Here is a 71,687-nt window from a genome sequence, read left to right as displayed (position 1 = left end):
TCAAAATAATATTCTGTGTTTTATGTTGCCTTAATCAGGTCCTCGATTGCTTAAAACTGAATTTCCTCAATAGTAACAACTGGGTTTGCTAACAATTATGTCTTTGAAATCTTCTATTGTCACTTTGATTAAATGGATAATTAAGGATTGCTTCATAATGACTTCTGATCCTATTTAGTCAAATGTCCAAACCTTTGGTATATTTTTACAAACTTCCCAAAATTCAAATTTTAAATTTTAAGTTTACTTGGGGATACCTTTGAGGTATCAGGGAGAGCCCCCAAAACACCTCAAAAGAGGTGTTTCTCTGTTTACAAAAGAGGAATTTTAAATTAATTAGGCTTATTTAGTTTGTTAAACTGCATGGGAAGCATTGTAAAGGGATGAAAAATTTCTAGAGCATATTGATGAGTAAACAATGGTAGTAAATTAAATGAATAGTTGAGCTATGGGAAACCCAAGATGACCAAGATGACCACATGGTTCTTTCAGACTCCCCGAACCACCACCTACCCCACCCCCGTGTGTGTGTGTGTGTGTGTGTGTGTGTGTGTGTGTGTGTTTACATTCCTTCATGTATCGTAGTACATTTAAACTAGACTTCATTCAACTGCCACTTAGTATGGGTTGTCAATAAGTTCTTGTTTTAGTACGTACGTTTTCTGAATGGGGTGAAGCCTTCCCCTGCCACAAGGCTGATGCCCTCACAGTGACAAAGAAACTGTTAGAAAATGTGTTTCCCACTTAGGGCACCCCTTTCACAATGTCTAGTGACGGAGGCACACACTTCAGTGAGTAAATCGTACAAGCCTCGCTGAACAGCCTTGCACACTTCTGGGAATTATCCACTGATCCACAATCCTCTAGTATCAGGCAAGATCGAGGGAGCTGATGGAAAAACTGGATCCAAGCAGAACAAGTTTAATTACAAGAGACTAGAAGAGCTGATAAGAATGGTTACAATTTTTATGACTTTGAAACATTGCTGATTCCTTCAGATTTTTGTTTTCCAGATATAAGGGGAAAAAAAATTGTCTATAGCCACCTGTGACTTTGAGCAATCTGGTAAATTATACCTTTGGAAGCAGAATTGAAACTTTTTTTTCCCCCTCACTACCTGATCCCTCCGGAATTTGGAAACTCTTAATGAATGAGTACTGGTATTTTCATGGCAATGTAATTATTTGCATAAGTTCTGTAAGAATCTGTTCTCTTTGTAACAGGATGCAGTTGAAAACTGGGAATACTACCAAGGCTTTGACTGGAATGTCATGTTTGGGCCCTTTGAAAAACAAGCCAATAACAAGCCCCTTTGAAAAACTGGCCTGGCACCTTTCTTACATGGTTCATAGCAGTCTTTCCAGGTATGTAACGAAGGACACTTCCCTGGAAGATGCACAGAACCTCGGGATATTTTGGGGACCTGAAGAAGAGAGGAATTAACACCCAATCTATAGATACTGCAGGCTGTCAACATAAGAAACGTTTAAACCTGTAGAGAGAAAAATTATATTTCAATTCAAACTATAACATGCCTTTTCATTAATATTAGATTCTGTGCTGTTTATTGTCTTTTGAGGGTGTTTGTTTGCTACTTATATTTTGGACTGAGCCCTAAATTCTTCCAGTTTCCTCCAATGTCTGTCTATGACTTTCCAAATGAAGGTTTTAACTTTTTTCTCATGCTTCAACTTGGAATCATTGAGAACTACGACTGTCCTTGTCCTGAAGCTATGCAAACTAAAGTTAAACTTAGAGAAATTACCGCAACAGCTCATATATGGACAACCTTTACCTATTGCAGAAATAGCACTGGAGATATTCAAGATGCTAATCAGGAGAATCTATCAGACTTCCACTGTCTGCCTTCCCTCCATATGAAGATGCTTGAGACAGACATCTAGAAATTCTGAACTTGGAAACTGGAATAATAGTTTCCGCCAGCCATTAACCTTTGTTGCCTTTTGTTTCCATAGATATGCCTCTTATTAAATACCTGATGTCTTGCACCATAGGCTTAACTTTGGAAGCCCACCAGCATCACTGCCTCCTGAAATGAGACACAACTGTTGAACGGCCCTGAACTTTTCCTAAGATTGAGGCTGCTTTAATGAGATACAGATCAATCTATCAACCCAACTTCCAGAATGTGAAACTTCCAGGGCAGTTTCAGAGGAGGGAACTGTGGGGGTTCAGAAGGAGCCACTTCAAGGCATAACTCAGTGGTATGCAGGTTGTTTTGAGCTAAAAGCAATTGAGGCCCTGCAGGCTCAAGAAAAACTTCTGGCCCCTGGCCCTTAACTATCTAGAGGAATTTGAACTATGGGGCCTTGCTCAAAATAAAAGATTATCAGAGATAACTTTTTTTTAAAGTCTTTTTATTTTTTATTTTTAAATATGTCTTTATTGATTTCAGAGAGAGGAAGGGAGAGAGAGAGAAAAAAAAATCAATGATGAGAGAATCATTGCAGGGCCTGCCTGAAACCCGGGGAATGTGTCCTAACTGGTTATTGAACCGAGATCTCCTGGATCATAGATCGACGCTCAACCACTGAGCCGCCCCAGCCAGGCCAGAGATCACCTCTTTTGACTTAGCTATAGGACAGGGCAAGCCTCTATTAACTAAACCTCTGTTTTTCTTGTCAACGTGCAATGATCTTTTCACACATCCCAAGGCACCTTACCACACCCCAGACTCAAAATATAAACACATTTTCCCTCTTTGCTTTTGAACCTCTCATGCACGTGGGGTTCCCATACATACGTATGCATAAAATTTGGTTGTTTTCTCTTATTCATCTATCTCATGTCTATTAGATTGTTAGGCCAGATAAAAGAATCTTGAGGGTAGAGGAACACAGCTTCCTCCCCTACATCATTTCTGAGCAATGGGCCAGAGATACCTCTCACCCCAATCTCAGCTGTTTTAGGGTATGAGAAGGGGGTTGCTGAGCCCCAAGCATCTGAAGGAAGAGTATATAGTTTTCAGCAGTGTTAGAAAATGCCAAAACGCTGCTGTGTCACATTGAATTTTTTATTTATTTATTTTATTGTTGAGAGTATTATAGATGTCCCCCATTTCCCCCCTTTTGCCCCCCTCCACCCATCTCTTTGCCCATTCTTCCTCCCAAACTGAGAAAATGACTTCCAAGCTGTGAAGATCATTTAAATTCTGGAAAGAGTTTATTCACTCATTTATTCTATTCTTTCAACAAATAGTTATTGATTGCCTACTCTTCGATGGTTACTGCTCTATGCCTTCTGGATAAAGCAGGAAATGGGAAACAGAAATTCCTTGCCCCCTAAGACTTACATATGGGAGGGACATGCAAATCATAAAGAAATATACAGTAAAATGCTGAGTAATAGGTGTTATGGACAAAATAAAGTGAGGCAAAGGGATAAAAAGAGTCTGAACGTGATCATTTAAACAAGGCTATGATGGGACAACTCTCTGAAAAGGAGACATCTGAGCAGAGCCAGCCTGCCATTCATACACCTAAGGTAGAGGTTGTCACGCACAGGGAACCACAGCACTGACACCCTGAGGCAGGTGTTTGCTTTGGCGAGTTTAAAGAGAGCAAGAAGGCCAAGGCAAATAAAACAGAAGGAAGGAGAGGAACAGTGATAGGAGCTGAAATTAGAAAATGTAATGACCAGGCATAGAATAGAATATGTGAGGTTAAAAGGGCAATGGTTAGGAAATGCTTCAGTGGTCCAGGTGACAGATGCTTGGGGCCTGACTAAGGGGGTGGCATTGGAGATGGGAAATGCGGCATCCTACGTACTGTTAAGGCAGAGCCACAGGGCTTGCTGGTGGATTGGATGTGAGCTGTAAGGGAAAGAGCATTATCAGTGATGACCCCAACAGTTTGACCTGAGCAACTGGGTTCTTGGAGAAGCCATTTACTGAAATGTGGAGAGAACTGTAGACGGAGCGGCTTGGGAATGTGGGCAATCAGAGTTGACCTGGATGTGTTACATCTGTGACGCTTTATGACACCCAGTGAAGCTGTTACATAGGCATCTAAATGAACAAGTCTGGAGTCCAGGGGAAAGGTCGGGGCTGGAGATAAAATTTGGGAGTTGTTACCACATAGCAGCATCATGATGGACAATCCTAGTGAATGAAGGTCATCCAACATTTGGAGGTTAAGGACAGGAGGAGGAGGACCTACAGCGTTGACAGGGTTGTCAATAACCATGTGAAGGATGACAGTCAGAACACAACACATGGCATAAGAAGAACACAATATAATGTAATGGGAAAATACATTGCTGTTTTTAATAACTCTTAATGGGGGTAAGAATGCGGAGAAACTGGAAATACCACACACTCCTAGAGGAGGTGTCATTTTGGAACAAGCGGTTTGGAACTAAAACTGTTAACCTAGTAATTCCACTTCCAGAAATAATGAGTCACTTATCTTTTTATTTGTCTAATGTTTATTGAGACTTCTTCATCCCAAGTACTGTTCTAATACTGAGAATATAGCAGCAAAATATATACATATATACATAAGTGTATAATACATATGCATATATATTTTATCACATACACACCCATATCTGCCCTCATGGTCCTCATATTCGAATGAGGATTTTATTACGGTGTCCTTTGAAAGAGTTATAATTGAAAACAATTAAATGTTTAAATGAGAGATTGGTTAAATAAGTTACCTGTGTGTTCATGCAATGCAATATTATATAACCTCTAAAATATGTAGAGGAAATATAAGAGCACATATTTGTAAGCTATTGTGCAGTAAATAATGATATTAAAAACAGGATATGTAATACGGATGCATTTATATATTATATGATATGTGTATGCATGAGCACACACATGCCAGGACAAGTCACTGAGATGTTGGTTTTGTGGAGTTTTTTGTTGCTGTTGCTGCTGTAGGAATAAGTGACAGATATGATTTCTTCCCCATCCTAATATGCCTTTGTGTTCTGAGTCTGAGTTCCATAGCTTAAGTTGTCTCTCAGGGATTTGGAAAATCAAAACATAAAGGTGAGTATATGGGCCCAAAGAAGGAGGCTGGTGTAAGGGTGGGGCTACATCAGAGGAATCTAAGTTCATGACTGAAATGTGGGATTTCCAAGTCTAGTACATAGGGCTCTTCCAGATGTACGTGATTTAGAGAAATAAAAATTAATGCTTCTCACAGAAAAAAAAAATTTTCATACCTATGTACATACATACATATCTTAGAATTATAATTTTAGAATTATATTTTGGTCAATAAAGAATGAGAGAAAGAAACAGAAACAGTTGAAACTCCTCTACTAGAATGACAAGAGTGGTTAGTTTAGCATGGTGATATTATGATGGATTGATTGTTATTTTCTTCCATTTGTTCACATTTTCTCTACAATGAGCATTTGTAATTTTGCAATGGACTTCAAGTACAATGAGAACCCAGAAGAAAAAGGCATCACATGGTTAAGATCATCAGGAAAGGCTCTTTGGAGAATATGGGATTTGACTATCAGAGTCCGATAGGTGGAAATGGGGATGGGATGGATAATGCAGGGGTAGGTGAGACATTCACAGATGCAGTGGGTCACAGGGGCATGTTGAGGACATCACAAAAATTTTGTGTGGAACACGGATCCTGCATATGGCCCATGCACAGCCTATTTCTAACATTCAAGGGAGTTGCCTATGTATAGGATGGTGGAGAAAAACACGTAAAAATTATTCCCTTATTACCCTCCCTACATCTCTCAGAGTCTCACTTCCACATGGCTTCCTCCAAGGTCATCAAATCATGCAGTAATCATGTCCAACTGTTTCTTTAACAACCACTACACTTATTTGAGATATAAGTAAAATCATCTAAAATTTAAAATGCCAATGCCCTGCATACGTGGAGATGTTGATTTAGTATTTCTAAGATGGGCCCCATTGTTCTGTCTTGTTTTAACTGCTCAAGCAGTTCTCATTTACATGGGGATTTGACAACACATGGTCCAACCTCATTAGAGATTCAGCCTAAATTCATAACTAAAATTTCTTTAAAAAACATCATCAGGGGAAAATGGATTGAACCTCAGTGCAGGGTTATAGCTTCAGATTTGGCAATAGACCATGTTGTGCAATGTCCATCTTCCTGGCTATCTTTAATTTTCATGTTTCACTCAAACTGCTGCTCCCTAAGAGTCCTTGACTCTAATGTATGTATTTTAGGTTCTCTATAACATTGATGGCATGTTGGAATCTCCTACAGTGCTTTATAAGAATACCAAATTCCTATGTCATTTTTTCAACCCTCTGAATCAAGACCTATGGGCATGTAGTCTAGCAGCTTGGTTTTGTTTTAAAGCTACACCAGAGATTTGTATACAGCCAGCCCAATACTGGCCTACTAGCCATAGTATTCACCAGCTTCTACCTTGGGCTGCAAACAGAGGCTGGCAAACTTGGGTTCTTCTGGATCTGAGTCATTCTGACTTCTTCCTTCCTGAACGCTGAGCACTTCTAATTTGACCTCCACCTGCCCCTCCATGACCTTAACTTTCTGCACCAGGCTCACCCACCTAAGTACTCTCCAGGTTCCCATTCCCATGGAGAACGTAGCCCTTAAGTTTTCACTCCTCCATAAACAAGGTATCTTTGTATAACTCAATGAGAGGAATACAGCTATTGCACCTTAAGCACTAAAATGTCTGCTGATTGGTTAATGAAAAATGTGGCTACATAAAAACACCTAGGTAACATATATGATTGTCTAACCACTAAGCTATACACCTGCAAGCAATACAAAATAAAATTGAAAGTAACATCAGCTTTCAAGTACCACAGCTCCGAAAGATGATGAAAAAATAACAACTTGAGAGGAATTTGAAGACTCCAAAATGATATATGTAAGCATAGTGGCCCAGAGGGAGGAAACTGTCAGCCAGTCAAATACTATGACATCTCTGGCAAGGAGTAGCATCAGGGCTTATGTTAGTTCCTTCCGACTGTTGCATCACTAACCCAACAGGAATATCATCTGAATGAGAGCTATCATTACTCCAAGGACAGGTCAAGGAGACTTAAAATTATCCTGAACCAAAATGCAACCTTTGGCAGTTTAAATTCCTCCCAAATAATTGAAGAGGGAACATGTGTGGGATGGAACTCAATCGGTGGGATGGGACCATACCCTATTCTCACACTGTGCCAGACATGTCTCTTACACCCACTTCCCCAGTAAAGGTCATGTGTTTTTCAAGGTAAAGTGTCACATTTACTACAGTGTCTATCTATTTCTTAACTATCTGATGTTTAATAATGTACTATTCTTTTCCTTAGGTTACTCTCTTTTTTTTCTGTATCACTGACAATATTTTTGAGTGTTATGCTCTCACTTCCATTTTTCTGGAGGCTCTAGGGGAAAATCTGTTTCCTTTTCCAGATTCTAGAAACCACCTGCATCCCTTGGCTTGTGGCCCCTTCCTTGCGTCACTCTGACCTCTGCTTCTGTCATCATATCTCCTCTCACTCTAACTCTCCTGCCTCCCTCTTTCCCTTACAAGAACTTTTGTGATTACAATGGGCCCACACAGGACAATCTCCCCATCTCAAGACCCTTAACTTAATTATACCTAAAGAATCCATTTTGCCATATAAAGTAACATATAGGTTTCAGGGATTGGGATATGTACAATTTGGGGTGCCATTACTCTGTCTACCACTCAGAGTATATCCTCCAAATTCAATACAAATAAGCAAAAATCAATAATAAAAATCCTATATGTGGTACCTTGATTGTGATGATAGTTCCACAAGTATGTGCACATGTTCAAACTTATCTAATTATATACAGGGTAGAGCAAAAGTAGGTTTACAATTATGAGTACATGAAACACAGAGTTTATTCTTGCATTATTTATTCGTTATTGTATTATTTTCCATATGAACAACTGTAAACCTACTTTTGCCCCACGCTGTGCATTAAATTTGTATAGTATTTGTATATTAACTATGCTTCAATGAAACTGTTAGAAAAATACTATATTTGGAAAATAAGACCTACTTCTAAGTAAGGAACAGAACAAGGATGAAAGCACAATGGAAATTAGAAAATATTTTAAGCTAAGTGATGATTAAAATTGAGCATAGCAACTTATAGGATGCAGCTAAAGCTTTGCCTTGAAACAGATTTGTAGCTTTAAAAATATGTATTACAAAAGATGATGAAAATCACTCAAGCAGGTATCCCATGAAATTAAGGGAAAATAGCAAATTAAACAGAATGTAGTAAGAAATAAATGAAAAATGTGCATAAACTAAAAAAAAAATCTATAATGTCAAGAGTTTTTTAAAGACTAATAAAATTGATATATATCTAGTGAGACTAATTTTAAAAGTATGCAAGTGGGAGATATAATTACAGATCCTGCTGCTGTTAATATAATCAGATTATTATGTTCAGATTTATGCCAATAAATTTGAAAAATATATAACAAATTTCTTTTGTCAACACAGTTTAACAAAACACAGCTTTAAACATGGACAGGTAAGCAAAGATACTAAGAAAATTCTATCAAACTAAATCCATCTATTTATACACATCTATGTATGTGTATGTACATATGTATATAATACTATGTGACCAATGAGTTTATCCCTGCAATGAAAAGTTGGTTTAACAGCCAAAAAGCAATGTTGCCTGCCTGGCCAGCATGGCTCAGTGGTTGAGCATCAACCTATGAACCAGGAGGTCACAGTTTGATTCCCGACGAGGGCACATGCCAGGGCTGAGGGCTCTATCCCCAGTAGGGGGTGTGCAGGAGGCAGCTGGTCAATGACTCTCTCATCACTGATGTTTCTCTCTCTCCCTCTCCCTTTCTCTCTCTGAAATCAATAAAAACATTAAAAAATATATTTATCACATCTGCAAAGTCCCTTTTGCCCATAAGGTAATGAGGACTTGGGCTTCTTCGGGGGGGTGGGGGGGTGGAGAAGACATTATTCTGCCTATCACAACTAATAGTGAAAGGAAACTCTTTAATCTTATATTCACACCAAGTATTAAATTTAGTATTGATCTATTAACAGCTTTTACTTTGCAACCAGGAATACCACAGGAAGTCCTCTATAGTTACTTGTGTTGAACATTGTACTGGAGGTTCTAAGTGATTTAGTAAGTCAAGAAAATGTATAAAAGTATAAAAGTAAAGCCCTAGCCGGTTTGGCTCAGTGGTTAGAGCACTGGCCTGTGGACTGAAGGGTCTTGGGTTTGATTCTGGTCAAGGGCACGTACCTCGGTTGCAGGCTCAAACCCCGGCCCCAGTCAGGGGCACAGGGGGGAAGCAACCAATCAATGTGTCTCTTTCACATCAATGTTTCTCTCTCTCCCTCTCTCCGCCTTCCACACTCTCTCTGGAAAGCAATGGGAAAAAATATCCTCAGGTGAGAATAAAATTACTAAGTGTTTGCAAGATTTCTGGACACCTGGTCTGTTTACAAAACCAATTATATTTCTATATACCACTAACAAACTATTAGTTATGACTTTTTAAGCCATACCATATACACTGTCATAAAATATCAAGTAGTGTAAGTGGCAGAGCAATTTAGAAAGATACTTTCAGAACCAGAAGCATACACCTGGACTTTAATTCTCAGCCGTGCCTATGGCAACACTCATATGGAACTCCCAGAACTCTGATTTTTCACATTCACACCAGAGATCTTCCTGGTCTGCCATCTGTCATGCAAAGAACAGGAACAAGTTCCACATAATGTCATACATCGAAGTTTAAGGAATCGATTTAATTGTTTAAAGAAAAATATCACTGGTGGAGGGGATTGATGAGAGGAAGAAAGGGGACATCTGTAATACTTTCAATATTAAAGAAAATTTTTTTTAAAATACAAAAAAATAAGTATGCTTGTAGTATGTCTTTTATTTACTCATTTTGTGCCTCTCCATTAGAGTTTGGAGGTGCCTTCCTGGGCCTTGTCTTCACCAGTAGGCAGTGGAATAGTTAAAAGTTCAGGCTCTAGAGCCAAACTGTCCAAATTCTGGCTCCATCTAAAGCTGTATTGGCCGTAAAGTTAATGGCATGAGCCTCAGGGCTCCTCACTGACAGCCCCTTCCAAAGTCCTGCATCTATATTTCATATTTGAAAGTTTGTATTCTATCCCTGAAAGAGGTCCCCAGTAAAACAAAAATGTCAGATTCCACAAAACCTGGATCCGAAGTTGGCTCCACCCATTACTGGCTATGTGACCTGGGCTCAATATATTTACCTGCTATGTGCCTCTGTTTCCCCATTCATAAAATCGGATAAAACTGGCAACCTACTTCCAGTGGGCTGTTTTGAAGATTCTGTTAATCCGTGTAAGATCTTTAGCACGGTGTCATGCATGTATATGTGCTCTATGTGTGTTGGCTTGTATAACTCACTTTTTGGGTTATTCCTTACCTTCCTTTCTCATGAGCCCTGTCAGACCTGGGATCGCCTTTGTGTTCATGAATTTAGCCTATGCACGTTTCTCCTTTCCCTTAAATCCCTTCCCCTTCGCACCAGTGCATTCTTTTCCAAGAGCCTCCTGGGTTATTTACACTCTGATTTTTATCAACCTCTGTTTGGTTTCTTAAACCTAGTAGTCTTAATCATTATTTAAAGGACATCACAATTTTGGTTATATTTTTTCCTAGGCTCCATCTGCTAGATCGGTTTTCTGAACGATAACATGAGGAAGAAGATGTCATTATCCTCAAACTTTTGTCATAAATAACATTCTGAAAGCATTTCTACATACCATCCACAGGGCTGTGATAGCTACTTCAGTCCTATCTTGCCTCTGAAATATTTATCTTTCCAGATATATTTAGTCCCATGAATACCGACGCCTCTGCGTGAACTGTGAAACAGAGTTGGGACACATGGATTTTTGCCTGGTGGTTTTGCCTAGTTCCTGGTGTGAAGCTAAACCCAGTGTAAATGTATAAGAAACATGCAGCTGCAAGGTTCACCTGATACTGTTCATCTCCAGGCAGATCTCCTGTGCAGTTTGGGTAGCAGTTGAGGGAACTATGTCGCATTGATTTATTGGCTTATTGGCCTTCAAACCACATCACTTTCTAGAATAAATATCCATTGCTGTTTAAATCAAAATTATTTAACCAATGTCTGCAAACATTTAAATAAGGCCAACATATCCAAGAGTCCTATAATCAAACATATGATGGAATGAAAAACAAAAATTATGATCATTCATACTAGCCCTTATTCCATGACATTTTCCATGACATCCTTGACCAATATATGACCATCACTTAAATAATAATAATTTCTAAACTAAAAGAGAGGTAAATACCATCATGTAGTGCCTCTCAAAATTATGTTCAATAGACAATAATCTGTCTTCTATCCCAGGACTTCACCACCTATTGAAGTGTCACTGAGACATTCTGAGACTTCAGCACAACATGCCCAGGTGGCACCTCATCTCCAGTCCCCATCTGACCTTCCCACCTGCCCATCTGAAATGGCTCTCATATCATGGGTTTAGAAGCTCAATTCACTCCAAGGTTTCAAATATGCTTTCAACCAATATGAGCTCCAATCTTTTTGACATTTATTGTCCCTTACCGAACACCAGCTGCATTAGGTTTCTCAGAAGAGAAACAGAACCAATGGGAATTGACTCACATAATAGTGAAGAGTGGAAAGTTTGAAATCTAAAAGCATTCTGGAGGCAGAATTCCCTCTTCCCCTCGGTCTTTTCTCTTAAGGGTTCCAACTGATTGGATGAGGCCTGCCAACATTATGGAGAGTAATCAGCTTTGCTCAATGTCTATTGATTTAAAAATACCTTTAGAGTGACATCTAGACTGATGTTTTACCAAAAACTAGGTACTATGGTCTAGCAAGGTTGACACACAGAATTAACTACCACACTGGCCATGACCTGCATAGTAACTAAGATTTGTCATATACATTGAAGGTTCTGAATATTGCAGTTCCTGCTGGCCGATAGGAAAAGAGCCCCTTTACCTTCAATAGATCCTCTCAACCCACTGTCATCTGCCCCTTGGGGAGCACTGCTTCATTGGGAGTAGGTACTCAAGGATGGGACATACCTGCAAAGGGAGTTCAACCCAGCAAAGAGTCTTTCCTGGATTTTCCCATGTCAAGGCTTCCGAGATTCTTTCACCTCTCTGCGTCATTAATCTCAGCTAGCATGTCCCTCTGATGGAAATCATTCAAGTAAGTAAACAAAAGCGCAGACGTAAAGAAAATTACAGCGAGGGCGACTATTTATAGAGGAGGACCATTGTGACTAGGGTGAGGTGAAATGAAAGCATTGTTCTTGTGTACAAGGAACAGAAACAAAGAAGAAAACAAATGCTCGCAATAATAGTTGAATTTCTAAGTGAGGAATGACATGAATGGTGTCAAGTTCAAAGGAATGAGAAGGGAAGTGTGGGAGTAGGATAAGTGGCAGAGCAATTTAGAAAGATGCTTCCAGAAACCAGAAGCATACACCTGGACTTTAACTCTGAATCGTGCCAATGGCAACATGCATATGTAACTCCTAGATCTCTGATTTTTCACATCCATGCCAGAGAGGACCTTCCTGGCCTGCCATCTGTTGTGCAAAGAATAGTAACAAAATCCACAATGTCATATTTCAAAGGTTAAGGAATTGATTTAGTTGACGAAAGAGAAATATCACAATGCCAGTGTCAGAAAAACTGATGAGCCTCCTTCCCACCCCAGGGAGAGGAATCCCAGGGTCAGAGCAATCTTCTGGACACAGTTTGGTTCTGTTCTAATGGAGGGAAACCTTCCCAGTGTGGGTCTTACTATGTGCCTTGTGCTGTGAGACAAGTGTAAGAAAGTGGTCCTGCCAATAGTGAAATAAGCAGAATATTTAGTGTCAGGAAGTCTGATTTGGGGATGCCAGCTATTTACAGGTACAGTCTAGAGTCAAAATATTGCTCTGTGCTGGGGACTTTGGGTAGCTGGGGATCTTGAGCACCTGTAGAACGTTGCCGTTTGAAGTTAAGAAGGACTTGACAATCACAAACATCTCCGTGTCACCCAGCGCTGTGGCCTCGGTTCTCCAACTCCAGTTTTCCCCCTCATGGTTGGTTGTGGCCCTTAGGGAAGCCCTGGTCACCCTAGCTCCCTAACAAATGTGGTTAACGTCTCCTCTTGAACTTAGTATAAGGGGATCAAGCAAATGTGTCCTAGAGCTGTGATCTGAAATCTGCTACCATAGCTGGGTTCTCTTGTCCCCAGAGACTAGGGGAGGAAGGACTGAAGCTAAGACTACATACAGCTGGACAGACAGGCATGTAATGATGAGAGACACGAAAGCTAGGGAGGAGCTGTGTGTCTTCTGAGGTCCTGGCCATTCTGAGAAACTCTGGTACTGAGAAAATGAGGCAGGCTCACCTACCTTCTCTCCCAGGCTCTAACACTGTAGTGAATGTTGACTTTCTCCACAGAAAACAAAACACTAGCTCAACAAGGAAAGATCAAGAATGAAAAGCATAACAGGGTGATTGGTCACATGGGTCTGCGTGGCAGCTCTCCCATTCCTTTGATCTGCATATAAAAAGAGCGTGCTGGACACCTCAACCCTACTTCTCCAGGACATCAGATTCTGTCTCTTCCAACATGCACTCTCTCCAGCTCCTACTCAGGGCCAGCCATGCCGCCCTGCTCCTGGTTCTCTGCCTGCAGCTGGGGACCAACAAAGCTCAGGAAGACACGTGAGCCAAGCCTTTCTCCTTCTCACAGAAATCAATCTTTTGGGGAGAGGGTTTGTCTCCTATCCTGGGAATCTACATATCCCTTCCTGAAAACTTTTTCAACTTCCCAGAAATCTAATCCCAGGAGCTCTCATGAACCCATGCCAATTCCCACCTCTCTCCTCTGAGGAGCCCCATTAATTCTCTGCAATTTCCACTGGGTGCTTCTAAGTTGCCCATGGAAATAAGGCTCCCAGTGCACATGCCGGCTGTCATTAACAGTCTTTCTCTAAGGCTCTGTCCTATACGCTGTCCATAGTCTACACCTTTGTTAGATTTCTGCTCAGTTAACTTCACCTCCTAGAAGAGAGGGTTGAGCAGGTCTGTGAGTTCCAATAATAGCTTTGGGCACCTTTGGCAAGACTCACTGAATGTTCAGAGGCCCTGGGCACTGATCCTTGGCCCCACCGCCCAAGCTTGAGCTTGCCCAGAGGTTTGGGAATTCTTCCTATTCGGAAGCCTGAAGACGAATGTGAGGACCACTTGCCCACCCCCCCCCCCCCCACTGGGACCTGGGAACACGCATTTGGAAGCCAACTCACTGAGGGCACACGTTTGAAGGAAGCAGGAAATCCGGGCCACGCAAAACAAAGCAGGAAATGGGGTGATTTGGGGGAAGAAGCAGGGGCACTCACCAAATCTAGGGATTTTTCCCAGCAGGAAAAGGGGTTGGGATGCAGGGTTTCTGGATTGTGGTCCTGGTTGTACCCTCTGTGGGATGACCAGATGCCAAGTCTTGGAGGAAGCCTTCCAGGGTTTTGACAAGCTGATATAATGGACATCGTTGGGTGTCCAGGAAACCCTGGGTGGGGACAGGTTCAGACACAGATGTCTCTCCACTTAGCCCCGAGGGTCAGTTAGTTGTTGATAAGCTGTGCTAACTAGGGTGACCTGCCATCCCAATTTGCCCACAAATTTCTTGGTTTTAGCACTGAAAGTCCTTTACCCCAGGAAACCCCTCACTGTCAGGCAAAACTGGGGTGATTAATCACCCTAGCTGTGCTGGTCCTCCTATCAATCTTAAACTTATTTACAAAGGGGAGGAATTTTGAAGAAACTGAGGGCCGCATGTCCCTTCCCTATGCACTGAGCACTAGAGCAGCTGGCACAGGAAATGGAATCTCCCCAGAATCTGATGCTTTCCCTAGGAAAACGGGGCTGGGAAGCCCTGAAGGCCAAGAAACTGAATTCCCTCCAGTCTCACCCAACCCTGGGGAGTTTTGGCAGGAGTTTCTGGGAAAGAGAAAGTACCTCTGTTGGTCCTGGACCCAGTCCTCACTGGCTGAAGCGGACATCTGACTATTCTCTTTGTCTCCGTGTCCTTTCCCCCATCAGACTGTGATGTGTGGCCTGAGTGTAAGGTGGAATCTATTGTCCCAAATATGGCCAGGGGTCCAAATCCCCTACAGAGCTAAGTGCTAATACAAATCCTAGGCCCCACCAAGAAGCAGAGGAGGAAGATCTTTAAGAATGGTTTCACCTCCAGTAGGTTGAAATGTTTATGATTCTGTTGATAGGAAATTTAATACTAAGGATGACACGGGTCCTCCTAGTCAGTGGACAATCAGCAGAACCTATAGAATTTCATTAGGAAATGACATGACATTGTACTTTTATTGTTTTTATTGTTTTTGTATTTTATTATTTTATTTTATTATTTTATTTTATTTTATATTTTATTTTATTATTTTTTATTTTATTTCTTTTATTTATTTTATATTTTATTTTATTTATTTTATTTTATTATTTTATTTTATTTTATTTTTGGTCAATGGAACGAAAGAAGCTACTCAATTTCAAATAAAGTGTCCAGGGTGCTTTATTAAGCAAATGAGTACAAAATAACCAAACTAGCCAAAAAATCAAAACTTCCCAGGGAATTCTGGCCCCTCCACCCTGCTCGCTGTGCCCTCTCTCTTGTGCATTGATCTCTGCTCTCTACCTGCTTCTGTCTTCCCAAAACCAGGCGACAGTTGGTCAAAATGAATTTTCAGATGCCTCCCAAAACAGTGGCAAATGAAGAGACCACTGTGAAGCTCAGAGTTGAAACAGAATTGAGAGAGTGCATGGTGGTAAGTAGCGGCCCCGGGCGGGAGTAAAGTAAAGAAAAACCCAACTCCTTAATTAAGTAAAATGCATTGGATGGCACAGGAAAACTACCAGATTAAAGGGCAGTGATAAAATTATTAAAAATCAGCTTGTGATACAGTAATGCATATGTTTCTTTAGCCAGACATTAGCCGCATTTACAACAGAAGAGTTAAATTTTAGTTTATAAAGATTACCTATGTGACGGCTGTGGTTGCTTAGCCTGATTAAGCGTCTTCAACTTTGCACTGGTCCTTGACAACACATCACACGTACAGTGCTAGACATCCGACGGGTCCCGAGTTTTTGCTTTAATTATACGAGGTGTTGAAAATTCTGAATTATGAAGATATATTGTTGTAAATGTAATAAAAAGACAAACAGCTCAAGGTTGGGCTTCTCTAAAGAAATGCCAGGATCTCCAGTGTATTTTTTTTTTTAATATGTTTTTATTGATTTCAGAGAGTGGAAGGGAGAGGGAGGGAGAGAGAAACATCAATGATGAGAGTCATTGATCGGCTGCCTCCTGCACGCCCCCTACTAGGTATCGAGCCCAGAACCAGGGCATGTGCCCAGGCCGGGAATCGAACCGTGATCTCCTGGTTCATAGGTTTATCCTCAACCGCTGAGGCACGCTGGTCAGGCTGAAGTATTTTTGAGTAAAATGGAAACAGGGAGAACAACTGAACTCACTGTTTGGGGCTAATAGGCTATTTGGTGCACACCTATTTGGGGCAGGTCTCAGGAATCAGCCAGCCAGCCCCAGCCCCATGACCACACAGCCCAGTGACGCCACCCCAGCCCCCGTGTTCAGGGTAGCGATGAGGGCACTCACTATTTCGAGATATATAAATCTGTAATGTAGCACGAACGAATCTATGTTTCTCCTGGTGATAAAATCACTCTCTGCTAATGCCACTGGGGGACACTGATGACCTTCAGAGCAGAAGGCATGCTCAATTTCAAGGTGAGCTTAGGAAGATAAAGGTACTTGAGTTCACAGACTCATTGAATTCTATTCACAGACCCTTTGGGTCTATAGGCCCCGGGATTAACCCCCTGTGCTGAACATGAACTAGAACATTAGCCCGACTGCTGAAACTCACACATGCAGTGCTCTGGGATCTTAAGCACGCTCAAGTTAACAAAGAGAAAAGAAAGTTTACCTTCAAGATTTCACTGGCTCACCTGACAGCCAGGTTGGGTGGGTCGCTGTCCTCTCTCACACTTGAGGAAAGCAAAGGTAAGAGACATCACTGTCACTACTGAAGGCACAGAGTTTGAGAGGAGCACAGCGGGGACTTGGTCACAGCTCTAGCAACAAGGCCTGACTTCGGCTTCCACACCCAAGCAGCCAGGCTGCGGTCACAGGCCAATTCCTGTTGCCCTGGCTGCGAACCAAAGCCAGCTTCCCCCCTAGACGAGTGCTGCGCACGCTGAGTGCCCCTGGCCCTATGGACTCACTCACCTCGGCCCTCCCCAGCCATGCACACACATGCTAACGCCTGAACCTGAGGATATGAGGACAGAAAACCTTCTGACCTCGACTTCAGCTCCTGAAATGATGCTACAAAACTGGACTTCCCATCTCATGCCTCTCCCCACCTCCATCCCTGAGCTTTGCTCACTAAAGCCACCCTCTCCCCTTCCTTAACCCCCGCTTGTCTTCCTCTCCCTGTCCTACTCCCCACCCCAACACTGGGTCACCTTTCTCCACCTCCTCCGCCCCAGATGAAAACTTACTTGAAAAGCAGCAGACCAATGGAAGGGCCTTTTAACTATAAATACACCGCCTGCCTGTGTGACGATTATCCAAGAACCTTCTTCTGGGACTTTGCGGTCAACAGTAAGTAAAGGAGTCACCCAAGAGAAGAACCGCCCCCCAGGGAGGAGGAACCATAGAGAAGCGTGGCTCCAGATCTGGTGGAGAACTGGGGCAGAAGGATGGAGGGGGAGAGGAGAGAAAGGGCAGACTAGATGGAGACCATGCCCAGGTTCAACAGATGAGGGATTGTGTGAGAAAAGCTAATAAGGGAGATATACTTGCAAATGACTTGGGGAAACTGAGTCCCAGCGGGGAGGTGCCTGCTACTGGTGGAAAAGTTAGGCCCCTGGGGGTGAGAGTGTTAAGAGATGACCGTTGTCCTTGTGCCTTTCAGATACTGTAAGAATTGCAGCAGTGGTTGACATCGTCCGTGAATTAAATATCTGCCCCAACGATATGGCAGTGGTACCCATCAAAGCAAACCGTTTCAGCATCATGAAGACCCTAACTGTAATCTGATCCTACTGGAACCGTTGTCTCACTGTCCCCCACCCCACCCCACCCCACCCCACCCCAAGGTGGCTTCCTCTAAGGGAACTTGGCTGGGGGGAGAGGGCGTTGTGGTCTGTCAAATAAACTTCTCCCAGGCTTCTGTGTTCTGTTGTGTCTTCCCGCCAAAATCTCTCCTGGAGGAGCCTTGGAGCCCCCAGAATTTCTAGAACTTCTTTCCTTCAAAGAAGCTTTGCTGAAGAGAGCTTAGAGGTTCTCACTGCCCATGAAAAGGGAGACAGAAATGGAGAGGAGCTGAGCCATTCTCACAGAGGGAGAGTGGTGGTCTCCTAAAATGCAGCAACCGAGGGGCAGAAACTGGACCAATGTCCAAACCTCTCTGCTCCTTGGCCTTCTACATCCCACCATCCCTCCAGGGGCCCCTTCAGATCCCAGGAAATGGGAGTCAGCTGCGTACAGTAGCCAGGGGCAGAGTCTGTATTTGATTCTTTTTTTTTTTAAATATATTTTTATTGATTTCAGAGAGAGGAAGGGAGAGGGAGAGAGAGAGAGATAGGAGCATCATTGATGAGAGAGTCACCGATCGGCTGCCTCCTGCACGCCCCCTTCTGGGGATCGAGCCCGAAACCCGGGCATGTGCCCTGACCAGGGATCGAACCCCAATCTCCTGGGTCCCAGGTCAGCGCTCAACCGCTGAGCCACGCCGGCAGGGCTCAATTCTATTTCGGTCCTTCAGCCAGTGAAAAGTGACAGACTAAGTGGTGCTCAGGGATGTGGGGCTGCACAGGAGGCTGAGGAGTAGAGGGGGCCACGGGGGCTTCCTGAGAGAAAGGAAATCTGAGCCAGAGTCAAGGGCATGAAGTGGGCAGGGGGCATTCTGGCAGATAGAACAGTAGGCGCCAAGAGCTCAAAGCATGTTCAGGATTAAGAGCAAGCCAGGCGACCTAGAGAGGAGGCTGACAAAGAGACAGGAACAAAACAAGTTTGTAAGTCAACAAGGCAAGACCATATCCTCTAGGCCACTGATCCTGAATGGCTGTCAGATCCAGGGCAGGGAAACAGTCATTGGGGAAGATCCCTTCATATGGTAAATAGAATAGCAGCATTGATTGTAGGCCTAACATGTGCCAAAATACACATAATATTCTTAGTTATATGCTCTATCACATGCCCTACTAAAAACAACCATATATATGTACACACACACACACACATATACATACACACAATGGAATATTATTTGGAATAATATCATAAGAAAGAAGGAAGTCCTGCCATTTGTAACACGAATGAAACTTGAGGGTGTTGTGCTAAGTGAACAAAGTCAGACAGCAAAAGGCAAATACTGTGGGATATCAATTATCGATGAAATCTACAAAAGCTGAACTCATATACACAGAGTAGAGTGGTTACTGGGGCTGAGTTGTAGGGGAACTGGGGAGATGTTGGTCAAAGGGTACAAACTTCCAGTTACGAGACGAACAAGTTCTAGGGATCTAATGTACATCACAGTGACTACAGTTAACAGCACCGTCTTCTATACTTTAAAGTTGCTAAGAGAGCACATCTTAAAGGCTCTCACCACAAAAAACAAATGGTAATTATGTGAAGCGACGGAGGTGTTGGCTAACTCCATGGTGATAAGCCTTTTACAACATATAAGTGAATCAAATCAATGTTTATTTATTTATTTATTTATTTATTAAAACCACATGCATTAAGTATTGATTCATTCAATAAATATCCTACCAAATGCCTACTGGGCCATTAATTGCTTTAGGTACTTGGTTTTACTGACAGGAATCAGAAATATAAGTTTCTTATAAAATTTATATTTTTCATGGGGGCCAGCCAATAAACAACTAAATTCTATTTTTATTTTATGAGAAAACTGTGATGAGAGAAGTAATTTTCACACAGCCAGAGAGTGGCAGAGCTCAGGTTTGAAACACAGAGGCAGCCTGACACGCGGGAGGGCCTTTGTCCCTACACTACCCAGACACTGCACTATAAACTACACTACACACTACATACACACTACACTACACTACACTACACACTATACTACACTATACACACTACACACTACACTATACTATACACACTCTCTACTACACACACTGCAAAAACACACTCCCCTCCCACCCTATGTGGGCCCCTCAAAATCTCTAACAAAAAGCATTTCAAAATTGCCAATTTTAGCTCGTGCACTAATTCCAAGCACATTGTTTCCTCCTACTGTTTGCTTGTCCTGCAATGCAGCTAGAATTCTTGATTGTTTGTAGCACTGGCCAATAAAAATAGAAAAATATATTTTAAGCTACATATGTAATTTTAAATTTTCTGATAGCCACATTTTAAAAAGCTAAAAGAAACAGGTGAAATTAATTTGCTAATATATTTTATTTAGCCTAATATACTGTAATTTCAAGATATCCAACTTATTTCACTTAGCGTAATACTCTCTTGGTCCATCCATGTTGTCTCAGTGACAAGATTTCTCTGTATGATGACAAATGGTTAATAGGCTTATAAGGGAGATCACTTCATGAAGGACATAAATTTTGAATCACTATGTTGTACACCTGGAACTAAAGTAATATTGTATGTCAACTATAATTAAAAATATATATATATATAGCCCTGACTGGGTTGCTCGGTTAGTTGGAACTTCATCCTGTCCACCAAAAAAGTTGTGGGTTCGATCCCTGGTCAGAGCACCTACGGGAGGCAACAGATTGATGTTTCTCTCTCATGTTGATGTTTCTCTCTCTCTCTCTATCTCCCCCTTAATACAAACATATCCTCAGGTGATGATTAAATAAATAAAATCAATATAGAAAAAAGGTAAAAAATTGTAAATAAAAACAATTGTTAAAATTTAAAGAAAAAAGAAGTATATATATTATACACACACACACACACAGGCTTTCACTGGGGTCAGTCACACACACAGGAGACTATAATTGGGTTCACTCACATACCCAATCCAGATGGTCTCATTACCACATTACTATCTCAAGGCTGTGTCCTTGGCCCACTTCTAACACAAGAAAAGCAAACAGAGTAACATTCTGAGCATGGAGAAGGGACAGGGAATCCTCAGATTTCCCAGGTGCAGTTCATGGGTCAGACTGACACATCTTCTTCATGACCTTCCCCAACACCTTCCTACCTCACTCAACTGCTAATTTAAATTCCAGCTGAATGTTGACTTTTCTCAACAGAAAAACAAACAAGGTAGCGATGAGGGAAATCCCAAGTATGATGATTTTGGATGAACTGGCCTACCTGTCTTGCTACACTAATAAAGACTGATCCTGAGCCCTGGAAGCACAGTCCTCCTGACATCAAGATCTTCCAGCATGCGTGCTCTTCAGCTTCTGTTCCAGGCCAGCTCTGCCATCCTGCTCCTGGTTCTCTGCCTGAGACTGGGGACAAGTACAGCTCAAGAAGAGATGTAAGTCACCTCTTCCTCTTTCCTACAGAAAATGTTTCAGGGGGGATACTTCTCCTAACCCAGAAATCCACATTCTGGGTTTCCTACCCTAAAATAGCCCACCCTGGGAGTCCTCACTATATGTGTCTCTTGGTCTCATTCTTTCCCTTTTCATACCTGTTATGGAAGTTACTGAATCCATGACCTACTGCTACTTCGGGTTTTAACTGTTTCTTTTTTCTAAAAGGAGAAGCGTGGGTAGGGGTGTGAACTTGGTTAATAACTGTGGGATAAGCTTTGGATAAGACATATGAGCGGCACAAGGAGGGGCCATGGCCCTGGTCACTACCCAGTATAAGGGGCTGTGATGATCCACCAACTCAGATGATCCCTGTGGCTTCATTAGCAGCAGTGCTCTCCTTCTCATTAAGATCTGACTCATATGCTGGAGTTCAGGGTCTACAAGACCTGAGCATGTTCCTTCAATCAAGGAAAGGTAGAACATAATCCTGAGACCTGCCTTTTCATGGACCAATTCCTATATTCAGGATCTATGATGTGATAAAACTGGTCTCCAGTTCTATAATTATCTGCCAAAGGGGAGGAAGGAAATAGCAGATTCCAGTTCCTTGTTAGGGGGAGAGGCATTGAAATGGGCCTATGTCTTTGCGAGAAGAAAGGACTGAGTTCCAAAAAAGAAGTCAGGAGCTCCCTAGGAGACATAACCATGTAGCCAACAAAATGTGGAAAAAGGAATATCTAGTATGGGAATGGAGATGTGGAGATTTTGGTGAAGAAACGATACCTGGGGATTTCTCTAAGGAGAAGAGAGGCTAAGAGGACAGGGTGATATATGGGGTGAGTCAGGAGTGAACCTCAGTAGGTTGACTTAGGGGGACTTGTAAGTTCCCCCCTCATTAGGCTTGAGGAACAGTGAGGTAATGAAAAAAATTGAGCTAGTTGATCATCATATTAAACTTTAATTCATTCATGTGATAAATATCTCAGACCCTTAGAACCTCATGTCTTCCTATAAGCTCTACTAGCACAGAAAAAAGGAGCTTTCTTGGATTCTGAGATGATTACACAAGAAAAATGGGATGGAAGGGAGAGCATCCCAGGCTAAAGTAGGCCATGTAACCAAATCACTTCCTGCCCCAAACAGCACCATGGAGATTCAGTTGAGAGTCTTGGACGAAGGGAAAGCACCTCTCTCTGCCCAGTTCCCTGCCCTCATTAGTTGGAAAAGAATACGACCTCTTTCATTCTGCCTTTATTTACCTCTTTTTATCCAGATGACACACAGAGCCCTCAGGTGTGAGTCATGCAAAGGGGACTCTTATAATCACCTCTGTGTCACCACCGTTCCTTGCATCCCATGGCTCCCTCTGCCCCTCCTGCTTTCATCCTACCTCCCAGGCCATCGCAATATTGGACTTTTGTCTGACTTTGGGTTTCTGCCTCTTTTGCCACATCTAGAGAGAATGTAATTTCAGCAAACCTGTCCATTCATCAATCTGGAGACGTAAACTATTCGGTATCACTCGAGGTTACATCTAATGTGCGTCTGTGCATGGTGGTAAGTAAGTACTGGGGCTCCGTTCATTGGGGAAACAGAAGGGAACTAACAATGATGTTGGTAGTCATCACTGACTTGATGTGAAACAAGGCCTTAGGAATACTTCGCCTACCAATGCTTTGGCATACATTAGTCTTGAGCCTCTGAGCAACCCTCTTAGAATTGTGCGTATTATTATTTTTACTTTTATTTTAAAGATTAAAAAAGTGGTAGAATGGAGAGTATAAAAGAGTGGAAGCTTTCAAGTATGGGGTCAGGACTCTTCACTTCATTTAGGGAGGAGAGGGAAGAAGAGAGAAAAGCAATAAAAATGGGAATAAAAATGAGTAACAGTGATCGAGGAGCTCTGCTAAAATTGTCCCATTGTCCCCACCCCTGCCACCAGCCCATGCTCAGTGATAAGGCTGAGCCAGGGAGATACCATTTAACAGGCCGTGGCAGACATAAGAGAAGCTGCAAGAATGTGCTAATTATGATCTCCCTCATAGATGGGACACTTCCCATCCGACAGGATTGGCTCTCCCAGTCACTAGCTCCGGCACCTTCCCCTGCTCTCCTCCTTGAGCCTTCAGAACCCACACCCCCTCCTGCTTCACTATCTTTGTTATCAATCCTCCAGTCCTTGGAGGCCTCCTTAGGGTTTTTAGAAAACAGGTGCCAACAGGAGAGAAAGCTGCAGAGTTACCAAAACCCCTAAGGGACATACAAATAGCCCCCGATATTTATGCAAATATATGTGATGCTACAAATGCTTCTGAGAAATCCCCTTCCCACGGATCTTCTTTGATGCTGTTTCAGGAAGCTCTTGCTACTTTCTCTTCTCAGGTCTGGTCTCAGCAGGTTTCTTCTCCCATCTGAGAACCTCACAGTCACTAATATCTTCTCTCTCAGTAAAAGGTTGACCATTCTGTCAGCTGAGGAAAACAGGCATGATGTGCTAAGTTGGCCAAGTGCTTTCAGATTCCAAGTGTGTTTGCTTGCACAATAACCATGGTGCTTTGCGTTCACAGAGCTCTGTATCGTTCACAAAGCTCAAAAACTCATTAACTCATATAAACCAGACAGGTCAATATCAATACTTCCTTCTCACAAGGGTAGAAAGAGAAGCTCAGAGGATAAATGCTATGTCACAAAGCTGGAAAGCAGAAGAACTGGGACACAAACCCTGCTTTCATTTACTTGAGGGGAGTTTTCCACCACACCAGAATAGACCAACTGATGTTTCAGATTTTGATAGCTCTCTTGATTCACAGAGAAGTCAATTTAATTCATTTCCAATGGACTCCAACTTGGGGCCCCTGAGTCCAAAATTAAATGATGTCCAACAATGGAGGCCACTTGGCTCTTCCATTACTTAAAATAAAGAACTTAAAGATCCATTTCACAAATCAGCTGATGAGTTCAGTGCTGGCCAGACCCATGTAAGTGTGTTTACTCCCACTCCATGGGACTGTTAAGCAAAAAAATAGAAAGCCAAAGTAAGAGGCAACAAACATTTATTTGAGATCCAAAAGAACAGCTAGTTGGGAAGCACTGATCCACGCAGAAATCAAAACAGTGTTCCGATTAGTGCGTGAAGGCAAGGGGTATTTATGAGAAAGGGAAGGGAAGCAATTATGCGAATAGAAAAAAAGGCATTTCTGTCGGTGTTAATACACTAAGGATGAAATTTCTATAGATTCAGTTTATCTAATATAGTGATGCTAATTTTAAAGAATGTCTTTCATCTTCAGTCCTCTAGTGATAATATCTGCTTTCCTGTTAGTTTCTGAGAATAGCTGTTTAGAATACAAATGCTGCTTTAGGCCCAGTCCAAAGGCTATTTGGCCCAGTTTTAACACTCCAAAGGTTTGAGGAGTAGGGCGCGCAAAGCAGTTCCTCTTGGCAGCTCCAACTTCACGTTGAAGTGGTTTGTTCGTATTATTTTTCACGTTTCCCCCCTTTGGTTGAGATCTTCCCGTGAAAATATTGCTGATCGATCACTGGAAAGCAATACTGATCAGTTATTAAAAGCACTGTTTGTCCATCGTCGCTAGGAAGGCTCATTCCCGTATGCCATTTTAGCGTTGGTCTGGTCTCCGGGCAATGCTCGTTCTTGGCGTGTCATGTCCCAGGCAGGAGGAAAGGTGACTTTCTTAGGGGCCTTAGACCACATCTGAGCAACACGAGGGCCAGAACAGAGGAAGGCTCAAAACCACTATTTTGTAACAGTTGCAATAACTTTACAAGTCTCTTTGTTCGGAAAGCCAAGGCTTTTACCAGCTCTAGAGAAGGCTTTTAAGGTTTGCATTTGTCTTGAACAAACCATCTTTAAAGGGGGGGGGGGGGGGGGCTGAGCTTTGAAAAGACTCCCCTTTCCCAATTTTTTCTTCTCCTTGGTTTCTTTAACCTCGGGCAGTTGTGGGCTGTGTTTACATTTCTGATATTCCGAGGTAGGCTTCAAAAACTCCTATCAGACTTTCGATTCTGCCAGATTTCTGATCGTAGTTACCAAACTGTCAGGTTCCAGGTGGGACGGGCAGGAAGACGCTGCAAAGCACCTGCGCGGGTGGACGGTTTCCTTTAGGGGACTTTCAGAGCATTTTTAAAGCCATCCTGTCTCTTGGGGGCTTCTGAACATCAATGAAGAGCGCATTCGCTTCTCCTCCAGAGGTGTGGGTACAGGAGGCGGCGCTTAGGCAGTAACGAGAGGAGGGAGCCGGCCGTCTAACTAGGGCGGATTAGCTAGGAGGGGCCGCTTCACAGTCACTGCAGGCATCCGCGTGGGCAGGAAAGTCCAGCTTCCCGACCGCCCCGGGAACCACCGCCTTTCTCCCGAGGGATGAAGCCGCGAGGGGAGGACTCCTCTGCGGAGCCACGTGCAGGGGAAACCAGACGGGCAGGAGCTCCGGGGCATGCGCAGTGGGAGCTGGATGAGCAGGAACTCTGGGGCATGCGCAGTGGGAGCTGGATGAGCAGGAACTCTGGGGCATGCGCAGTGGGAGCTGGATGAGCAAGAACTTTGGGGCATGCGCAGTGGAAACCGGATGAGCGAGAACTTCAGTAGAAACCCGATGAGCAAGAACTTTGGGGCATGCGCAGTGGAAATCGAAGGAGCAAGAACTTTGGGGCATGCGCAGTAGAAGCCAGTCGAGCCAGCGGAAGTTTGACGCAGGCGCAGTAGGAGCCAAAATGGCGGCCATACAGGGGAGGAGTCTAGCCCGGGAAAAATCCTTGGATAGGGTAAGGGCACAACCCCCTGGAAGACCCAGGGGCGGGATCGGATGGGGAGGGCCCAGCACGAGCCTGGGCAGAATGAAGAAGACAACTGGTTCCTTTGAAAGAAGATTTATCCTTTCCCAAACGCCAGAGGATATCATCGAATTTAACGAAGGCCCCAGGCACAGCCCACGCACTTTCACCACGTGCGGCCTGGGTGTAGCGGCTGCGGGGCCGAAGCGCAGCGCCAGTCACATGGCGGCCCTGGTGCCGTGGGCCTCGGCGGATGGGGAAGTGAGACGTAGAGAAGCGGCGCGCCTCTCAGCGCTGGGCCCGGGCCTGCAGCCGCCGAGGCTGCGCTTCTGCCGTGAGCCGAGCCGAGCCGCCGGGCCGGGGAGAGGCCCTGCAGCGGGGCGCTGCCGCCCTCCCCTGGGATCCCCGCCGCCCTCCCCTCCCCTCCCCTGGGATCCCCGCCGCCCTCCCCTCCCCTCCCCTGGGATCCCCGCCGCCCTCCCCTCCCCTCCCCTGGGATCCCCGCCGCCCTCCCCTCCCCTCCCCTGGGATCCCCGCCGCCCTCCCCTCCCCTCCCCTCGGATCCCCGCCGCCCTCCCCTCCCCTCCCCTGGGATCCCCGCCGCCCTCCCCTCCCCTCCCCTGGGATCCCCGCCGCCCTCCCCTCCCCTCCCCTGGGATCCCCGCCGCCCTCCCCTCCCCTCCCCTGGGATCCCCGCCGCCCTCCCCTCCCCTCCCCTGGGATCCCCGCCGCCCTCCCCTCCCCTCCCCTGGGATCCCCGCCGCCGTCCCCTGGGATCCCCGCCGCCCTCCCCTCCCCTCGGATCCCCGCCGCCCTCCCCTCCCCTTGGATCCCGCCATCCCGCTGCTACTGCTCAGGTCCTCCTGCACCCGAGCCCCTGAGGGGCTTTTCTCTGACTTCCCGAGACCCCCTGTGCAGGCGGGTCCAGCCAGCCCAGCTCGCACCCTCCCCATGACGGAGGCGGGACTTGGAGAGGGCTTAGAACAACGGTTCTCCTCCATGACCGAATGAACATCCGTGTTTTACTTTTGTAAGTGGGGCCATTGTACTCTAAAAAGACCCAAGAGGAGGAACCCAAATGCTTGTACGTGTGTCCCTAGCTGGAGTTGCCGAGAAAGGAGCTTTGGGGGAACTTTCAGAAGGTCACGATCCCACGTTAAAGAGAAATGCCCCTGAGCGCTGAGGGCGAGAAGACGAAAGAGATGCTCATCAGAATCCCCCGGGTGGTTTGACTGGCAAACGCAGGCAGGCGGGTGCCCTGTGTGAACGGCGGAGGTCAGAAGGCAGACTCTCAGGGTGAGAGGGAAGTACGGCCGTGAGCAGCGTTTGCTAAGCCTGGAGTCGCCCAGAGCCAGGCTGATACCCAGGGGGATGTGCAATCCAACGGGCTCCATTACCTCTCTATCCTGTCGTGGTAGCTGACTTTTTTTTTTTTTTAAGGTGGCAAGCATCCCATTGACTCTTCCATGCTTGACCTGGGCCCACCCATCTTGCTGCTTTGGCTCCAGGATTCCCTTAGCAATGGCTTTCACCTCGTGTACATGTCACCCACAGTCAAGTTTGTTTCAATAGGTGCTAGTCTGGTGAGATCTGTACGCTCCTTGGTTTGCAGGGCCTGGCCTGGAAAATAGGTTTATAGGATTTATGCCTGTGCCCTCCCCTACAACATCTTTCTTATGACAACAATGTGAAAGACAGAGATGAGCAAAAACAAAAACGAAAAAAAACAAAGAGCGACCAGCAAAAGAAGTACTCGCCCACCAGGGAAAAACCCCTGCAAGGTGCTTCCTCCCCCGCCCCACACACACACACAATGCAGTTTTTTACAGCCATGAGAACTGTGAAAAATCCTTCCTGAGAACAAAAAAAATATTTCTTCTCGTGTGGTACCAAGCTTCAAGTTGCTCACTGCCACAGCTGGAGGAGGTTTCGTCCTGAAGGAAAAACCATCATCTGGTAGCAAACTCCTGTGCCGGCAGCTGCATGTGAGCGCTGGGACAGCGGTGCCTAGGGCGAGCTCCTCTCTGAGGGAAAACCCCTCCTGGTTTCAAATAAAGGTACCAACATCAACCAACCAAAGGGTGGTCCAAACCCGAGAAGGCTTCACAGTCTGGAAGGAGGTCCATGAAGTGATGAGCTCAGAAAAGATTCTGTAGGTACCATGCCCTAGCTCCAGGAGACAACGGTTCACAAAGGTGAGGCCACATCAGGTCCTGATACTGACACAAAATAATCTAAAAATAAACGGCCAAAGGAAGAGGCAGAAGGTGTTTGAGATCCAAAAGAAAAGTAGCTATTCAGGAAAAACTGATTCAGGCAGAAACCCAAACAGTGTTCCTATCAGGAGGTGCAGCCAAGGAGCATTTATGAGAAAGGGAAGGGGAATAATTACATGAATAGAAGGAATTTCTGTGGGTGTTAATAAGCTAAGGAGGGAATTTCTATAGATTCAGTTAATCTGACACAGTGATACTAATTCTAAAGGATGACTTTAATTTTCAGTCTGGTGGTCATAATGCCTGCTCTTCTATTAGCTTTGCAAACAGTTGTTGGCAATACAATTTTGCTTTAGGCCCAGTCCAAATGTTATTTTGCCCAGTTGTAACCTCCCAAAGGTTTGAGGAATAAAATATGTAAGGCAATTCCTTTGGGATGGCAACTCCAACTCCGTTTTGAAATGGCTCTGCTTGTATTCTTTTTTACAAGACAGAATCAAGTGTAATACCTGATGACACTTCAAACCCAACTTTTAAACTGCAGCCATTCACCATCGAAAGAAAACATCTTTTCTTTATGCAATTGTTAAAGTTGAATGTGGCAGTTAGAAAGAATTCCCAAAAAAGCTGACTAAAAAACAGTATGAGCCCCAATGGGGGGTGTGCAGGAGGCAGCCAATCAATGACTCTCTCATCACTGATGTTTCTCTCTCTCCCTCTCCCTTCTCTCTGAAATCGATAAAAACATTTTAAAAAAAAAGAACAGTATGGTACTTGAAGTGTTAAGGATGATAGTTTAGAGGGGGGAGGAATCCCTGGTACCCCCTTCCTGTGGTGCCCTAAAAAATGTGCTTATTTTGTTTAATGGTTAATCCAGGTCTGCATGAGCCAAATCTGTACCCTCTGTGACCCTTCCACGCCTTCTTCCCCTCAGGTTGAAGCCACAATCCAGACGAGCCAAAGTGTCACTTTTCCCTTAGGTAATTTTATTTACACTGCCTGTGTGTGTGATATAAGAAGATTCTATTGGGAAATACAAACTTCAGGTGAGCGAGTCCACTTCCTCCCTGAGCACTAATGTCGGGTAAGGGGGGATGTTGAGAGAGGTCAAAATTAAAGGGGGCAGCAAGAAGTGGCAGAAAGCAAAAGGAGTAAGGCATTGGAGTAAGAATAAAATACAACCCAGAGAAAGTATGAAGTGTGGACAAAGTTCAGTGTGAAGGGAGGGAGTTTGGTTAGGACCATCTGTGCCTTATGGATGAGACTGAGAAATGGAAGCTGAGTCGCAGACAGTAAAGAGGGAAAGGAGATGGTCTGTGGGTGGAGCCTGAAAAGCCCAGAGTGAAGGGGTGTGGAGTCCTGTTGCCGGACATAGCTCTCCTTTCTCTTTCCAGAAAATGCGACCATTACAGGGATGGCTCAGGTTGTGTCAGAACAAAGCAGATGCCCTCCTGATGTGGAATTGTACCCCAAAACTGGTTACAAAGTCTCTGTTGTGGACCATATCACCCAATGATGCTGATCTGGAAAGTGGGCCACCCTAAGTTTGTGGGCATCTATGGACTGTAAATAAACTTCCCACTGGCTTCTCAGTGTCTTGTGTGTCCTTTCCCCACAACTTAGGACTGTATCTGCCCAGAGTTCTAAAGCACTAGCCTTTCAAGAAACTTTCTGAGACAAAATATAATGACCATTCACTCACTAGAAAATGGAGAAAGGACAGGAATAATTCTCACCATTTAACCTACAAAAAGAAATGCCCAGAGAGAGGGCATTTTTTGTGCGAGCACTAAAATTAAGGGTAGAGCTGGGCAAAGATTCCAAGTTGCCCTCCTATTTTAGTCCAACTACATCCAGCACCCCTCCTAGCTATGTGAAATGTCAACTAATCTGAAGTCCCCAAATGGTTATGCCTTCCTCCTCTTCATCTGATGGCAAGGAAAAGACTCACAGGAGCTCAGGTTTGCTGAACTCCTAACCACAATGTCCCTGGAGGTGATGGTAAGAGAGACCATGTTGATCTCTGGCTTTCTGGGCCAACATAGTCAAGCTGTCAAAGACAAAGCACTACTGAATAGCCATTGTTTCCAAATATATGCCACATTCTGAAGAACATGGCCATCAGCCTAGTTGGTGTTATCCCGAAGCTATCTCCTTAGCATGCTGAAAGACACTTCATCAACGAGCAGCTATGTGTAATTTCCTAATGATGTAGTTAATGGGAAACCAGTAGAATTCCCTGATCATGTGCCAACACTCTCATTAAAAAAACAAATGGAATTCCTTTGACCTAGGAGATATTAGATCGGATCCCATGTCTAGAAATCAAACACTCTTGAGCCCTCAGATAGTGGCACTGGCCAAGACATCCATACACTGAATAGATATCAATCCCTCTTAAGACAACTACTGCCCCTCAAGAGTCCAAAGCATCCAGGGTACTCAGAAATCATTATTCTACCAAATGGTCTCTCTGAGAGAGGGTACTCTACTGAGGTCTCAGCATTAGTCTGTGTTGTTGAACGGTCAAGAGCTACATTTGAATCACTTATGGGGAGAACCACGTACATAGCATCAATCACTCCTTCGTCAGCCATCACACAAGCATGGGAGTAGCTGAGGACAGAAGCTGGCTGACATCCATTGAACCAATCATCCTGTCCTAATTGTTCAGTGTCTCCTCTGTGTCAGATAGTTTATTATGAGCACTAACACAATTCGCAAAGAACCACACACTTTGTCTTCACATCTGACGATTCATCCAGATGGCTCTTCTCCAGCTCTCCTTCTGTTGAGAATTCTAATGTTCCTACCAGGCCCCTGACAGACCAGCCAAGAGACTTGCTATTGCTCAACTGTCCATGTATATTAATGATTTAAGTCACTTTTCCCTCCATGCAAAGTTGATAACCAGGTATACTGCTTACAGCTCTGCCCACTGAGAGGTCTTTCCCCCAGATGAGTGTTTCTAGAACACTCCTGAGTGAAGTTTTAGTGTGGAAATACAGCCCATCTTTAGTTCAAAACAAATTGAACCAACTCATCTGTAAACCACACCTGGGTTTTTTTCCTCCAAAACCTAGCCAAGGTGAATTCATCCACTCATGAGGCTGTAGATCCGATCTGAAGGAAGGGGTGTTAGTGCAGCAAAAGTAGTTGACATGGGGTATAAACCACCTTTTTCTGTAATTTAAGCCGTCTGGGTACTGGTTGCCAGAAGAGCTGACCATGTGATTAGAGGGTTAGAACTTTCAGTCCCCCCTACTCCCTGCCCCCCACCCACCTCTGAGGAGGGCTGAGGGGCTAGAGATTGAATACAATCACCAATGATTTAATCAAATTGCCTATGTAAAGAAGCCTCCATAAAAACACAAAATGTCTGTTCAAAGAGCTTCTGGGATGTTGAACATAGGTAGAGGTGCTGGGAGAGTGGTGTTCCCTGGAGAGGACATGGAAGCTCCATGCCCCTTCCCACATACCTTGCCCTACCCCTCTCTTTCATCTGGGTGTTCATCTGAATCCTTTTATAATAAACCTGTAAATGTAAGTAAACTGTTTTCTTGAGTTCTATGAGCCTCTAGCAAACTAATCAAACCTGAGGAGGAGAGAGTCATGGGAACCCCTGATTTACAGTTGATGGGTCAGAAATACAGGAGCCAACCTGGACTTGCATTTGACATCTCACATGGGGTGGGAGGCGGCCTTGTGGGACGGGGCCCTTAACCTGTGGTATCTGATGCTATCTCCAGGTAGATAGTGTCAGAATTGAATTAAATTGTAAGACACCCAGAATTGCTTGATGTGGAGGGGGAGAGAAACCCATACATTTGGTGACCAGAAATGTCAGAAGTGTCCTGTGTGAGCTGTAAAGGAAGCCTCACAGGTGAAAAACTAATTTTTCCCCCCTACTCAAGTATTCTCCCCTTAAATAGTGAGGACATCATAAAAGACCATCAGGAACAAAGGCTACAGTTAAGTCAGCCTGCATTTAGTCTTTGGAAATGCACAAAAGGACCCACAGGTCTAGGTAGTGTAACATAGTGGGTAAGAAGGTGGACTCTGGGACCAGCTGGCTCAGTTTGAATCCCAGTTCTATCACTCTCTAGGTCTGTGACTTTGGACAAATTACTTAGTCTCAGTTTCCTCACCTGCAAAATAGAGATAATAAAAGTACATTCTTCACAGGACTGTTGTGAGGCTTAAATGTGGTAATATATATAAGGTGTTCAAACATTGCCTAGCACATCATAAGAACTATATATGTCCCTAAAATTATTTTTATTTTCAATCAGTTCTCTAAAGTCACAAGTGGAACTAAGTTGCATGGTGACTTGGTACCAAGATGTTTGAATTAACTGGAGCTAGTAGAGAACAAGACTCTCAATACCATGTCAGTGGTTTATAAAAGAGTGACTCCTCAAGTCCTTCCCTGGGCCCCATGGTTAAACTAATACCAACATGTCCAAGAGGATATGGAAGACTATCAGTCACCAAATCCCTCCATCATTTGCATCTCCAGGTTTGGAGCTAAGAATTGAGGCAAACAAATGAGTGAATTTGGAAATGCTCCATCAACTGCTTCCTCTTGTGACATGAATAGTAGGAGTCACCAAGGATCTGCCATCAAATTCTAGGGAGACATTTCCCCTTAGACACCAAAGAGGAGTAACGACTCAGGATGCCCGAAACCTGCACTCCCCAAGAAGATGAGTCGTCACCATTTCAAATCATCTTAATTTTCACAGTTATAGGCACTGAATGCATCATTGGTATCGTTGCCAATGGGTTCATTGTGGTTATAAGCGTAGCTGAATGGATTCAGAACAAGGCAGTCTCCATGAGTAGCAGGATCCTGTTTTTCCTGAGCGTATCCAGAATAGCTCTCCAGAGCTTGATGATGCTAGAAATCACCTTCCACTCAACATCGCCACGTTTTTATTATGAAGATGGTATATATGATACATTCAAAGTAAGTTTCATGTTCTTACATTATTGTAGTCTCTGGTTTTCTTCCTGGCTTAGTTTCTTCTACTTTGTGAAGATTGCTGATTTCTCCTACCACCTTTTTCTCAAGCTGAAGTGGAGAATTACTCGACTGATGCCCTGGCTTCTGTGGCTCTCAGTGTTTTTCGCCTTGGGCTACGGCACGCTCTTTTCCTACAGCATCTACACCGTTTACTGTAACAATTCTTTCCCTATCCCCTCCTCCAACTCCACTAAGAAAGTATCCTTCACTGAGACCAACGTGGTCAACCTGGCTCTTCTCTACAGCCTGGGGTTCTTCATTCCTCTCATCGTGTTTGTGCTGGCGGCCTCCCTGCTGATCATCTCCCTCAAGAGGCACACCCTGCACATGGGAAGCAATGCCACCGGCTCCAGCGACCCCAGCATGGAGGCGCACCTGGGGGCCATCAGAGCCATCAGCTACTTTTTCATTCTCTACATGTTCAACGCCGTTGCTCTATTTCTCTATATGTCCAACTTCTTCAATGCCAACAGTTCCTGGGATGTTTTGTGCAAAATCATCATGGCTGCCTACCCTGCTGGTCACTCTGTTCTACTGATTCAGGACAACTCTGGGCTGAGAAGAGCCTGGAAGAAGCTTCGGTCTCAAGTTCATCTTTGCCTAAAAAAGTAAACTCTATGACCGACATCGAAAGAGTACCCCGGCACCTGGTCTAGCCGGCTCTGCCTTTCCCTCACCCAGACCTCTCTCTTCCCCCTCTTTTCTTCCCCAAACCTGATCGGATCCTTTCACCTGGTGTGGCTTTCTGTAGAGGAGCTTGCTTTTCATTTCTCTCTTTTTCTTCATGGGCACAATCTTAGTAATGCTGAACTAGTATCATTCACCTGAGCCTTCTATTTCTGCCTCCCTTGCTCTATATAAAGCGGTGATTCTAGACACTGGCTCCAAATTAGAATCTCTAGGGGAGATTTTTGGAAATTCCAATGTCGAGGCCTGACACTAGGTCAATTAAGTCAAAACTTCTGGTGTTGGAACTTAGTTTTTTAAGTTCTCAAGATAATTCTGATGTGCAGCCAGAGTTGACATAGCCACCAAAATAGAGGCAGGCTCTGCAACCAGAACTCCTGGCAACCCCTCTCCTTCCACATCCATGTGCCTTTTAGACAATCAGGTGACCCAGGAAGCTTTCCCAGCAACAGCGGAAATGCATTTTGTCTCCATTCTCCAAAGACACAACCTGAATGCTGCAGAAATATCTACCAAAATTAACAGTACATAAAACACCCTTTAACCTAAAAATTACTACAAATTTTTCCCACAGATAAGGTATGGTCATATATATGCACATATGTGAGAGTTTGTGCAAGAAAATCCCCATCGTAGCATTATTCATTAATGAGGACACTCATACATCCAAAACAGAATATTGTGTAAACATTTTCAAAGTGAGACAGATGCATGTATCCTGAAATGAAAACACTTTCAATATACTGTTCAGTACGAAAAGCAAGGAGATACTTTATGATTCCATTTATGCCCTTTTATGAAACGTACAAATGCTTCTCGTGTATATATGTGTGTATATAAAGTTTCTGGAAGGATGTACCAGAAATGATTAACAGGGGACTTCTGGATATGGCTGGGTATCTGGGGGTAATTGAAACATTTACACCACAATTTCTAACTTTCTACGTTGTTTGAACTGCTCAGAACATGTATGCATTAATTTCAATTTCAATTTTTTTTTATTTAAATATAGTTGGCATACAATCTTATATTGGTTATATTAGTTTTGGGTTCACAATATAATGATTCAACATTGTTATACATAACACTGTGATTTATATTAGTGTTTGTTTTGTGTGTGTGTGTGTGTTTTTAAATATATCTTTGTTGGTTTCAGAGAGAAGAAAGGAGAGGGAGAGAGAGAGATAGAAACATCAATGTTGAGAGAGTCATTGACCAGACGCCCCCGACTGGGGATCGAGCCCGCAACCCGGGCATGTGCCCTGACCGGGAATTGAACCCCGATCGCCTGGATCCTAGGTCGATGCTCAACCGCTGAGCCACGCCCGGCCGGGCTATATTGGTGTTTTTTATAAGAAAGAAAACTAGGTAAGTAGGAAAGGTTTGAAGGAGAGGACTGTAGCTAATTGGTTGACTGACCCTCTCACTATGCTTGTGATTATAAAAAATGCAAACACCCAACTCATGGATCAAACCTCTCCCAATCTCCTATTTTCCACTTTATTCATTCGCTCAAGGGCAATCGCTCAAGGTCATGGGCTTTCAACCATTGACATTCCTACATTCTCTCTCACTCTCTTTACTTCCCTTTCATATTCAGCTTGGATTACTGGTTAAGCATTGTGCCCACACTCTTAAAAATACTTTGGGTCCTTACGGGTGGACTGAGATTACATCTGAGCTTTGCTTTAAGATAATTTGGCCCAGGGCAAAGGAGTGAAGAGGAGAGAGGTTTAGATTAGTCTGTCAAAGAAGGCCTCAGGTGCATGAGGGTTCTTTATACTAGTCTCCCTATTTCAGGGTATGTTTGAACTTTCCCTAATATACTTGTACATAAATGAACTACAAAACACTCCAGCTTCCTGGCCCTCTCCCTCTTCGTGCCCAGCATCTGGAAAATCCCACATCTAGATGAACTTGACTATTTGTAGCACTCCACCTTTACCTCTAAGCAGCCTAGTATAACTTGAGAGTATTTCAAAACTGGATGAACTTATGTTCCTAGAACCACGCTCTTCAGCCTCAAATGACTAACATCATTGGGCATTTCTACCCCATATGTCCCTGGAGAAGTCACTCATTAACTACCCAACATGACTATGTCCTATCTTTTCCTCCATCCTGAAACCTCCAAGCCCTCTTCTCCCTGCTTTATTTTCCAGATGAAGTTGCCCTTACATTCTTTGATTAAGGTCATTCGAAGGACATTCCTTCATCTTCCCGTTAGCAAATCTGTAAGACCACCAACTCTCTCTTCCTTTCCTAAGATTTCGATAGAAAGAAGGCCCCTCTGTTAAGAAAATGATTGGAAATGCTGTAACAATTTTCTCCCTGCTCCATTATTTCTCCTTCCTAAAAGTTCCATTTTTGTGTATTTTCTTTTCTTTCTTCCGTCGTTGAGGCTTTCCCCAAATATCTGTGATCTTTGAATGTGAGCACTAAGAAGCTGATTGCAGAGTTTTGAAATTAATTTTTAAAATCTTTTAGAATACAAAAACTATATTGAAGCCTGTAGGCGAGAGGCATCTCAAAAGTAGCACACTCAAAACAGGATTCTAAGTTTTCCTCCCCAAACACATTTCTCCTTCAGTTTTCTCCAGCTGACTAATATTAAATATCACTAAAATATTTCCCACTGATGAAGCTAGAATTCTGGGAACCATCTATGGGTCTGTTTTTCTATACGCACCACCTTGCCCACCCCATTCAATTCATCGGTTAGTCATTTATTTCTATTATATGATGTATATGATTAGAAGAGTGTTTGTTTATTAATTTAACTATTATTGACTGAACACCAACTATATGGAAGTCACTAGTCTAGGTGCTAGGGATACAGTATTGAGCAAAATAAACTGGGCTGCTGTCATCATAGACCTCCTATTTCTGTGGGAAAGCACAGAAAATAACACAGGATAAGCAACATGGGGGGTGGGGGTGGGGGTGTCAGATCAACCTAGCCAGGAAGAAGCTGTATAAGTGAGATTTTTTTTTAATTATAATTTAAAAAATTATAAACCCAAACCAAGAATTTATAAGAATAATTACAAAATAAATCTAAGGAAATCAGAAGAAAAACACAATTCATTAAATATTGATTTCATAAATTAAAGATCAGAAATGGGAGAATTAAAATGAATATAAGACAGCTCATTGAAAAAAATAAAATTAGTACTGGTTGCTTATATAATCAACCCAAAAGGCATAAAAACACACAAAATAAGAAATAAAGAAAAAATTAGCACAAATTGGAGAAATTACAGTACTCTTAAGAAGTCATTTTGTTCAAATCTATGTAAGAGTTTGAAAACCTACATAAGATAGATGTTCCTAGAAAAATGTAATTTACTAAAATGGACTCCAAGAGAGAGAGAAAATCCAAACAGAATACTCACTGTAGTAGAACCAGAGAAAATTGTCAAGATCAAATATTTTTACAAGGGAATTCTACAGACTTTTTTAAAGCAGATAATGTCAAGGCTATGTATTGTCTCGTAGCATAAAAGTTAAGGGAAGCTTCCAAATTTGTTTTATAAAGTAAATATAATCTTCATATCAAAACACACAAAATTTTCTCCACAAAAACTACAAAACAACTTCACCTTCCAATATTTATGCAAAAATTCTAAATAAAATTTAACAAAGAACTCCAGAACACAGGTTTATTCAATAAAAGTAAAAAGTGGCTTAGTATTAGAAAATATATCGATGCTATTTACCATATTAATAACACAAAGCAGGAAAATCATATAATAATTTTCATAAACAATTTTTTAATGAGAAAATTTTAACATCTATTCCTATTTTTTAAATCTTAATAAAATAACAACAAATGAATAATTCCTTGATGTGATAAAATACATCTATCTCAACCTAATAGCCAGCATCATAAGTTAGGGGGAAACACTATTATTTATATTAAATTCAGGAAAAAATCAAAGATGTTCACTTCCACCCTATTAATTAATATCATCCGTAGATACTATCCCATGCAAATATAAGAGAGAAACAAAAGTAATTTTTAATTGGAAGGATCATTATATGCAGATGATATAATGGTATAAATAAAACACTTAAAAGAAACAACTGGAAAGGTATTACAAATAATAGGAGCACGAAATATGGAAGGGGAGGGAGTCCTTATAAGTAAGAAAAGATAAAGTACTGACAATAAAGTTAACACAAAATAAGCAAGACCTGTATGAAGACCACCTTAAAATGCCTCAGGTACAAAGCAGAAATCTGATTGAGTACAAAGGCTATCAGGTCACTGAGAGGAAAGAGTCAATGTCATTAGATGTAACAGTTCCATAAATCAATATTTAGTGTGATTTTGACACAAATGCCAAAAACTTTCTACGCAAACTGACTATAAACTTTATTTTCAAAACTAAAGCAACAATAGCAGAAACATTCTGAAAACTAAGGAGGAAAGAGAGGATTAACCCCCTGGGAAGACGGGCTTGTCATGAAGCTAAAGTGTTAGGAGGCGAATAGTAATGCTGACCCCATGGGAGGGCGCAGAACAGTAATTAAGATAATGTATTCATAGAAAAAGTGCCTGAGAGATGACCGCATTCATTATTAAAAGGAGCCTCGCTGGGGATAGCATCTAACTTTGGATCACGATCTCTAGAACTTAATCTGATAAATTCAGCAAATAACACTCAGCCCACCATCTCTTCCCATCCGCAGAGAACTGGGTTAAATTCTTTTGGAAATCGAAGCACTGTTTCTCTTTCTGTTCAAGAAAATGCAGAGACTCTTAAACGGTCTTGTTTCCCGAACTTCTACGAGCAAATTAAGGCAAAAGAGCCCAACGAGGAGAAAACCTGGAAACATTCAATGCAGGAAAGAGATGCTACAGATCACTTGAGTCTGTTCATCACAGGTCCCGGACTCCAGGCTGAGTCACTGCTCCAGCACCTGGAGTGGAAAGGGGCCACCCTCCTGAGAGGAAAACAGGCCAATGACCTCCCACACTTCACAACCAGTCTACAGGGCCATCTGCAGGCGCGGGCACCTCTGGGGGGTCCTCGCTGGGCCAGAGACTTAGCTGTGCTAGCCCGTGTCCCCGCAGGCGCCCATGTGCCATCCCCAAAAGCTACCAACAAGTAATAGGACATTTTGTTGACACCATGAAAGCCTTCCAGGAAGGAACGTGACTGTTTCAGGCCTGTCAGACCTGCATCATTATTTGTCATTCGATCCCTACGGAGGATTTTGTTGTCCTTGCTGGGTTTTTTTAAGTATTTGATATGCAAAATGATGGCACGCTTCCTTGTGCCTAAACAAATGGCCTTTGAATAATATGCTGGATGCTGAGAAAACTGGGAGGTGTGCTCTGTAAACCCCTTTTCCTATCTGGTCATTCTCAGGGGCTCAAAATGTTAAGTCAATGACTATTGAGGCATAACCATGGGCTCCTGGAAACACGGCGTCAAGGCCATCAGCAAATCACCTGGAGAAAACATGTACAAGAAACAGATTCCTCAGCAAGCAGCTCCCCACCATCTGAGTCACAGGTAACTGGGACGTCCCTGTCACATGTCACACGTCAACAACGTCTTGTCACTATTCTCTGATAATGCTGTGAGGCTTACTTTCCTGCAGAATAATCCCATTGCCAAAAAGCTGTCTATCGAAAGCATCACAACACCAATTCTCATGTGCGGCTTTTTAAAAAACGAGATTGGCAATTCTTAGAAAGACAGAATACTACTCATTTATAAATCTCCGCACAAAAATTATAGAGATGAAATTAGAGTTGTTTCTGAAGTTTATTTTTTAAATTATTTTTATTATCAAAGTAATACCAGCTTCAGGCCCCCCTCCCCCCCAAAAAAAATCAAACACTGAATATTTTGTGAAAAGCAAGTTTCCTGCCTCACCCCAGTTTCCACTCCCCAAAAACAACATTTGTATTGACTTCAGGATTTAGTTTTTGTGGTGCTTACTCTCAGAGCTCCAAATGTGCGCGCACGCACACATACACACACGTACACACACATACGTACACACACAAGTATACATCTACATGCACATGAATTTTTTTATCATCTGTAAACGATGCCCTCTGACTCATTACCCCGAAACAGGAGGAAGCGTCACTTCCATATTATGCTCCTCCCAAACTCTACGAGTTAAATCTCCTACTTTCAGCTCCTATTCTCGTTACCTTTCAATTACTGACCATTTAAGTTTCAAAGTCTTGTTCTGCTACCTATAGTCAATGCCCATCCACCCCCCATTCTATAAAAAGAGCACATGAGCCCCTCCCCATCCTTCTTTCTGCTGCTCTGTAACTGTGGCTCAGCCTTCTCTGCTTTCTCTGTGGAGTCATTTTATGTGTGTGTATGTGGAGGTTTTTTAACTGATTTCGGAGAGATTCTGCAGATGGGAAAGAGGGGGCTGGTGATTGGACCTCTGGCCTGGAGACCAGCCCAAACCACCTTCCTCCCGCCTTTAACTAGCAGCCAGGCTAGAATCAGGAAAGAGTATCTTGTGTGGGATGAGTGGACCGTGAAATGAGTGAGTTTACCCAGGTTACACTTTCACCCACCAAGTGGATTGGGGGGACCCTACTCTGATATTAAACTGATTACTTTTTAAATGTTTTAAATTCAAAGTATTGGGGGTAATACTGATTAATAAATTACTTTTAAAATGTACATTGCTTTTTTACTCACTCAGTGTGCAAATTTAAAAACTTGTTCCTGCTTTATATGGGAGCTGATCTGAGATTTCCAAATATCCTCACATCTGGCTGCACACAAACCATTTCTGAACCTGGACTAGAACTTGGAGTGAAGTACTCTGCAGGCAAGGCCCAGACCAGTGGGAGACAAGAGATCAAGAAGTGGTTAGAATAGTTGAGATGGACCCTCAGAAGTCACTGCTAACATCAAAAATAAGGATAATTTATAAAGAGACTGTGGACAAAAAGGGGCCACATGCTAAACCTGACAAGCTCAGGGAAGGCCTGCGTGGTGGCCTTGCAAACTCAGAAACCTAAAATAACCACAAAGGATGGTCTGAAATTAAAACCTGTTAACTAAAAAGTAGTTTATGGTGGGTAATCATGTCCTCGGCTGGTATCTTCCCCAACAAAGGTCAATCTTTACCTTCACTGAGCCTGTCTATTGTCTTTTTGCATCTACGATAACATATCGTTGGCATGTCACAGTAATTTTCCTTTTTCCAGACCCCTCAAAGCACAGGCACTGCTCTACGGAGACCACGAATCCCTCACTGTTATTGAGTTAATTGTTGACTGGTAACTATCCTGCACCCACCTACGTAAAAGAAGTGTATGTCTATCATATTGCTTTCCTCCAATTCCAGAGGCTTCCTCACTTTGCTTCCGCCCACCTCCCCAATCTATCACCAAAGAATTTCATGTAACCCACCTACATCTCCTCTTTTGATTGTAATGTATAAAACAAAGTGCAAAACTGCCATTCTCGGGAGCATTATCTCAATCTGTTGAGGTTTTGGCTTCCCAGCAATTGTCAACAGTTTGGCTCAGAAAAACTCACAAAAATTCTTCACAGGTTTGAATGATTTCTTATGTCAACAAGACAGACCTTGAAGGGAAACTGCAGAATGCTTACAATGCCCAAGGTAGGTCTCCCTTCCCACATGCTCTCTCTGAGCAAACGCCTCCACTCTCACTGCTCAAGTCCCCCAAAGAGCCAGCGGCCTCCAAATCTGTTTCTGTCCACATCTCATTCCTGATCCCCAAGCCTTCTCTGTCCCCAGAGTCCCTTCTTCTTATCTCCTTCTTGGTTCCAGAATTTTGCTACCCTCTGCCTCACAAATGAAAGCTCTTTCAGTTTTAAGAGCTATGATGGACTGGCATTTATAGCTGAGATTAAAAATAACCCCCACCAGACTGCCTGTGAGATGTGGTTTCCTGAGATCCCCGAGGCCTTGGGAATGCAAATCAGAAACCGATCCAATTGCCACGGACACTTACCAGAGAAAACTGTCGTTTGCATCTACACCCCAGATCCCTGATGGCTGCAAATAAACCGGTGGCTCATTCAAACCGGTTCCTGGGCACAGACTGAAAGCTGGAGTGAAGGGAAAAGACAAAGCTCTGGAAACTGGGACTGCTGAGTCCATTTCACTCCCCCTAAGCTGACTTGGAGTTTCCTTTAGTTGAATGAGTGTCATTTGCAATTGCCAGCCCTCCAACACCACCCAAAGACAGCTTCCTGTACTTTCATTAACTGCATCCTGTTTAGTAATGTCATCATTGCCAGGGGCACATTTTCAGGCCTGGAGCAAACAACAGTGATGAGTGCAAACATCTCAATATACTGCGACAGTAATAGCCGACCGCGGGCACGAAGTAGAAACAAAGTCCAGCTTGATCTTGTTCAGGAATTAGGTTTTCCTGAAGTCATCTCTATCCACACACCTGAATACAGTAATTCCCTTCCCATCAGCCCTTATCCGGACCCCTAAATACCAAATCAGTCATATCATAAAAACATCAGTTACAAACCTGTTTCCTTTAAGGTTCTAAGCTCCCAAATTCTGGCCTGGCTTTCCCTAATGGACCCTGTGTAACCTCTGCTCTACAGCTTCCACCTCTTGTCTCTACTAACCCTTCCCGCTTAGGATTCTACACCACAGTTTGTACTCGTCTGGAGTAGGGTAGGCTGGGCTGCAATGCCCATAATCCTAACGTCCTTGGTCCTAGGGAGCCCACTGAAGTATTTTGGGGGGAAGGGGCACCATATCTACAGCTTCCTCTCACACAGTTCACAGGGAAAAGTGATATGTGTGATACGTACTTAGAACAAAGAGTCAAGCAACGTAGAAAATGAGCGACGTTTAGGTTATCTGGGTGAAGGGCAGGCAGGAATCCTTTGGGCTCTTCTTGCAATTTTCCTACAAGTCTGAATTTAAGTCAAAATAGAAGCTAAGAGAAAGAAAAATTGCCTTAGGAGAGTGGTGGGCTTTAAAGGAAATAGTATCTATGAAAAAATGCTCTATAAATGATAAAGTGCTATGTAAATGTTTTTAAACTAAATACTGTACTATTTAAGGTATCTAGTTAAATTCATTTTCTCTTTAAAAAAAAAAAAAAAGTCTGAGTTTTAATGGCTTAAGAAACACAAGTTTATTTCTTGCTCATGCAAAGCCCCCTCAGCCCCACACACTCCCAGGGTAGCTGTGCTCCACAGGACATCTCAGGGATCCAGGCTGCATAGAGCCAGAGCTCCACCAGCTCAAAGGAGGCCCCAGGGGTCACCTCAGCAGGTGACCAGGGGCACTTGCTCTTCTGTGCATTGGAGAGGATGTCACAAGTCTCCTACTCATAGCCCATTGGCCAGAGCTAATGACACAGCCCAGCTACCTATCAGGGGGTGGGACACAGAGGGACTCTGAGCACTATTAGGGCAGCATTCCTGTCTCGCTTGGCTCCAGTATCTCCACGAGCTCCCGTTTTCTGCTGGACTCAAAACTCTTTCCTATGATATGTAAAGGAGGACAGTGGGCAGGAAGGAGCATGTCTTACTTTATTCCCTCATTTCCTTGTAATCAGCCTCCCAACGCTGCAACTTAGACTCCCTAACTGACCCCAGGCAAGCAGAACAGGTGGCATTGCCTTCCCTAGGGAATGTCCGGATTGTGCCACCTCCCTTCAGAAACGTAGTGGCTTACACTTGTCAAAATAGGAAGCAACCCTCTTGACTGTGGGTGTCACAGACTTGGGGTCCTTACTGGAGAACACGTGAACACAGCATTGAGCACGCAGAAAGGTAAAGAGTAAAGAATATGCATTTGAGCATTTTTTAACTCCCGCAAACACTGGTCAACGCCCGCTCTATACCTAGATTCTTTACATTTAATATCCAGGGCACCCTTTGTTTGCACCTACCCAAGTTCCAGCCACCTCAGAACAGACACATTGGAAAGTCACAGCAGAGCACACTGGGTATTTGTGAAGTGAGAGCAAAGGTGATTTCTCCTAGGGATCATAGAAGGTGGACAACCCCCCCCCCTCGCCCACACACACACACCCCAGGAAAAAAAAAAAGTGCAGAGCATAAGGCCAATAGTGTCAAACACAAGGACAGTGGGGGAGAAGGAGCCCAGGAGAGGGCGGGGGCAGTGAAGAAAGTGATCTTAAGGCCAGACAGTAATGAGGAAAGCAGGGGCTAGCTGAGTGTACTGGGCAGCTCTTCAGAAACAGTCAGCACCCCAGGGTCCCTGAGCTCGCTGGTAACTCAGCCCGTCTCCTGGGAACGCCTCTTATCTCACTCACAGAATAGTTCTGGTCCTGCCCCCACAAACCTTGAAGATCTGGCAGCAAAGCAGCCTCCCTGCTTTCTCCGTCACAACCCAAACCTCGGGTTTCCTCGGCAGAGCTTGCCTCCTCCTTAGGCCCCTGAGCCACGTCCTGAAGCAAATCCATGTGACAGATCGCACAGGACACGTAGAGGACGCCCCCATTTCTCCCCTCCCTCCTCTTTCTCTCCCTTCCTTCAGTCCTTCCTTCCTCCCCAGTTTCCCTTCTCCTTCCTTTTCCCTTCCTTCAACAAATGACTTATATTAAGAGCCTACCATGTGGCCAGGCACAAGCTCCTTACTTTCAAAAAACGAGACTGAATTACATGCAATTCAAAGTCAATAGCCCCTGTTCCCAGGGTAGAGAGCTACAGACACAGGGAGAGAGACAGGATGTAGATTCCTCTGGCTACTTCTGCCGGCCCACCTCAGGAAAACAAAATTACCCAGGTACCCAGATTCTTTTGCCAGACAGTCCCAGGTAAGATTTCGGGCATGGAGACAGCACACACACCCAGATGAGCATCAACAATGTCCGACTCTAGTCTCCGTAATGCACCTGGAGTCGCCTCTCAACTGCCCATTGAGAACCTAGGGAAAGGTGAGCTCTGCCTAAGGACCCTCCCTGCTCCCTGCCCCCCCATGTCACTCTGGAGCTGGGTTCTTGTCTCTAGACCTGGAGCTCTGTTGAGGGCTGGGCCCCCCTTCTCCTGCTCTGTGTTTCCCGGGGCCCTATATGAAGAGGAAGACACAAAACATCCACTTGTTTCCTTGCTTTATGCTCAGTACCTGCTGCACTTTGTCCTGACTCATCCACTCTATTCCAACAGACACACCAAGGTCCCGCTTCCCACACGACACACACATCCACGGCTGGTGCTTCGTAATCTCCTTCCAAAAATGTCTCCTCACCCCAAACCATTATATCCGTCTTTGTAGAAGAACTGTCAGTAGAATGTTTGTCATTATTGAGTTAACATAGACATTATAATTATATATCGCATGTAATAAGACCTGTAGGTAGTAATTTTGGTTTCAGCCACTCACCGTTTGTAGGCTTGTTCCCGGGTCCCAGGGGTGAAGCCAGCAGCCTGGTCCCGCCATCAGGGAGAAACCTGGGTTTAGACATCTAATGAGTGTCCTCAAGAAGCTGGTGAAAGTTTCCTGGTTGTAGTTTGAGGGTTTAGGCAGGCCAGACATTCATGAGTTGGGAGGCATGCTAACGCCTGATTCAGAGCTGCCAAGATGAGCCCTGTGCCTCCCTCCCCGTGGCGGCCATGTGCCCCCGCTCTTTCTGCCAGCACAGATTCAAAATGTTGTCCACCTGTTCGTGCCCATGGGAGTGTCCATAGTTATCAGTCCAGGTCTTTCCACCTCTTCCACACTCTTTTCTATCCTTCCTCTACTTTTTCCCCCCAAATTTCTAAATGACAGAAGAATCATCCAGTGTTTGTTGGAAATCCATGGGCATCCGACATCCCCCACCTCTCAGCTTCCTGGTGCAATGGGCACAACACTCAGTCACCTCACCCACGCCCCCCAGGAAGACGGTCTTTCCAGTTCGTGGAGTGAATCAGTAGAATTTTGAAATCCCCTCTCTCCCCAAAGTCACCTGCACCAGGTTCATTCAATGAGCTGGAGTCTACGAGGGACCACATGGGATGGCTTTCTCACTCCATCATTGCCTTCAGTTTCACTGTTGAGTTCCTTCCTCCAGCCATGAGCAACCCTCAGGTAAAGCCGTGGCTATCCAAATGTGTTAGGAATTAACACAGCGTAATTTTCAGTTAAAAAGAAAAAGTTCAGTCCTGTTGTAATCAAAACCATTACCTGCCATCCAATGTCAAGGCCTGTCCTCTCTCCAGCTAGACCCAAGCCCCTCAGCTCCACTCTTGCTCCAGCGATGAGGAAGATTGGGGTGAGCTCTATTTTTCTCAGTCTCCTTTCCCACTTGCTCTGCTGCTTTCGGGTCCTGGGAGGAGGCAGGGAAATATGGAATTAGAAAGCACAAGGTAGGACTTGACCAGTGTTGGTGCATCTGGCTGCTCAATGCCCTCTGCTTGGCATGTACCCAGGTGCTGATTGTGGTGGGCCAAAGAAGGCCCTCCCCAAAGATGTCCTCTTTCTAACGTGGGAAGCCTGTGAACACATACCCTCCGAGGTCAAAGGGACTTTGCACATGTGATGTAGTTTAGGGCCTTTGGATGGGAAGATGAGTCTGGATTATCCAGGTAGATCCAATGTAATCACAAGAGTCAGGGAGGCGGGAGAGTTGGAGGCAGAGGAGATGTGATGATGGAAGTAGAGAGAGCCTGCAGAGAACTTTAACAGAAATCCCAAGGCCAGTGAAAGACTATCCAAGATGCATTACTTGATGTCCCCATAATGACCTCACAGGTGTGTGGACTTAGACAGCTAGCTGCCTGCACTTTCTAAGGCCTTAGTTCACTCAGCTGGGAATGGTGAGCTCTCAGGTCACATGCAGCATTGGTATCCTAGTCTGATCTTTCAGATTCCTTAGAAAAGGCTCTGTAGTCAACTCAGGTTAGTCTAAGTAATTTAGTTTTTACCTGCAATTTATCTTTTTTTTTTTAAGATATATATTTTTTAATTTAAAAATATGTTTTGTCAAGTGAAACATTATGTTCCTGATCCTGACGGGTATCAGGTAATATAATGGGTACTCAACTCCTGTAATTTTCTTTCTGTGTAGTGTCTTTATCTGGTTTTGGGATTAGGATGATGCTGGCCTCATAAAAAGAGTTTGGGAATTTTCCTTCTTCTTGGATTTTCTGGAATAGTTTGAACAGAATAGGTGTTAATTCTTCTTTGAATGTTTGGTAAAACTCGCCTGTAAATCCATCTGGTCCAGGACTTCTGTTTGCTGGGAGTTTTTTGATTACTGCTTCAATTTCGTTAGTTGTAATCGGCCTATTCAGATTTTCTGCCTCTTCTTGATTCAGCTTTGGAAGGTTGTATACTTCTAGGAATTTGTCCATTTCACCCAGGTTGTCCAGTTTGTTGGCATATAATTGCTAATAGTATTTTCTTACAATCCTTTGTATTTTTGTTGAGTCAGTTGTTATATCGCCTCTTTCATTTCTGATTTTATTTATTTGGCTCCCCTCTCTTTGTTTCTTGATGAGTCTGGCTAAAGGTGCATCAATCTTTTTTATCTTTTCAAAGAACCAACTCTTGGTTTCATTGATTTTTTTGTATTTTTTTTCAGTTTCTATGTCATTAATTTCAGCTCTGATCTTTATTATTTCCTTCCTTCTACTTCCTCAGGGGTTTTCTTGCTGTTCTCGTTCTAGTTCTTCTAGTTGTTGTGTTAGATGGTTCATTAGATCTTTTTCTTGTTTGAGATAGGCCTGTAATGCTATGAATTTTCCTCTCAGGACTGCTTTCGCTGTGTCCCATAGATATGGGGTTGTTGTCTGGTCATTTTCGTTACTTTCCATGAAGTGTTTGATTTCTTCCTTGATCTCCTTGGTAACCCTCTCATTTTTTAATAGCATGCTATTTAGCTTCCATGTGTTTGAATATTTTTGGGGTTTTTTTTATAGTGGTTGATTTCTAGTTTCATGGCTTTGTGATCTGAGAAGATGCTTGATATGATTTCAATCTTCTTGTATTTGTAGAGACTTGCCTTGTGCCCTAACATGTGATCTACTTTTGAGAATGTTCCATGTGCACTTGAGAAGAATGTGTATTCTGCTGCTTTGGGGTGAAATGTTCTGTAAATGTCAATTAAATCCATTAGGTCTAGTGAGTCATTTAAGGTCTGTGTTTCCCTGTTGATTTTTTGTCTTGATGATCTGTTCATTGCTGACAGTGGGGTGTTAAAGTCCCCCACTATGATTGTGTTGCTGTCAATCTCCCCCTTAAAGTCGACCAAGAAATTTTTTATATATTTAGGTGCTCCTGTATTGGGTGCATAAATGTTTATAAGGGTTATTTCCTCCTATTGGATTGATCCCTTTAGTATTATGTAGTGACCACCTTTGTCTCTTGTTATGGTCTTTATTTTGAAGTCTGTTTTGTCAGAAATAAGAATTGCTACTCCAGCTTTCTTTTCCTTTCCATTTGCATGGAATATTTTACTCCATCCCTTCACTTTTAGCCTGTGTGAGTCTTTTGCTCTCAGGTGGGTCTCTTGTAGACAGCATATATTTGGGTCCTGTTTTCTTATCCATTCAGCTACCCTATGTCTCTTGATTGGACCATTTATTTCATTTACATTTAGGGTTACTATTGATACCAACTTATTTAATGCCATTTTTCCCCTTTATGCTAATGTACCCTTCTCTCGCTATTCTTTCTTTTTCTTAGAACAGTCCTTTTAGCATTTCTTGCAATGCTGGTTTGGTGGTACTGAACTCCTTTAGCCTAATTTTGTCTGGGAAGCTCTTTATTTCACCTTCAATTTTAAATGGATAGCCTTTCTGGATAAAGCAGTCTTGGTTGCATGTTCTTGCTTTTCATTACTTGGAGAACTTCATGCCACTCCCTTCTGGCCTGAAGAGTTTCTGTTGAGAAATCAGCTGTCAGCCTTATGGGGTTTCCCTTGTAGGTCACTGCTTGTCTCTCTCTTGCAGCCCTTAATATTTTCTTTGTCCTTGACATTTGCCATTTTAATTACGATGTGTCTTGGGGTAGGTCTCTTTGGGTCCCTCTTGTCTGGAACCCTCTGTGCTTCCTGAACTTGTGAGGCTTTCTCCCTCGCCAGCATAGGGAAGTTTTCTGTCATTATTTCCTCCAAGTTCTCTATCCCTTTCTCTCTTTCCTCCCCCTCTGGCACTCCTATAGTGGGAATGTTTTTTCGCTTCATGTTGTCCCAAAGCTCCCTTAGACTGTCCTCTTGCTTTTTAAGTGTTTTTTCTTTTTGCTGCTCTGACTGAATGATTTTTTTCTATCTTGTCTTCTAAGTCACTTATTCTATCCTCTGCTTCATTGAGCCTGCTTTTAATTCCTTCCAGTGCATTCTTGATATCAGATACAGCATTCTTTATCTCTGAGTTTTGTTTATTGCATGTATCTCTTTTTTCATGTTTTCACTAAGATCCTCGATCTTATCATCTAATGTCTTTTTAAGTTCCTTGAACATCTTCATAATCAATACCCTGAACTCTGTTTCTGATAACTTGCTTAACTCCATCTCATCAAAGTCTTTTTCTGGTGATTTTTCCTTTTCTTTAATTTGGGGGTTGTTTCTTTGTCTCCCCATTTTGGTAGGTCTTAGTGTCTGTATCTGTATATTAGGTATATTTGCTGTCTCCCAGTCTTGTGGGGAGGGGTTTTGTATTGTGAGACCAGTGGAGCCAAGAGGTGTGTTTTCCTTATACTTCTGAGCTCTTTGCTCTAGGCGTGTCCCTTTTGTGGGTTCTTTGGGTTCTCCTGTTGTGGTTGGGTCTAGAGTGTTGTTGACCAGTTCTTGGGAGGACTCTCCTCTCAGGTTGGCTAACTGTGTGTCTCAGCCCCAACCTTGTCGTGTAAGCTGTTGTACGGGTGCTGGCAAGGCTGGACAATACCCAACTAAACTTCCAGGAAACAAAGTGTATCTTACAAAATATCTTGACAGTCACAATGAAGACAACCCAAGTGAAAATAGAACTGGAAGCGTGAAGGTAGAACACAAGATCTAGAGGGGAAAAAATAGCTTAGAGAAAGAAAAGTAAAGCTCAGAGAGAGAAGTATTTTGTTGTTAATAGTGACTAAAATTTAGAAAATAATAATAAACTAAAATGTAAAAAATAGAGAAGCTACTGGGACATAATAGAGGCAGAGAAAAGATTCTGAAAGAAGGGCCAGCAAACAATTAAGGGAGAGAATAGGGATAGGATAATAGCTGAAAATGAAAAACTAAAACTACATTAAATAGAATAAGAGAAACTAACAATCTAAGAAAAAGACAGGAAGACAGAAGGGAGGAAAAAAAGAAGATACGCCAATGGATTGAGAGGAGAGAGAGAGGGAGGGAGTCCAATAAGAAATTTGGGGAAACTATAGAGAAAAGCAATAAACTTGTTGGCTATAATGATAAAGTCCCAGCCATTAAGCAGGAATACCAAGAAAGTCTTGATATTAGAAGCAACGATAAAACAAAACATAGCAAAGAAACAAAACAAAAGAGAGAAACAAAACCGAAACTAAGCTAAGCAAAACAAAATTCTTTGAAAAGATAAAATAAAATAAGAAAAAAAATTAATTAAAAAATTTTTTTTAATTTTTTTAAATTATTATAAAATTTAAAAAGAAGAAAAAACAAATTATTTTTTTCCCCCTTTCTCTTCTTCCTAAGGGAAAAAGAGAAGAAAAAAAGAAAAAGACAGTCAATCGGGTGAGTTTCTTCTGGGCAGCTTGTGTTGTCTGAGGCTCACTGTTTTGTATGCTGATTTCCGTTCTCCTGGGGGGTGTTTGTGTATCACCCACTCTGAGGAGTGTCTAGGTTTGGCTCTGGTGTCCTTAGGTAGATGGTTGATCTGAGGCTCTCTGTGGGCCACCTCCTCTTGTCAGCTATTTTGTAACCTTGTAGTTGCCTGGTCTGGCTCCAGAGTCTTCTGTAGAGTCTTTAGGGTATAGGGTGGCTAGTGTAGCCCAGGGTGTCACTCCCCTTGAGGTGTCGCTGTCAGGTGCTCACTCTGCGGGCATTAGTCTCTGCTCCACCGCCAGCTCCTCTGTCCCTACCCTGTCCTCTGATTCTAGGTCCCCAGGCTCTGACCTGCTGCAGCTTCAGATTGATTGCAGCCTGTTGCCTTTTCTGTCTGGGCAGTTTCAGCAGCCTGGGCTCAGTGGGTCTGATTAAAGAACATGCCAGTGAGCCCTTTGCCTGCCCAGCCCCCAGCAGGGGTTTTCAGCGTTTCCTCCAGTTCCCAAACAACAGTCCCTGAGAGTCTTATTCTTGTAAAGTCCTCCTGTGAGCTGCTCTCCCTTCCCCCTCAGGACTGTGCCCTGCGCGTGTGTCTGGGCCTCAGGGAGCAGGACCGCCCCTCTCCTGTTGGGGGCGGTGCTCCCGGCTGCTGGAGAGGCCGGCGGGCTCCGCCCCTCCCTGCTCAGCTCTGGTTGGCTGTCGCACCAGGCCCGCCCCTCAGACTGTCTACTGCGCAGACCCCAATCGCAGCCCCCACTGGTCCTTCCATGCAGTGCACACAGGGAAGGGGAGAGCCAGTTCCTCGATCAGACTCACAACCGCACAAAGCAACACACAGGCAGAGAGTCTGCCCTGCAAGGTCCTGCCACCCGTGTGCCAAGGCCCCCAGCGGGAGGGGACCCGAAGTCAGCTCCACGCAGCTCCCAGCACCACTGGTCTCAGCAAAGCTGGGGCGGCTCCACACACCACCACGGCACCCCTCCGGGCTGGTCACAGATCCCAGCCTCTGGGCACCGGGAGCTCAGGGCGGGAGGGCTCCTCCCCTCCCCCTGCCATGCAGATTCAGCGCTTTCTGGAGCTCAACACGGTGCCCCACAGGGAGGCAGAGGGTCCCCGTGTGTGGCTGCTCAGTTCCAACCTCTGGTCCCTCACCACTCGGGTGCCACACACTTTGGGACAGCCTTCCGCATGGTCGGCACCCTGAGCATTAGACGCCAGTCGCAGCTGCCACTAAAGGCTTTGTTTCCTAGGAAGGCGCTGGCCGCCATTAGAGGCTCTGTTTCCTAGGAAGGCGCCATCCCTTCCTGGCGGACTCACCGCTCCCCTGGGTCCCCCTTCCCCGCGTGCGGGGCTCTCCTTCCCCTCTCTTCGCTCCCGGTGGGGATCCCCGCTTTTGGAGGCCGGTCCGCACTCCCGAGGGGAGGGAGCTTTGCAGCCTCCAGGCCTCGGGCCCAGAGCCCAGCACAGGCTTCAGGGGGCCTCCCCCTTCCTACGCCCCCGCTCTTACCGGACTCCGTGATGTGTCTTCAGTGCTCCCCACTCGGGTATGTGTCTCTGGTTTTTCCCAGCTGGCTCCGTAGGATTTCAGGAGGAAATCAAGTCCGTGGCTGGGAGCGGGGGCCTCTGCCGCTTCTCACAGCGCCGCCATCTTCCCGCTCCGCAATTTGTCTTTTAAAAATAAATCTTAACCATTCTGTTAATAACAGATACTTTACCAAAAGAAAATACACTTTCTCGTGAAAGCTGTCTGACATGACTCTGAGCGTGAGTATAAGGACCCAGAGCTGTCCCTGAAAGTGGGCAGGGAGAACTTTCAGCCAACTGCCTAAACTCCGGCTTTCCAAGGCTTTCCCCAGGCTCGCAGTCAGAAAGGAGCACGCCGCCCACTAGTGGACGGGCTGAGTAATTGCTCGGTTTCTTCAAGAAGGACTCGCGCTCCATCTGCTGATGAAAACTGTCAGCTACACTTTAGAGCCGACCTCTTCATTCACTGTCCACAAGAGACTTGCATTAAAAAGGTCCTTGAAAAAAATTCCAGGGTCTACAGAAGCTGGGGACACAAATGTCTGTGGATTAATGTGGCAGAAAAAGTCATTCCTGGAAAATAACCAAACTTTATTTTTCCAAACTTTTTTTTGTTTGCAACCATACTACATCATGCATATTGTATAGGATATTGATGATTGTATGTTGACTTCAAAATTGAAAAAGAAAAGATAAAAATTAAAATATCTTCCTTGTGCCCGGCTGGGCGTGGCTCAGCGGTTGAGCGTTGACCTGGGATCCAGGCAATCGGGGTTCGATTCCTGGTCAGGGCACAGGCCCGGGTTGTGGGCTAGGCAGCCAATCAATGACTCTCTCATCATTGATGTTTCTACCTCTCTCCCTCTCCTTTCCTCTCTCTGAAATCAATAAAGACATATTAAAAATATATATGTATCTTACTTGTAACATTTTTCTTTGAGAATTTTTTAAATTTTTGTCTTGGAACCAGAAATCTGCAAATTTCTCTTTGGCACCAACATATTGTGGTTAAATTAAATCTTGTGTCATGTTTGCTTGAATATGGAATTCAGCCTTGACAGGTAGCCTTGACTGGGAGTGATATTGGGGTGATATTTAATTTTACTTAGGTTTTTTTTTTTTTGAAGATTTTTTAATTGATTTTTAGAGAGAAAAGAAGGGAGAGGGAGAGAGACAGAGAAACATAGATGTGAGAGGAAAACATGGATCGGCTGCCACCTGCACACCCCCTACCAGGGATCGAGCCCACAACCCGGCTTGTGCTGTGACCAGGAATTGAACCGGTGACCTTTCAGTGCACAGGAGGAGGGCACCCAACCAACTGAGCCACACTGGCCAGGGCTAGTTTTACTTAGTTTAATAATGGGACAGCGGGGGGAGGGAGCTGTGCAAAAATGTAGGCATTTTCAAACATGATTTTCAAAAATTTTCAAAACCCTTTGCACAGCATTCCAGTGTCCCCGTACTAAGTGTTCTGTCCTGTAACACACCGTGGGTCCCATTTCACGCTATAGGTAAGAGCTGATAAAGGAGCCCTGAGCAGTGGGAGGTTATCTTCACAGAGGTGGAAATCAATAAGCTATTTGGGAAGGCAGTTTTCAGTGTCACACAATTCCCATCACTTTCCATCTCTAGAAACCAATTCTAAGAGAGGAAAGGGAACCAAGTAGCTCTGTGCTGGACAACTCTCTCCGTAACGTTTTGTAACCACTTATGGGCGCCTTTTCCGAGAACCATCCACAGTGTCAACCCAAAGGGCCAATTACGTGGCAACAGTCTTTGCTGTTTTAACACAGGCAGCGAGATTTCTCGAACGATGAGAATGTGTTCACGTCCACAGTTCAACGACTCTCCTCAGCTTTCTGCTGTGGCCAAGCCCGGCCTGTGCGAGTGAGCAGACGCTGTGTCCGGTTCATCAAACAGTCCCCAGAACCTTCCGGGGCCCAAGCCCAGGAGGAGAGCCAGCTTACAGGTGCTGAGCTCTGTGTCCCAGACATGTTCCATTTTTAACTTCTAGCAGAAAGCGATTCCCACCAAGCACCACAGATGAGTGGGTGTGAGGCCTGCGTCCTTACATAACTCGCCACGTGGAACTTCCGTTTTATTGAAAGCCCAATATTAGCACCATCTATCGCTCCCTATTAAATGTTCCAGAAGTCTCCTCTATGACAAACATTAATTTCTTAAGTGCTTCCTGGCGTGTGCCTGTCTAAAATGCTTTCAGCCATATAAGAATTCTCAAAGTCACAGTGACTACAGGGCTTACATCTAAATATTACTAAACCGGTACCCTCATCAGCGGCAGCAGCCAACGTGGCAACGTTGAAAACGTTTCACATTTATCTTTTATTTCCTGGCCACGTTTCCAGCACATTGAGCGACGGTATTTCTGGTCACACTTCCATTTGTACGTGTTTATATCTTTCCAGGACACAATTTCCGCTATATTCGATAGACACCCTTTTACCATTTGTGGAGAACTGGATGTCCCAGGCCGATTTTTTTTTTTTTTTTTACTTAAATACAAAACTGTTTCTATATAAACAACCAAAACAAGCCTTGTCGACATCTCAGTTCTCGTTGCAGCATATGGGGTTTTGATCACAGGTCTTTTCCATACCCCTGGTCTTTATTCTTTCATCGCTTTGTTTCCTTAGGCCACCTAGGCTGTTTTCTGTAATTACACCCTTTGCCAAATAAACGAGTGGAAATGGTCAATTGACAAAGTGGAGCATAGGCCCTCTAGGCCTGTGTTTTCCTCCCTTGCATGGACATATGAGAAATATTCTGCTTTTCTAACACTGTATGGTGACAGAGATTTTCACAAGCCAAAAACAGTTTTGCAAAATATGATGATCGCTTTCTATAATCCACCCTCTGGATCTGATCCTGCTCCCCCGAGGGAAGACCGTGCCCTCTGAGTCTCCTCCAGAAAGTCATCCAGCCGCTTCCACACGGATGCTGGGAGGCACGGCTCCTGTCGGCCCGGAATTAACCCCACAGCCTGCACTGTAAGCCAAGCGGGTAAGCACCCCAGAGGGCTTTCCATCCCCCCGTTCCATGTTAAAATTGCAATGGGAAGCTTTGGAAATGCCTGTGCTTAGCTTTTCTCCAGGAAAATTACTCAGCCTCTCTGAGGGTGGGACATGGGCATGGATGTTTTTTGAAAGCCCAGCAGGTGATCCAGGCCATCCTGGTGTGTGGATGGGGTTGAGCGGGGCAGAGCTACAGAAAGCAGCTCTGAACTGGTGCTTGTCACCTGCCGCAAGCGGGGGCAGTACCAGCTCTCCTGTAACCAGGCGATCCCAGCATCTAGCTCGGTCTTTATTCAATGAGGGAGGGGAGAGGAGAGAGGGTGGCTGGCGTTGTGGGCAGCACCCTGGAGAGTGGCCGCAGAGCCTCCTGCTCCTCAGGAGACAGGCGATATGTGAATGCCAGGCCCCCAGAGCCACCAAGAGCCAGACAAACACTACTGTCCTCTCTCGGCAGAAGGAAGAGACGTTGCCGAAGATGCGGGGCCGTCAGCAAACGCTGTCTCCCGTGTCTGTGTCTGGCTGTTGTGCATGAAGCTGCCGAACATTCCTGTGCGAGTCTGTGTGTCCACACCACCTTTCATTTCTCTAAGCAGCACTCTCTTGATTTTGCAACACCTTGCTTTGTCTGGTGCTATTTTTATACAAGTATGATCGAATGATACAAAGCAATTTATTATAATAATAAATCTGACCTCTTTCTTTGAAAGAAAATGGATGTGGGGTGGGGAAATCTATTTTAATGAGCCTCCCCTGTACGTTATAAAAACTGTTACAGGGCACGCTGGCACGAGGCACAGGGGCAAGAAGACGCAGGGATGGGCAGACACCGGGACACGCTGCGAAGTACGTGCCTATTTGGTTTCAGACCGGCAGCCCCTAGGCCACTGCAGCCGGTTCACCACGCAGACCCGATGTGGCCAAATCTTCTCATTTGCAAGAGAAGACAGATTTTTTTCCCCCTGCATATATGTAATCTCCTAAATTGAAATGCTGGCCAATAAAAAAATATAGTAGGCACTGGTGGACCAAGGCTGTCAACATTAGACACTACAAGGTAAAACTCCACTGCAGGCTGGGTGTGGCCACCACTCACTGAGCCCTGCTGAGACCGGCTCTCGATCCTGGCTGCGTAAATGCAGCAGGCCTGGGCCTGGGCCCGGGCCCACATTCTGAATTACCAGGTCAGGAATGAGTCCCGGGCGCTTGTATATTTTTTAAAGCGCCAAGTTCACTCTGTTTCACAGCCAGGGTAAAGCAGGGAACTAAATTTCCAGTTACAGTACTTTGTCACATTTCCCAACTTCAACGCCATGTTCAGAACTCTCTGAAGCAGGCCCAGGCTGCCTCCGCCTGATTCTGAGCTCCAACAGTGACGTGGGTGCCAGTAAATTACAGTTGGCGACATACACACGAACAGTGGAAATGTGACGATCGAGTCTTCCTCAGCTTTAATGAACCTAGTTTGGGTTTCTCTGTGTACTCATTGAGGGTGTTATTACAGCTGGACTTTCTGGAAGAAACTTGATTCTAGGGGAAAGGATGTCCATATCTGAGCTGATGGGAATTTCTTCCTTGCGAACATGCCAGCCTTAGAAGTAAAAACTCCCAAACAAGGGAGACAATAGAGAAAACAGGACAAGGCAGGCCAGAGGAGCTGTAAGCATTTTTACAAATAATTTAGCAGGTGACAGGTCTTGCGGGACAAGTAAAAAGGCCAAGTGGCCACCAAGGCTCCTCACCTGGGACTCTTGCTCTGTCAGGTGACTCGGAGCTTAGAGTAAAGAAGGTAGGAAGGCCGGGACTAGAGCCTGTCTCAGTCTTTCCAATGAGCTCCTGCAAGCCCAAGACAAATGGGTCCTGATGAAAACCGGGCACAGCCAGTAACCGGATCCTCCCGTCATTTGCATGTCAAGCCTCTAGCCTGTAGTCATGTGACAAGCAAATGAAGAAAAATTAGAAATAACCATTAACTGAGAAAATAAATTGTAATAACACTGAGCGAGGGTCAGAAGCTTGCGGAGCAGGTACCGGTTCTTGGCAAGAAAACCCGAGGGTCCGGGCCAAAGACAATGGTGGTGACGGTGAACACAGATTACACGGATAAGGACATATCCAGGTTCAAGGTCGTCTTCACCTTGGTGGTCTCCGGAACCGAGTGCGTCGCTGGCATCGCTGGGAACGGCTTCATCACGGCCATCCACGGGGCCGAGTGGGCCCGGCGCAGGAGGCTCCCTGCGGGCGACAGCATCCTGCTGGCCCTGAGCCTCTCCAGGCTCCTGCTGCAGATCTGGATGGTGGTGGACACGGCCTCCAGCCTACTCTTCCGGGCCACTTACAACCGAAACGCCGTGTACATACCTTTCAAAGTCATCGTCATGTTTCTGAACTACTCCAACCTCTGGCTCGCCGCCTGGCTCACCGTCTTCTACTGTCTTAAAATCGCCAACCTGGCCCACAGGCTCTTCTCCGCGATGAGAAGGAAGATCCCGGTGCTGACGCCGTGGCTCCTGAGGCTGACGCTGCTCGTCTCCTTGGGCTTCAGCTTCCCCTTCTCCAGGGACGTCTTCAACGTGTATGTGAACAGTTCCGTCCCTGGCGCCCCCTCCAACGCCACTGAGCGCCACTACTTGGCTGAGACCAACGTGGCCAACCTGGCCCTCCTCTACCACCTGGGGGTCCTCCTTCCCCTCGCCACGTTCGTGCTGGCGGCCTCCCTGCTGATCACCTCCCTCAAGAGGCACGCCCTGCGCATGGGAAGCCACGCCACCGGCTCCAGCGACCCCAGCGTGGAGGCGCACCTGGGGGCCATCAGAGCCATCAGCTACTTTTTCATTCTCTACGTTTTCAACGCCGTCGCTCTATTTCTTTCCACGTCCAACGTCTTCGATGCCAGCAGTGCCTGGGATATTTTGTGCAAAGTCATCACGGCTGCCTACCCAGCCGTCCACTCGGTGCTGCTGATCTTGGGCAACCCTGGGCTGAGAAGAGCCTGGAGGCGGCTCCGGCACTGAGTCCACCTTTCCCTGTAAGGGCAGAGTCTGCGGCTGGATCCCACGGGACCTGCTCCAGCCAGCTCCGCTTTCTCACCTAGACCCCTATTCTCCCCCATCTTGTCTGTCTTAATCCCGCTCTGACACTCCTCCTGGGTAACTGAATCCTCTCGTACGGGTGAAGCTCAGTGTTTAACTTGGGATTCCCAGCAGAAGTAGCTAAGCAACTCTTAGACGGACTGATGAAAGCTCCTTGGCCCCTGCCCATTCATGTCCTGCCCTGAGTGCCTCTCCCATTCCTCCTTCCCCGAGCCTTAAGGAGGGGGCGACCAGACACCCTGCTTGCCTGGGGTGATCTCTGTTTGGGCCTGTTGTCGCTGAGCACCCTCTAATTCTCAAGCCTATCTTGGTCTGGTCGCCCTGCTTGAGGCACCTTACTGACCCACCATTAAGAAAGGGGAGGGCTGGTGACAAGCCATAGCATGCCGTCTGAAAGGAAATCATGATAGCGACGGAGAAAAAGTTCAGGAAGGACAGGCTGGCCAAAATTATCAAGTGCTGCAGAGGTTTCAGGGGAAATGCAGCGTGAAGGAGAAGGCCTGGGGCTTGATTGGAAGGAGGCCACGTGCACTCTCAGCACAGGGACGCCGTGGCATTCAGATTACAGGCGATGAGAGCGGTGAGGGAGTTTGCGAGGACCAGCCAAGACCAGTAATCTCAGGAGGTTGTTTGGAGAGAAAAGTGAGCTACAGGGTGGCAGGTGGATAAGTGGATGGTCAAAGGACTGCTTTATTGTCCCAGGTATTAGGGGACAAAGTGAGGAGAGAGGAAAGGGGGAATGGAGAAAAGAGAGGGAGGTGTGCGGGACGCAGAAAGAGCACAGGAAGAGGCCGGAGTTACAAAGGTCTATCCTGCTGGGCTCCTGACTCTGTGACAAGGCAGTCCCACCTGTGTCTCTGGCTTTACCGGCTCTGGGTCACCTCAAAGTAACCGGTGGGGCAAGGGCAGGGCAGGCTTCAGAGTAATAACATTGGCTCGGCCTCAAAGGGCTGCTCACAAAATAAGAAACCCCACCCCACCCCCGGGTATCTTGGAATCAGAAGGGTAGGATTTGGGGCTTATTTGTATTTCCTATTTTTAGGATCAGAATGGCCGAGGAAAATATAAAAAGAATGCCGCTGACTGCACCAAGCTTAAGGAGCTGCACAATGGAAATGGAAGGCCAGTAAGCAGAGACGAAAACCCGAGCTCCTGCTCTCAAACACGTATTTCAGAGAGGGCCTTGGGGCTTGTAGAAAGGAAAATATTTGTGAAAACAGGCCAGCTTGGTAGGTTTCCTAAGTGATATTTATGTATATGACTATTTAAAGTTGGTAGAGTTGTTATAGTAGACGAATTAGACTTTGCGGTTTCATTCTAATTCCTAAAAAATAGAGAAATTTTTTTTTCCAAATAATACACACATACATGCTCACTGAGGGCGCTTTCATGCATCACAGAGAAAACAGAAAGCTGATTTAAAGTCACCATGTCATTGACATGAACCACGCCAAGACAGAAAAACTGCATAACCCCTCGGCATACTTAGTCCAAAGAAATAGCCTCTCATTGTTGCAAGAGCCGGGGGCGGCAGAGAGCTAAGGAGAGGTTCAAGGACTCGACACCCTTATCAACACTGTACGTTGCACTACCTTCTACCAAATGAAGTTCCCTCCAACCCCCCCTCCCTCCCTCCCCTCCCCTTTCTTTCTGTAAACCCCCCCTAACTTCCAGAATGAGCCAGTGTCCCCTGCCTTCCAATGAGTTGTCTTCAGACAGACGTCAGAAACCCTAAAGGATCCATTTCGCAAACTCTAAGTGACACCCCGTCCCGAGAAAGGTTGGAAGTTACGGTGTGAAGGATCCCTTCACCTACAACGTCACGCTGGACGTGTGACCAGCTAAGGGGACTTGGTTGCCAAGGGATCCCCATCTGGGAGGCCCCGGGGGAGGGCTGGAGTCTCAAACCTGGTGGGGTCCTCGCAAATGAAGACGAGGCTAGGAGCCAGGGCAGAGCTGAGGGCCGGGCCTGGAGGGCCACAGGACTGTCCCGCAGTCCAACACACTCTCCGCCTTCCAATAACGGCGTCGCCGAGCCCCCAGCCCGGCTCCTGCTTCCCGTGAGCACACCCTGCGGGAATTCTCTTTTATTGTTCTCAGGCTTTCTTTACTCTGAGCTCCTAGGGCAGAAGCATCTACTGAAGAAGGGAGAGGAACCTGTAAGTTCGACCCACCGGGTCTTGAGTTTGGAGAAGGCAGCAGAAAGCAGAAGCAGCAGAGGCAGGAAGGGAAGAGAGGTGCTGAGAGAGGGAGCCTCCCGCCCCGCTCCCTTTCCCCCCTCCGGCCGGGCGCAGTCCTCAGAGAGGGGAGGGAGGAGTGGAGGTTTCCCCCATACTCAGAGAGGCTGGTTGGTGGGAGGAGGGGGAATGATGAACAGCTGGGGAGCCAACCTCACTGTTTGAAGGATGGGGGGGCCCTCTGGACCCCTGGAGACAGGGCCGGAGCTGCCTAGGTTGGAGAGGTGGAAGCTGGAGGGAAATGCTCATCTCTGGGGTCTTCTGTAGGGAGGAAACATGTTACACGGTCAGAAGTTTCTGCTGGGGGAAGGAGAATGGAAGCATGTGGAGCCTGGCACTTGGCCCAGCAGGAGCAGGCTCAGGCAGAAAACAGCAGCATTCCGCAGAGGTGTGGGGCGCAAGGCCACCAGGAGGAACTGGGAACGGGAAGCGGGAAGGTGCTGGGTGCTGAAGACACACTTGGCTAGTCTCAGGTGGGAGAAGCGCTGCCCTGGAGCTCCTGCCGGGCCTTGGGGGTCAGCCCTGAAAGCAACAGAACACAGTCTTCCTGAGCTGTCCGAGGATCAGGTCTGGGGGACCCTTGGCGGCTGGTTTGATTCCCGGTCAGGACACACGCCCAGGTTGCAGGCTCCATCCCCAGTAGGGGGCGGTGTGCAGGAGGCAGCCCATCCATGTTTCTTTCTCATTGATGTTTCTCTCTCTGTCTTTCCCTCTCACTTACTCTCTCTAAAAAAATCAATAAAAACATATTTTTTTAAAAATTACAATGTGGGAAATACTTCAGTGGAGGTCTATGTACTGTAGGATCAGGGGTGTACCTCAAATATTCAATTAAAACTTCTCTCCAAAAAAATAAATCCTGATCTTCTTGCTTTATTTCCTTCTAGTAGGGAGAGAGGGGAACTCAGGACAGAATCCTTTCTCTCAGTCTCACTGGACCAGTGAGGAGAGATCGGGGCCGAGAGAGGAGATGTTCCACTTAGAGATCCCCATCACAACCCAAGGATGCAAAAGAGAAGGGGTCCCATTACATCCAGCCCTCCCTAGGGAAAGCTACTGTTTGCATCTCCTGCCTAGAGCCTTCAGAAACTGCAAATAAATCTATAGTTTATTCAAACCAGAGGCTGGATAATAAATTATGGTCGGTGGCCCTGAGTACAGCTGGAACCATGAGTGACAGAAATGCTTAGCAGGGAGGGGTGGCAATTCAACCCTGAGTAGACTGGCCACCCCGTGTGACCCCAGCGCGGTTTCTTGTCTCCTCCCACTGCTTAGTGGAGCAGGACGTAACATTTACAATTCTACTCATAAATGCAGTGAGAAAAATATGCTTTCCTTTGATTCCAAGACCCAGGAAAATGCCTCAGAAAAACAGACTAGCCACTTGGAGGCCATGTCTCTACAGGGCCCAGCAGCCACTCTTGAACGTCAACTCCTCACCGTGACCTGGCTCCCCAAGGAACATTAGTGTATCTACCTGGAGGATTCCATAGGGCATGGGCGAGACATATAAAAAGCTGTAGGTATTTAATGCATACAACCTGAGGAATTTGGAGATTATACACCCATAAAAAATCACCACAATCTATGCCATACACATATCCATCACCTAAGAGTTCTCTTACAGAATGTCTTTTTCTACTCTAGGAAATTAGAGTGGTCTAGTATGAGGGGCATCTTTTAGTCACCAATTCTTGGACAATAGGCTTGGACAATAACATTATGAAGAGCTATGTAATCCTTAAGGTACACTCAACAATGAGCTAGGGTTTGATACCAACTGTCATTTATTTAAACTGACATAACTCCTTTAACTGATTAAAGCAGTCCTGTGAGTGGGTAATATATCATATACATGTCTTATGTCTTTTATAATAGTGAATATAATTCTACATGAAACAGGCACCCAACAAGTGTTTGTTAAGTGGAAGAAAGTAATTTTTAATTCATTCTCTCTCCCCCTCCTCCCCCATATATATATATATATATATCTCTAAGGTCACATACTGCATTACACTGTATCCACAAAGATTTTTAAAATACCTACCTCAAGGGTCATAAACCTGAAATAGATATAAAAAATTATAGTATCCAAATTCTTAAAATGATTCCAGTTCTATGAATTCATGCTTCTCTCTCTGTAAAGCATCTTCTATCATCAGTTTCTATCCAAGGAATCCTACTTTACTAGAAAAAAAGTTCACAGCTAGAATTTAATCATTTGAAAATTGCCATGAATTCAGAATGCCATGAATAATTCATATAATTTGAATACAGTGTTTCTATGGGGTATGCTGGACAAGCTTGAAGACACAGACCATATTATAAACATACAGAGAATGGCAATACCAAAATGAATTAATGTCTTACACCTGCTTTGCAGTGATTCTTATAAGAAAGTTTCAGAAAAACTGCTTGTGATTGAAAAATTAGTTTGCAAGCAAGTAAAATAACCTAAGATGGAAAGGTGAAGACACATGGGACAGCACCTTAAACTTTTGCAAGTACTGACCTGAGGAGGCACCAGTGAGGATGCCAGTGGTCCCATAGAAACAATGACTCAGACAAAGCTGAGAGACAGTCTGGATCCCCCTAAATTCATAGATTACACATCTTCGGATTTCTTTCCTGCTTTATAGTTTTTTGGGGATTTTTTGGTGTTTTTTGTTTTTGTTTTTTTTTGGTCTAAGATACTGTTTATTGTTTAGCTTTTGTAAATTTGATGCAGTGAAAATACAAAAAGTTTCTCTTCATGGCAAACACACACACACATACACTCGCTCTCATTCCTTCTCTCTTGCACACACACACACACACACACTGACAATACAATGTCCTCTTAGTTGTTTTGAAACTGAAGAAAGTGTAAAAATATTATTGCAAATTTTAATAGATATTTTAAATAAATGAATCAATAGAAAGACAAAAGAAAGAAAAATAAGGGGCACATAGGATCACTCCATATTATTTTTTACAATTACGTGTAAATCCATAATTATCTCTATAAAATGTTCAACGAAAATGAAGTCATTACTTTGTGTTCATAAGTTTTCTTTAATTTACATTGAGGTAAAAGACGACTTGTAAAGAGAAACAATTCTTAATTTGCTACTGCTCAAGTGTAACAACATCATAGGAGTACCAGGAGTACCAGAAAGAAAGGTATTGAGAACCTGTTTAAAGAAATAAGGACTGAAAACTTCCCTAACCTGGTGAAGGAAAAAGACTTGTAAGTCCAGGAAGCACAGAGAGTCCCAAACAAGATGAATCCAATGAAGCCCACACCAGGACACATCTTTATTTCTCCTTATCAGGATTTATTGTAATTTCATAATATTAAACAATGGTATAAATATGTTGTTACACTTGATGTTGTTCCAGAGGTTCCTTAAACTATCCAGGAATGTCCCTTGTGTGGGTTACATAAGCCTTCCTGTTGTAGTTGAGTATTGATTGCTATAGGCTCATCCATGGGTGGGGTTGACCCTTAGGCTGGCTGTGCAGGTTCACCCTGACCACAGTGTATGAGCTGCTGTGCGGGGGCTGATTTTGCAAAGCAGAATTTACCCCAGGAGGGTCTGGTGTCTGCCGAAATCTCCCTGTGGGTGTGGCATTTGTGGAGCTAATGTGGTCTGAAGCCATCCACTGAGTGTATTGGTTCTGGGCCCTCTTTGGAGGGTCTCTGGTACAGCTCAGTGTCACACACTGCTTGTGACCAGCTCTGGGCTACCTATTCAAAGCTATAAAATGATCCATGGTTGGTGGCTGCCTCTGCTGGGCCTGGGAATACGTGGTAGGGGCCAAGCTGCTTACACAGCCAGCTTCCACCAGTATTGAGCCTGGAGAAGATCATGAAAAGGCCCAAGGAACCCTGATATCCAGCTCCATCTTTTGGTGGCCTGTTCGGCTCAGCCACTGAAAGAGCCTCTGGTGGTATGTGAGTTGAGAAAGGCAGGTTCTTATTGTCACCAGCTAGGGACAGGGAGAGATTGCATTGCGTGGCTTTGCAGAGAGAGACTAAAGAGACAGCTACCATTGTCCCTGTGCTGAGAATTACTGTCTAGTCCCTTTGGAGACTCTCAGGTTTAGGTTAATGTACATTCTCAGGCTGGTATATATTGAGTTAAGAAATACAAATGAGTCATTCAAAAATACTAGTGTGCACATTCCCCCACCCCTTTGTTCTATTAAACAAGGCATTTAGGGGGACATGGGGGGAGGGAGCTCCGATTGGTAAAGACCGCCAGAGAGGATTTGGGGACACGCAAGCATCTGTCTCCTCCCCGCTCCCCCTGGAGAACTTAACTAAATCTCAAATAATGAAGAGCACCTGATGCTTCCCTCAGAGAATTTTGAAGAATACTCAACCAGTTCTTTTTTCCAGCTTGACTTGATATAATCCAACCCTCATAAAAAGTCCTGATGGTAGAGATTCAGAAGTGGCTTCTGAGGGTGAGGACCTAATACCCACAGAGAACTTCCCACTGAAATACTCGGGAACTTCCCCAGCATCTTCACCCACCTCATCCCTATAACCCTTTGTCTCCTCAGCTCTATCATAGCTGTCTTGTGCTGCTTAGTGCTGGTCCAAACCATCTTCAGATGAGTTGGTTCAAACATCACAAAAATGTTGGTGGGAAAATTTTCAAGAACTTCAACAGGTGATTAAATCTTACTTTATTAGACATTATCATAAACCAAGAATAGATGGAAATTTTGAGTAATGCTCAAAGCCCTTACCCCAAGAACCATTTAAACATTTACAAATAAATTTCCTTCATTTGACCAAATCTTATACCTTTAAGATATTTTAGAATTTTTTACATAGTTTCTTGTTGGACTAAAGCTTTCCCTAACTTTTTCCCTTTACTACTAGGTTCTTTCATCAAGGAATTTAGAGTTTCTTTAGACTCTTATTTCATTCGTCTCACAACTGCTGAGGTAGATTCCTATAACTGCAATGTTTCCTGTATTAAAATTTCAGTCTACTTTGGAAGTTCTCTCTTATGGTATTAATTTTACTATACTGTTTCTAGCTACCACAGGTGATAAGAAGTCACATATGTCTAAATACATAGGCCAGAGAAATGTATTAATATAATTTTCTTACATTTAAATTCTTCTCTATACAATATTACTGGCTTTAAAAAAATAATAATAAAGTTCACTATTTTTTTTAAAAGAAAGACTAAATACTCTGATAATTCAGTTGTCCCATTTCACCATTAGAAGATACACTCTTCCATGGAATTTTACCATATTTTCAGAGCTGTAATTTGAACAATTACTATTTTTATATCAAACTTCTAAAGGGAACTGGCTGGCATGGCTCAGTGGTTAAGTATAGACCTAGGATCGAGGAGATCGAGGTTCAATTCCTGATAAAGACACATGCCCAAGTTGTGGGCTCAATCCCCAGTGGAGGCCATGCAGGAGGCAGCCGATCAATGACTCTCTCACCATTAGTGTTTCTGTCTCTCTCCCCCCCTCTCCTTTTCCCTCTCTGAAATCAATAAAGATATATTTAAAAACTAAACAAAAACAAAACTTCTAATGGGGAAGTAGTCCATAAGGCAATCAATCTCCAATCGAACACCTCTCTACCCTTCACATGGACCTCGTCTGCAGTGCTCTGTGCAAGGCATCCTTCACCTGAGCGTTTCTCAGGCTGTAGATGAGGGGGTTCAGCATTGGGTTAAAGAGACTGTGAAACAGGGACAGTATCTTCTCCTTCTCCTCTCGTTGACTGGATTCTGGGACCATATAAACCACCATGGCTATGCCAAAGAAGAGCCCAACCACACAGAGGTGGGAGGAGCAGGTGGAGAAGGCCTTTTTGCGTCCCTCCTTTGACTGGATATTTAGGATGGCCCAGAGGATACGTGTGTAGGAAACTAGCATTAAGCAGAGGGGCCCAACCAAGACGAAGACAGAAGCAGCAAAGATGACCACTTTGTTGATCCATGTGTCAACACAGGCCAGCTTGAGGACAGACAGGATCTCACAGAAGAGGTGGTTTACTTCCTGGGGCCCACAGAAGAGCAGCCTTGCAAGGAGAATCGCATGTATCAGAGCCAGGACAAAGCCACATGACCAGGAAGTGACAACCAGGACCATGCAAGCTCTCCAGCTCATGATGACGGAGTACTGGAGGGGGTGGCAGATGGCCACAAACCTATCATAGGACATCGCCACCAAAATCAGGCACTCCGTAGCAGCAAGACCCAAATACAAAAATGTCTGCACAATGCATGGGACAAAGGAGATGGTTCTCTTCTGGTTCACTAAGTTTGCCAGCATCTTGGGGACATTGTTGGAAGCATAGGACATGTCGATGACAGCCAGGTGTGAGAGGAAGAAGTACATGGGGGTGTGTAGTCTCTGGTCCAGACATATGAGTACAAAGATCATGCCATTTGCCAGCAGACTAAAGATATAGAACAGGGAGAAGATCCAGAAGAGGAACATTTCCACCTCTGCACTGAGCTGGAATCCCACCAGGATGAACTCTGTGACCCATGACTGGTTGCCCCCCATTCTCTGAGGACAGCTGGTCAAGAATTGAAGCGCGATAAAAGGTCAGAGCTGGAGAACCAACAAAAATTGGAGTTATTCATCTTAAAATGAGCTCAGAGAAAACTGTATCCCTGTCCCTACTGGGAAGCTTCCCCTGCTCCCCAAAATTGGTTACCTATTTTTAACTTTTAATGTGAAATAAATTTAAACTTAAAGGGTCAAGAATTACTCAAAGAACCCCAATATACCCAGCTACCCAGATTGAACAAATTTTAATATTTCTCTAATATTTGCCTTGTCATTCTCTCTTTCTCTATATTTTTACATATGAGCATTACTTTTTGCTGAACCACTTGAGATTAAAGTGTAGACATGATGCCCATTTACCCCTAAATTCCTCATTTTTTTCACCAAGAACAAAGACATTCACTAAGCTAACCACAATATAATTATCAAAATGAGGCAACTTAATGTTGATGTGATTCTTTAAACTATAATATTCTCTCTCTACTCCCCCCATCCAGGACCCACTCCAAGATTACACATCATATTAAATTTCATTTCTCTTTTAGCCTCCTTTCATCTGACATCATTACTCAGTCTTTGCTATTCATAAACACTGAAATTTTGGAAGAGTATAGAGAAGTTCTTTAGTAAAATGTTCCCCAAATTGAAATAAGTACCCTCCAGTGTATCCCACGAGTAGGTGCAGGATGTTCATTTGTTCCGTTATTGGTGATGCTAACTTGGGTCACTCGGTGAAGATGGTGCCTCCCAAATATCTCCATTACAAAATCATTACCTTTTTCCCTGGTGTAATTTCTGGGGCATCTATTAAAATTACTAAGTAATATTCTGTTCCTCATAAAGCTTTCCAGTCTCTAATTTCAGTATTTATCTTAACTGGCTCAGTTATTAGTAACGATTATAGCAAAACTTGGTGCTCTTAATCCATCGTTGCTGTTAGATTTATTGGTTGTCAATTTTTACATACAGAAAACTATCGTCTATCTACTTATCAATAAATCATCTATATATCATTTTGCATCTGTATCTATCATCTTTCTATCAGGATGGACTCATGAATATTTTTATCAAGGGATTATAATTATTATTTATTCATGCTTAATTATTCTAGACGTAAACCCTCCAAACGTCCCCTTTTGTCCTTTTAACATGTTTCTACAAATTTTGGGTACTTCCTTACTCTTGATACAATGCTTTACACTTTTTTTATACATTCCTCTCTTCAGCCACGGATGTAGCCGTTTCTCCGAAAAGGCCTGATTAATTTACTGAAGAATCATATTTATAAAACAGTATCTGGATTTCAACAATTTATATTTTTATCATGATTTCTGCCATATTCCTGATATCCTCTTGCAAAAGAGCAAGCGTGTAATTTGGCAAGGAATACAAGCTGTCGGTTCCTGGGATAACAGATTCCGATATTTCTGAAAATTAAAAACAGCTTAAACTGGCTTCCCTTTTATGGAGCCAAATCTATTTCACTAAATTAACATTATTAGCATTGAAGAAAATGGTCTTAATAGTATTTGGTGGTCAGTTTTTAGGAAAAATATAGATTTGTAACTAACATTAATTATCAAATTTATATCATTCCCTTGTTCTATTCCCATTTAGAATATTACAGACTCTTAAACATTTCACATTTAGAGATTAAAGCTGTAGGAGTGTGGTTCCTTGTGGGAATAGGGTGGTTCTTACTTTGTGTGCCTTTGACACCAAGTTGCAAAAGCTCCTTAAAAAAACATTATGAAACTCTATTTAAAAGACTAAAGAGGTAATACCCAAAAAGAACAAGTGATCATTGTTAATAATTCGTATGTGCACTTATACCATTTTACTGTGCATTTATTTTCATACGTATCATGAATTTAAATACGTGTATATCAAACTGTATTGCTGGTTTATCTATTTCTTCCATTTAGAAACAATCAGAAACTGTTTCCCATGTCAGAACATATCTGTGCGGTGTGCTTTGAACAGCTGCACACTATTTCCTTCAATATAAATATTTTATTTGTTATTTCACTAGTTTTGTGCAATATAATGCTTCAGTGATTCAATTTTATACATATGTATCTTTGTGTTGTTTTTTCATGAATCCTTACAGTAAATTCTGAGATTTGAAAGTGCTCAGTCAAATCAGTCACACAATTTATGTATCTCTGTTTATGCATCTCTCAATCTCTAGTCACCTAAAAACCAAACAAGCAGAATCCCAGGTGTATGAAGACAGCTCTGTAAGAAACCGCCCGGTGGGAAGGTGTCTAACTGAACAGTCAGGACTCCGTGGCCCTAGATTCACCTTCCTATGTGCTTGTCCCACTTCTGCAGCTGTGCCTACCATGCTGGCTGCCAGAGGGGCATTGATCTTCTAGTGCTTAGGTGAAAGCCTGCTAATCATCATCTTCCTCTGGTACATTCTTATCTCAGATTAAAGCTAAATACTGAGAAAGAAGAAAAATACTAAATGGGAATTAGCCCTCCTCAAAGCTTAAGTACGAGCCGGCTTACAATGTGTGTAGCTACTTGGTTAGCAGGCTGAAATTCCCTATTCTTCTTCTTATATTCGTATTCTACCTCCTACAGGAGCCACCTACCCTCTAACTGGAAGGAACTGACACAGTTTCGTATAACATTAGTTTGTGTTTCTTACGCCCCGGGTTCCACATGGTTCCAAGTGAAAGAAACGATCTTAACACCACTCTTCAGATCTCCTTCCTGGGTGTGTTCACATTTATATTATCAAGAACAAGAGATTCAGATTTCTCATGAGGTGTCTGCTCTAGTGTTTTCTTCTCAATTCCAGTTTCTGGCTTGAGAAGACTCCAGTTTTCTAGGTGAATGGCATCTATAATTATGTGACGCTTCACTACATGTTAACAAGGGGGAGGGGCTTCCTACCAACGCAGGAATTACAAGTTAAACAATATTTTTATACAAAGAAAAACATACATGTTGTATAATATATAAGGCCGTTGTATCACACATGCCTTCCAGTAAGGTTTCAGCAGAGCAGACAAGGCATTCCCACATGATCATGAGTTAAATCTATTAAGAGAATGGATATAATTTTAATTCACACATTGTTTAATGCTTACAAGTGTAGGATGAATTCGGTAATTTTAAAAGTGTTAATGATCACTGTCTATCCCTTTGGAAAGGATCAGGCTTAGGTAAAAGAAACCCTCAGGCTGGTATATATTGAGTTGGGAAATGCACATGGGTCATTCAAAAACACCAGTGTGCTTACAAACTGTTCCTATCCAGGAAGGTGTTTCAGGGCAGCCACACCCTCCCCATCGGAACCATTATCCTGTAGTTTACAACCAGTTGCAAAAAGAAAGCTAGCAGCCTGCTTGCCTTCCCAAGGCCCCATTAAAAGGCTGTCAGACAGCCTAAGAAGAGGACCTTTGCTACTCTTGCAAGTTAGACTAGATTCTCGTGGGGAGGCTCTTCAGGAACCTAATAAATGTACCGGCTTGGCCAATAATAGCAGTTCAATTAGTTATATCCTCACTATAAAGATATGGATAAACTTCAGGATTATATCTAAGATAAAAAGAGATTTAGGCCAAATGTCATTTCTTTAAACTGAGATTCCCTTTCACCAAATAATTAACTCTTGCGGATGGGTGATATGTCTTATACATCTTTATGTCTCATAATAATTAGTATAGATCTAGATGAAACAGGCACTCAGGGAATGTCTGTCAAATAGATGATTGTCGTTTTTAGTTCAAAAAATGTACGTGCTAAGCATCTTCTATTTGCCAGTTTCTACTGACCAAGACACGGTTCCTATTTTACTAGAAAAGGTCACAGAATTTAATCCCTGGAAAATGAACCAGAGACATAATCATAGACTTTTTACTTTAAAAGATATGAGTACATTTCGGAAGGTTCTATGGAAATATGCATTAAGTTTGTGACATTAATTTTTGCTATAATTCAAGAATATTCCTATATTATATAAAGTGAGAGATAGCAACATGAGAATTGCAAAACTCTGCTTATTCAGACACAATAAGTAATGTCTGAAACACATTTAATCTCTGAACATAAAGAAGAAGAATATTGTTGAAGGTAACTCAATCTATTACCAGTCAGTAGGAACACATTTATTAACTTTTTAGTCTAGTATTTTTTGTGTGAGTGAATAGGTTTATTATTTTATTTTAGATTTATTTATTATTATTTTTATTTTCACTGCCACTGTTATCACTTTGCTTTTTAAAAATAAGCAACATAAAAATAAAATTGAAGAT

The 71,687-nt window shown here is 44.0% G+C and overlaps 4 protein-coding genes across 4 annotated transcripts; 3 read left to right on the top strand and 1 right to left on the bottom strand.

Moving 5' to 3' along the window:
• Positions 1-13,641: 13,641 nt before the first annotated feature.
• Positions 13,642-18,147, top strand: PIP (prolactin induced protein). The gene is made up of 5 exons (XM_087821368.1): positions 13,642-13,736; positions 15,185-15,190; positions 15,742-15,847; positions 17,595-17,709; positions 18,023-18,147. Exons 1-5 carry the CDS (start codon positions 13,642-13,644, stop codon positions 18,145-18,147), a joined length of 447 nt encoding a protein of 148 aa, XP_087677494.1.
• A 15,134-nt stretch (positions 18,148-33,281) lies between these two features.
• TAS2R39 (taste 2 receptor member 39) lies at positions 33,282-34,241 on the top strand. Its single transcript, XM_016195501.2, has one exon. The coding sequence runs from the start codon at positions 33,282-33,284 to the stop codon at positions 34,239-34,241; it is 960 nt and encodes a 319-aa protein (XP_016050987.2).
• Positions 34,242-57,619: 23,378 nt separating this feature from the next.
• Positions 57,620-58,561, top strand: TAS2R40 (taste 2 receptor member 40). The gene has a single exon (XM_016195480.2). The coding sequence runs from the start codon at positions 57,620-57,622 to the stop codon at positions 58,559-58,561; it is 942 nt and encodes a 313-aa protein (XP_016050966.2).
• A 7,922-nt stretch (positions 58,562-66,483) lies between these two features.
• On the bottom strand, positions 66,484-67,413 carry LOC107523814 (olfactory receptor 2A2-like). Its single transcript, XM_016195504.2, has one exon. The coding sequence runs from the start codon at positions 67,411-67,413 to the stop codon at positions 66,484-66,486; it is 930 nt and encodes a 309-aa protein (XP_016050990.2).
• Positions 67,414-71,687: the final 4,274 nt, after the last annotated feature.

This window comes from Miniopterus natalensis, chromosome 10 (genome assembly GCF_054644295.1).
Source record: "Miniopterus natalensis isolate mMinNat1 chromosome 10, mMinNat1.hap1, whole genome shotgun sequence".
Taxonomy (NCBI): Eukaryota; Metazoa; Chordata; class Mammalia; order Chiroptera; family Miniopteridae; genus Miniopterus; species Miniopterus natalensis.
This window is presented reverse-complemented; position numbering and strand designations above follow the sequence as displayed.

Excerpts from the sequence above, each read along its gene's own strand:
- LOC107523814 (XM_016195504.2), bottom strand. The coding sequence starts at position 67,413 with ATGGGGGGCAACCAGTCATGGGTCACAGAGTTCATCCTGGTGGGATTC.
- PIP (XM_087821368.1), top strand. The coding sequence starts at position 13,642 with ATGCACTCTCTCCAGCTCCTACTCAGGGCCAGCCATGCCGCCCTGCTC. Across the intron at positions 15,848-17,594 it reads AATTGAGAGAGTGCATGGTG|ATGAAAACTTACTTGAAAAG; the intron begins GTAAGTAGCGGC and ends CCTCCGCCCCAG. Across the intron at positions 17,710-18,022 it reads CTGGGACTTTGCGGTCAACA|ATACTGTAAGAATTGCAGCA; the intron begins GTAAGTAAAGGA and ends TGTGCCTTTCAG.
- TAS2R39 (XM_016195501.2), top strand. The coding sequence starts at position 33,282 with ATGCCCGAAACCTGCACTCCCCAAGAAGATGAGTCGTCACCATTTCAA.
- TAS2R40 (XM_016195480.2), top strand. The coding sequence starts at position 57,620 with ATGGTGGTGACGGTGAACACAGATTACACGGATAAGGACATATCCAGG.